This window comes from Malus sylvestris, chromosome 13 (genome assembly GCF_916048215.2).
Source record: "Malus sylvestris chromosome 13, drMalSylv7.2, whole genome shotgun sequence".
In the NCBI taxonomy this organism is placed as follows: Eukaryota; Viridiplantae; Streptophyta; class Magnoliopsida; order Rosales; family Rosaceae; genus Malus; species Malus sylvestris.
In genome coordinates this window covers 12,792,242-12,847,710 of record NC_062272.1, presented here as the reverse complement: position 1 = coordinate 12,847,710, position 55,469 = coordinate 12,792,242, and the positions used below count along the sequence as shown (strand labels likewise).

Genomic DNA, 55,469 nt, shown 5'->3' with positions numbered 1-55,469 from the left:
ATCATCAAATCCGCAATGTATGCCTTTACATAGTTATATAACATAAATTGTAAAGCATTTTGAATTGCGAAATAAGAGACCATACTCATATGAAGGGAAAATGTGTGGTTATTCACCAGTATGGGCGCCCAACAACTATATCCAACATAGGCAATTTGCCATACAACACAAAAAATTTGCTCTCTAGGTCAAGAGTTTGATTTCATATACTGTAACAAACAATAAAGGTCCTCTAATGGCTGGGGAGGCGTGCGTCCACCAGTGAGGGTCATCAACTCCAACACACATCTTCAATTCTCAACACCAAGTAACCTGAACAATTGGCAAAACACTAAATTAAAGCACCGATGGTTCTCGAAACTAAACTCATGCTCCTGAATAACTGCTACTGAAGTTAATGCTACAATTATGACTCGGTTTCTTCGACATCCTGCACCTGAGACAAATTTGATACTATATACCTGCATCCACAAGTATTTAGTCAAATGCAACAAGTACCTGTGGAACTTGAGAAATTATGAAAAGGGATGCATATGAGTTGCAAATAGAACACTGCTGCACAATAATTGTTATTAGCACTTAAAAAATCTCATTACACACTCCTTAAAAATGTATTTTTTTTTCTTTTTAATTATATAAAATTTGGAGTGCTAATAACAATTTCCTAAAAAAAAGGTATATAAGTTATTTAATGCAGATTTTCAAAGGTTTTTTTTATTTTTATTTTTTTATCAATACAAACTTTCATTACAATAAAAACTAATACAAGGCCCCAAAAGGAACCCGATAAACTACAACAGATAAAGTAAAAGGCCTAAGCAAAGTGAGAGCAACAACTCAAGATACAACGAGAGGCCCTTACAAACTTAGGCACGTAGGCTGCAATAACAAACAACAAAAAACCCTAGTCTCAAGCAACATAAATCATACCGCCACCGCCGCCACATCCTCGGAGGAAGCCAAACTTCGAACCGAGAGAATAAAGCAAATATATAAAAACAAAATATCATATGGATAGAGAGTGAGGCTAAGGGGGTATGTAAAATACCCAACACTTGGTCTCGATGGAGATCCGACATGCCAGTTGAAGGAGGGAAAATGAAGGAGGGTAGTGGATCTAAAATCCAATTTCGGATCGAAGCCCGCTCATCCAAGTACATGGTGGGATGGGGATGGAGTATCACTACTAAGGATGAGGGAGGAAATAAAATTAAAAGGTAGAAAGCCATAAAAGTAGATGAAAAACGCCAGATAAGGGACATGAAACCCAAATATGAGACAAGCTCAGAGGATAGTTGAGACTCGACTCAATGGAAACTGAGATAAACTCAGGTGAAAACTAGGAATAAAAACGAATTAAGAAGACTAGAAAGGGGAGAGAAATAAGAGGTGGATGTAGGGAAGAGGATGAAGCAGATGAGATGAGAGAGAAAGAAAAAGATGGAAAAGGCAGATGAGAGAGAAGGGAAGGGAATGAGGGAACGAGGAGGGAAGAAACAGTAGTGGGCTACCGCCTACCTTGAGCAAAAGTAAGGGTCGGTGGCTAAGCTTGAAGTTGGTGATGGAGCCTGTGGATCTGGGTTTCTAGAGAGAAACAAAGAGAGAGAGTCGTTTAATGATCGATGTTGTTGTATTTGATTTTCAAAGGATTTATTCAACAATATATGAAGTGCTAATAAAATATAAGTAGTTTGGTGATAGCTCAAATGACCGTAAAATGGCCACAAAACAAGGCATTTGGTTTTAGCTTCCTAACAAAAATAAACCGGATAGCAAAGCAAAGCCGGACAAATCTTTAAACGACAACATTTTGTATTATAAGAAATATGACATATCATCATATTCCTAATTGAGTTGTAGTCACTGATTCTGTATCTAAAGCGAATTCAAAATTCCGATGAATATATCAACCTAACTAGCAGTGTCTAACATACCTACTAATTATTATTCACCAAATTTGGGCTAGACTACAGCACAACCAATTTTGCCCTTGTAATTGATACTTCAAGTTCTTTTGAAATCTATTTTTTTTTTAAAGCTTTGTGAAAGAAAAAAGATATGTTAGCATGAGTTTAGTTCAACATGATTGATTTTCACCTTAGGTCATCAATGTTTAAAAAATGGTTCGAAAGGCTCACGTGTCACATGATGTGTAATGAGTGAATTTCAATCAAAATTAAGACGTAGATGGTATATTATTATAGGGTTGTGTTATCCACACATTTTTTTTTACTTCACACACACCTTGTTAATTTTTGTCCGTTAATCTTCTTCAATTCATCTAATCCGATGGCTGAAAATAAAAAAGGTGTGAGAGAAGTAAAAAGGGATGTGTAGATATCACACTCCTTACTATATTGACATCCACATTAAAATAGGTGTGTGTAGCCTTGTAGGTATGGAATTGCCAAAAATATCTTCCACGTGGTGTTTGTGCAATATACTGAGTGCGCGTTTACTAATCTGTAATCAAATTGAGAGGAATTGGATTGAGGATGAATTGAAATAAGGTGGAATCATAATAAGATTCTTGTTGAAGTTGTTTACTAAAACTGTCAGGAATCGGAGTAGGAATGATGTTGAGTCCATATAAGTTGTTTACTAATTCATTTCAATCGGAATGAAAACTAGGTTGATTACTATATTGCCCTTACATAAATAAATTATTTTCATACTAATTAATTAAATTAAATTCTTAATTAAATTTATATAATAAAATTCATCTATATAAGCATGTATAAATAGGTTTTATTTATTTATTAAAAGATGGCAAGAATGATGTTGAGTCCATATAAATTATTTACTAATTCACTTCAATCGGAATGAAAACTAAGTTGATGACTAAATTGCCCTTACATAAATAAATTATTTTCATACTAATTAATTAAATTAAATTCTTAATTAAATTTATATAATAAAATTATCTATATAAAAATATATAAATATGTTTTATTTATTTATAAAAAATGACATAATAAGTGTCAAATGAAGGGCAATGTTGGGATAATAAGAAACAAGTGAGGGCATAATTGAAATAAAAGATGCATTCCAAATTCCCTTGCCCTCAGGGAATTCAAATACCTCACAAAACTAGGGAATTCCTCCAATTTCAGGAATTGGATTCCCTGTTTCGTGTGGGCTCTATCAATTTTTTGATTCCTTAATATTTAATAAACACCGAAATACTCCGTAATCGGAATTCAATTCCCTTTCTTTATTTCGATTACTCTAGGTAAACATGTCATGAAGGAAAAATATACGAAGATGGTTCGGGGCGAGCTAAACGGGTCAATTCAAGCGGATCCGACCCACGCCCATCCACGTCGCGTTTCTCGTGTGCACCAAGTAACAACGGCAGCGCATCAACAAACTCCGTCTCTCTGATGCCTAACACCGGTCTCTCACTCCCATCGACACTCTCATAGACTTCGCAATCGGAAGAACTCCAGTGGTACTGCGGCTCACATGGACCCGCAATACCCGACCAAGCCGGCGCGATCGTACGGGCCGCAGATGAAAATGACGATTCAGCCCTCGCAGCACTCTGACAACGACCGGTCCACTGGCGAGCTGCGCGCGCTCGATTGCAACCTCACCGCCCTCTGCGACCACATACAGACGGAGGGCTTCAATTCCGGTGCCTTCTCCGATATGGTCGTCCACGCCATGGGCTCCACCTACCACCTCCACCGCCTTATTCTCTCCCGCAGCCCCTACTTCAGGTCCGTTGTCCCCAATTCCCTAAACCCCCTTTGTCAATTTACCAAAATGCAACTTGAATTCGCCCCCTCGCCGGCTTCATCGGCGTTGTTGGATGATGTTGAATTAATAATTGTGGGGTTTTATTGTTAATTTGAATAGTTATGTGGATGTATGTATATATGGAGAGTACCTAGATTAGCATTTGCACTATTAAGCTTGAGCTTGGCAATGGGGGGTTGATGAAATTACTTTTGTTTTCGATAATGCACGCGTAATTATGTAGCAATTAGGTGCTTACTAATCACCTTGTGCAATCTTCATATGCTGGACTGTAATGTGTCTGGCAGGAACATGCTTCATGGACCTTGGAAAGAAGCCAGTGCCCCCGTTTTAACCTTACATATTGACGATAAGAATGTTAACGGAGAAGCAATTGCAATGGCTTTGGCGTATCTGTACGGTCACCACCCCAAGCTTAATGATAACAATGCATTTCGTGTTTTGGCTGCCGCTTCTTTTCTTGACCTTCAGGTATCATTTTCTCGTTTTGATTTCTTCTTTTACTTTGCGTGACTATTTTCTTTTCCACTCTAGAAGTCCCGTCCCTTTATGTGCATTTAGGTTACGGCTTGATGTTCTTTTGATGCAGGATTTGTGTGCAATATGCACAGACTTCATTATATCTGAATTATGGACTTCAAACTTCTTAGCCTATCAGGTTCGAAATGCTTGTGCCGCTTCTTTGTTTATGTATGACCCACATGCTACCATTTTCTTTTGTAATTGAGAATGCCTACTTGTGCTTTTAGGTGTTCGCAGAGAGCCAAGATTATGGCATACATGGAGAACGAGTAAGAAATGCTTGCTGGGGCTACCTTTGTCAAAGTGGTTCCATGGAGTTGAAAGAGGTAAAAGATGGTGTGCTTATTTTGTAGTAATCACTTGTGGGTTTTGCACACATTTTCTTCTTCCTTCTGTTTTCCTTTGAGATCATATAACATGACAACATAAGAAAAGATGAGAGAGAAGAAAAAAACAGTGGATGCCGAAGGAACATATTTGTTTTTCTTTGCAATATTAGCATACTTAACCTTGCCCAGTCTAGAAAAATATGGCTTAAGCTCTGTTATTTTATTTAATTATGATAGCATATCTCAATTTTTTCTTCTCTCTTGGATCTATCCATTGTCAATGACTCAGTATATTTGATTTTATAAGGATTAAGTATATTTTAAGGTTTTTCAGTTTTGTTAATGCAAACCTACTGCTACGTATTCTATTTCCTGACATGGTCATGGACAGGTGCTTCCAAAACTTTCAGCTCAAACCCTGCTTGCATTGCTGACCTCTGATGAGCTGTGGGTACCCAGTGAAGAGAAACGGTAAGGAGCATTGACGGCCTCTAACTCGGGTTTAGTAATCACAGCTTGAGTTCCTTTTGATGTGTTCTTTATTTTTCCTTTGTGGAAAGGTTTGAGCTGGCATTCTATGCATTCCTTGCAAAAGGTGCTCAAAGCAAACAGGAAGACTATGATCATGGAAGTTCCAGTTCTGAGGCAGGAACGGATACTCCATCTGATTCTTCTAACGCAAAGGGAAAGAATCTGATTGATAGCTTTGCTAACAAAAGGTTAGAGTCTGAAGTCGGACGCTTAACCCTAAAAGATGACGTAGAGGGCCATAATACTGCTCGTAGTCTTTTGATAGAGCTTGCAGACTGTGTGGTTGATTTCCAAACAAGAGTTTCAAATTCCAAACAGCAAGTCCAACAAGTTGTGGAACCTCAATCCAATTTGGAGCCAGGATACAACTGCAGCATGGGTGGTCCTTCATCATTAAAAAATTCACTATCGGAAATAGGTGTGATGAGAACCTCATGTTATGCTGAAATGCCAGTTGGTGTTGGAGCAAGTAGACTGGGGGCAAATGGAGTGGCTATGGAAGGGCCATCTGATGAAGGATCATGCTATCACTTAAATAACAACAGTTGGTTTGCCAGGGACCAGTCAAGGCAATGCTCTTCAATGAACTCTTCCACTAGTGAGCTCATGCCAAATGATTGGGGAAGATGTGGCATGCCTCCTCTTTCATGGGGTGGCAGGGTTGTAGGGAGAAGACAGGTTAAAGGTTATGCTAAAGGGAACTTTGGGGTTGGTGGGGAGGAATATGATGCATTTGTTAATATATTTGAAGGCGGATCTCTTTTATACTGCAACATGTCTTTTGAGGCACTTTTGAATGTACGAAAGCAACTTGAGGAACTGGGGTTCCCCTGCAAAGCTGTAAACGATGGTCTTTGGCTGCAGGTTTCTTTCTATATCTGTTTTCTTTTTAATTCCATCTTTCTTTTGCTAAACAAGTGTGGGAGAAATGAAAGAGCAATCATTACAGTTACTTTGTTAATGTTTTGGTTGTGCGCACAAACAAGGTGCATCTAGTTTTTATAGTAATTTTGATTGGTATGCAATTTGTATGTCTTACATGCTATCCCTATTAACTGGTATAGTTAACCATTTGGAAAAATATCTTATAAACCATAGTGCTGATAAATTGCTTCAGTCGAAGAACTATTTTTACAGGCCCTGGCAGACTGACTGCAAGGGCTCTCTGCCCACCTCTCACCTTGAGAAAGCCAGGCATCTCTTTCTTCCATACACACATTGTTGCCCGCGGTTATGCTTTTGAAGAGATGTCTTATTTGTTTATATGTGTGTTTAAATATCAATATGTTGCAAAGAAAACCCATCTGTTTATTTTTTTACTGACTTAATTGTTTGGTATGCAATCATGTAGATGCTTTTAAGCCAGAGAGTCCAAGAAGTTGGTGCTGATACGTGCAAAAATTGCTGTCTTACAAATATAGCTTGCAGTTGCAGACAGCAATTTTCATTCTCACAGGGAGTTACTACCGGATACTACATGCAAGAGCATAATCAGAATAATTCTCCTGGTGTATATGTTGCTGAGTCTGCCCCAGGTGAAGGAAATGGTCTCTTTAGGCCTGTACGTGTGCATGTCAGGGGTCCTGTTGATGGGCTTGCTGGTATCGGACGTGGAACTACGTTTGTACCAGCAACTGCCTGGCCTCCAACTCGGTTTGTCTTTTCCCGTGTGCCATTTGGCATGGGCAACAGAAATTGCCAGCAGTCTCTTGCTAATGATGATTCAGAGGCTAGAGCTGACCATAATGGGGACCTGTCTGGAGATGGATTAACAGCTTTAGTTGGGCTAAGCCAAGGAGGGAACAATGTAGCTAATGCTCATGGGGAGCAAACAGAGAGAGGCTATGAGATGGATATGCAAAGCAGAATGGCTGGAACGTCCATGTCGGTGCCAAGTACTAGTGGTGTACCCATTCAGGTGGTAGAGTCGTCAGACCATGCGCTTGGGATTGAGTGGGATAATGCAAGCAGTTCTTCCATCTCATTGGATATGAAAACACCTTTAAGTCACTTCCCTCCTTTCCGCTTTGGGTATGTGAGCTCTTTCCATTACTCCTTTCCACCTGCGCTTCAGATTTTGAACTCTCTTTGGAAAATAATAATCATACATTCTTTTTAGGATGCTGTCCTATGATCTACTAGCTTAGAAGTCTCCTTTACAAATTGATTACCTAATTATATAAGTGCCTTTGCACATCTACTTATGCAATTCCTTTCTGCTTGGGACTGGATTTTGTGTGTGTGAGGATGGTTGAGTCAGAATCTGCTCAAGTCCGAATGTCATTAACAATATTATGATGTGGATGTAATGATTGGTCATCATGCTCAATTGTCTGTCCTACTAATTACAAGTCACCCTTTTTTTTACAGGGTGCAATTTGAGGATGTGCACAGGCTTAGTGATGGCCAAGTGAAGCACTCTTCAGAAGTCTTTTATGCTGGTTCTTTATGGAAGGTGTTTGAGTACAAACTTGTTGTTCTTTTCAATATAAGATTTACATATGTGGTGATGCTTTTCCGATTTCCAATTTCCATGCTCTCAGACAGAATGGGTATTCTGTTCCAATTTATAGGTTAGCGTTCAGGCTTTTAATGATGAAGATCCTCAAGGACGTCGAACACTTGGTACTGTTCCTGGCTTAATGATATATACCTTGGAAGCATGTTGTTTTGCTTTCCTGAATTATATTTTAAATTTGTTGCTTAAGCTGAATGCATATCATATATTTGTTATTTCAGGATTATTTATTCACCGACGTAAGGCAGAGATTACTGATTCATTCAGAAAGGTTAGCCAGCCTTCCCTTGATTGTTCGAGCATGATTGGGTTATTTTAGTTATGGAGAAGAATGCTTCTTATCTTCACATTTAAAGGATCACCCTTTTTCACTGTGTTTTGCTGACGAGTATGTTTTGTCACATTTGTGACTCATATGGTTGTTAATTGATACTTTACGGTTTGTGCCCAAAACAGGTGCAGATGTATGTCGATTCTCGTGAAAAGGTTACAGCCCGCTATCAGGTAACATTCCAAAGTGACCAAACATTGTCAACTTAGCCCATTTTCATGTTACGCCAGAACCTTGTATATTGAATCCGTGCTTCATATACCTGTATGATGCAGTTAATTTGCCCATCAAAGAGGGAAGTCATGGTGTTTGGGAGTTTCAAGCAAACAGGCACGCTTTTACCAAAAGCTCCCAAGGGCTGGGGATGGCGGTCGGCTCTGCTATTTGACGAGCTTGCTGATCTTCTCCAAAACGGGGCCCTAAGAGTGGCTGCTGTTGTACAGCTTGTATGAATAATGAATTATACAGAGGTAGTTTCAGTGGTAAATTTATCTGGAACATGATGGTAACTATCCTCCTTGCTGACACAGATATTTTCTTATTTTTCAGATAAAAGCCACAACCGAATAAGGTGGCTTTCGACGTACGAGGTGACAATTGGACCTTTTTGCTGTGTTGACAAGTAGTTGCCTTTTGTTTATTTAAGGATTCTCTTGCGAAGAAATACTGTGTTGAGGGAAAGAAAGAGGGAAATGTTTACACACCATTTTTCTCCATTTGCATCCTTTGTTTGGTTTTGTTTGCTGATTTTCTTTATTCGTTTGATCAAACAGTCGGTAACAGGCGTGGGGTGTGCATGTGGAGAAAAATGGTGTGTTAAAGTCTTCTCCCATGAAAAATTGTCTTTGTATTATTTTTCGAATGTCTGAGTAAACAATGTGTGCAGTGGATTTGGTTAAGCTCGCACCTCAAGTGCTATGCTAGCTAGTCAAATATTTACCTATGTCATCGTATGTGTGGTGTTGCCCTAAGTGGACTATGTAATGTATTTTATCTGCTGGATTACGGGTGGGCGTTTGATACATCTTTCGATCTTTGCTACGTGCTTATACTCGTGCTTCGAGAGCAGCGAAGACTTGCAATCTTTACGTTCACTGATGCAAATGGGTACAGGTGAGTTCTGTAGCATTCGATGTTTGTTTTAGTTGCAGTCTTGTTCGGTTGCTAGACGTCTATTCAAACCTATGGCTATATCTATTGAGCAAACATTCAACCAAATTTCTCGTCTCACTTTTCTTGTCTTCTATTTAATCCATGTGTTTTCAATTTAGTTAATTTGATCTTTGTATTTATCTCTATTAGCCGAACATTTTTATCTAATTTCTGTAAAAAAAAAAAAATATAAATTATTATAAACTTATTTATAAAATAATTTACTTGATTTAAAATATCTCAAATGAAATAAATTAAAAGAAAATTTATTTCTCAAATCATTTTTCTGTAAAGATAAAAGGTAATTATATCTCTTATAATTTTTTTTATGAATTTTTTAATAGAGATGAAATGAAATGTCCTTAATTGGCTAACAGAGACAAACACGAGGACTAAATTAGCTAAATAAAAAACACAAAGACTAAATTGGCCATATGACTATAACACGTTGATCATTTTGACATTCAAGCCATAAAATTATGTTTATCACATAATATAATGAATAATTTCTTTCGCACTCGCTCTTTAACGTATACGATTTTCATACACATTTCTTCAAGCAGGCATGTTTATATAATTAATGATCAACCAAGTTAGAAATTAATTTTTCTCCTAATTAATTTATTATTTACTTGTTAAGATTTGAACTACTGGATATTCGTAAACAGTAAGAAAGTCACAACGAAAGTAGTTAAAACCTTATGTATAGTAATGGGTGAATGGTTTTTTTTTTTCTTTATTTTTTTGCATAAAAAAGAATTGTTTTTTTCCCCTTAATGTATAGCTTATTTGGAAATATTTATAAAATGACTGAAAATGTTTTTAGTGAAAATATTTTTAAAATCAATTATGAGTAAAAATCTAAGTGGATCTTTGAAAAACACTTTAAATGATTTATGCAAAAAATACATATTTAGTGCTTCTTCTGAAATACACTTAAAGTGTTTAAAACGTAAAATCAATTTCACCAAAAACTTTTTAGTTATTTTAAAAATAGCTAGCATATGGGTGCACACAAAGTGTGTGAGAATTTTTATTTATTTTTGTTTTTGAAATAGAAGGAGAGAAGAAGAGAGTGATAGAGAATGTGAGAGTATGAAGTTATTTATTTATTTATTTTTAATTAAAGATATGTTAGGATTACATGTAAGTGAGGTTTTGAAAAAAAATAGCAAAATTTGATTGTATGAAATTACATTTGTGCCTCATATTTCTTATTCATGTTATGTTTTAATTAAAGGGTTAAACTAATAATTTCATAGAATTTTGATTGACGATAAATATTTTATTAATTAGTAGAGATTAAAATAATATCGATGTAAAAAAACAAAAAGTAATTCTACCAAAAAGCCGAAGCATTTCTTAAAAAGAAAAATAATAAAAATAACTTCAAGGCTTTGAGTTTTATTGATAAAAATAAAATAAAAGATAAATAAATAGTATCAAGATTGATTTTTTAATATAAAAATATAATTTTTCATTAAAAGAAACGGAAGTTTTTCGTTAAATTTTATTTCTTAAAACGCACACGAGCAAAATTGGGAAATGCAGATCCCAACTCAAACTGCGTCAAAATTAAAATTACTCTCCGACTAAACAAAATCAAAAAATTCTTCTCAAGCCCTTCAATCTTCATTGAAGCGGGAACACTTTTGTCTCCACAGATTTTCTGGTGCGTTTCTAGGGTTTTTGCTCCCTTCAAATTTCCGATTTCAACAAGCTCCAATCGAACCATTCTCTCCCCCCTTTTTCCTCTTCGCAGCTTACCAAAAACCCTAATTTTGAATTCCGATTGCGCCACATTTAGGGTTTTAAGTTTCGCCAGGTGATTGTTTGCCCTAACATGGTTTTCATCAGATGAGATGTGAATTTCTAGGGTTTTTGAGCTCCGGGTCTATCAATGGGAGCGCTAACCAGCAACCGTAAGCGAGGGGACGAGCGTTTGAGCTTCAATTGTGCGCACCCATCTCCGAATTTGCCTAATTTTCAAAGCTCGAAGCGACCCAGATTGTCTCACGTGAATCAGAGCCCGAACCAACTCATCGTCTCGTCTAAAAGCGCCGGTTCGAGGCTCTCTCGGTACCCGGATATAAAGCCCCCATTGCCTAGAGTTCACGCCCCTTGCAGAACACAAAAATTCGGGTCCTTTCGTTGTTTGAGTCCGAAAACTAGAGGGGTTCCTGAAGAGCGGTCGATGGGCAATGTACTGAGTTACCATTTGGACAAGGCAAAGAACGTCGCCTTCAGTGCATTTCGGTATTCGACCAAGGACAAGGAGGTGATTGAATTGGATAAGGAGGTTGAAGATGATCGGGTTTCCGAGGATTCAAGCATAGAAGAAGTTGTGGCTATAGAGGAAGATGACCAAGAAGGGCCTTCTGTGGTGGATTATGGGCAGGAATTGGATACGAAGATGGTGGATTGTGGAACTCAGGCTACTCATCCATCGGCTTCTTCAGTGGTTTCAGACTTGACCACAACTACGAATACTGCTTTCAAAGAGGACAGTGCAGGGAAGATGTTGGACTCACTGTCGCTGAATCGTGAGGTGGGTGTGCCAAGTAAGGCAGCATACAAGCTGTTGATTGAGAGTTTAGAGAGGCGGACTCCGAAACTGAAACATTTGGATTTCCAAATTGACTTCCATTGGAAGAAACGGTATATGCTTGAATCGCTGCGTCCACAAAAGAAACCAGTGGAGGTGAATGTTTTATCGTTTTGCATTAACTTTCTACCTGTTATAAACTATAAAGTATAATTTTCATTTCTTTGGTTATCTGGGGATATGCTTGGTATGTAGTTTGAAGAATTGTTACTAATTCTAAAGTTAAAAAGCTTGTATCAACCTGGAAGTAATGATTGGTAACGAAGTCTTAATAAGCTATTCCCATTTCTTTTTAGGTTGTGCCCGTTGAACCATTTGTCCCTCTTAGAAAGGAGGAAGTGGCGGAGATTGAGCAAGCATTTTCTTCCTCCAACCGGTATGGATTTATGCATATATATTGGTTCATTTTAAAATTGGTGTATGGTAAACTATAACATTGTTGGGGTTCCTTCAACAGGAAGAGGATCTTGGTAACTCATGAGAACTCAAACATAGAGATAACTGGTGAACTTCTGCAGTGCCTTAGACCAGGGGCGTGGTTGAAGGATGAGGTATTCTTAGGTTATGTGTTTACATTTTTTTTTTAGCAATGACAAAGATTAAGTTTCTTCATTAGATTTTGTTTTTAATGGTTGATGTGGGACTTATACGGGCTTACCAAACTGGTAATTTAGTTTCTTGATAACGTGCACTTTCTTGCTTTCAGGTCATAAATGTGTACCTTGAATTGCTGAAAGAGAGGGAGAAGAGAGAACCACAAAAGTTCTTAAAATGTCACTTCTTCAACACATTTTTCTATACAAAGGTTTGTAATTTGCATGTAGTCTTCTTATATCTTTTAGTCATGGTTCTCAGCGCATATTTGTATATGCATATCCTGTTTAGTTCTCTCTTTTTTTCTTTTTTCTTTTTTTCTTTTTACAGTCAGAAGAGTTTGGCAAATATTTTGCTGATATCATTAATTTCTTGTCTAGATAAGTGCACACTATTATGAATTATATAGTCACTCCTTGATTTATGAAACTTCCTTGAGAGTTGAAACAATTTATGTTTTGAAAATGTTAATAATATATGAAGCTCTAATTCCAGTTTATTTTCAATTGGTCACATTGTGCTGCAATTTCATCGACCTTTAGGACAAGTCTCGTCTGAGTTGTGGCTGATTTAAAACATTTGATTTGAAGTTCAGAAAATAAATCAGCCTGATATAAGCCTGACCTGAAATGCCCCAGTTGTTTGTCCCATTGTTGACGTATATTACATTTTGATCAACTTTAGGCCTGAAGGTTGGGCTGGGTTGAGAGCTCAGCCATGTGCTCATTAGGCTAACTGCAGGCAAGGCCTGTCAACTCAACCCGTGCATTCACACTCCTAGTAATAATTTGCCTAGATTGGGTACCATCTTTGCTGTCCGATTAAGATTTTCCATGCTCTTATTTTTCTGAAATTTAATGTGCAGTTGATAAGTGGGAAAGGTGGCTATGATTATAAATCTGTCAGAAGGTGGACTACCGAAAGAAAGTTGGGATACTACCTCATTGATTGCGACAAAGTAACTTTAATCAAACCTTTTTCCTTACACCATATACTCAGTTCTACGGAAATCACATTTATTTCATAAGTGGTTTTCTTTTCAGATATTTGTCCCCATCCACAAAGAAATACATTGGTGCTTGGCAGTTATTAACAAGGTAGATCAGAAGTTACAGTATCTTGATTCACTCAAAGGAAGGGATACCCAAGTGATGAGAATATTGGTACGTTTTGTAGTCATCTTTTGTTTGGCTGTTGATATAATTTATTGATGCATGGTGCTTACCCTCGATAACACCTGTTTTATTTTATTTTTTGTGGTAAGGGGTATGGGACATTGGTATTTTTTTTTATAATACTAAAATTCTTGCCATTGTCGGTACCTTATAATTTCCTGCTACTCTTTTATAAACCATCTGTGGGAACTGTCTGGGTTTTAAAAGTGTATAAAATCATATTGTCAGCCTTGCCTGCGGAACTTGGGAAGAATATCCCTCCCTGCATGCACTCTTAATGTGGTATGCAATCTGCACATCAAATTATTGAATCCAAAGCCATTCTCCACTCAGAAACATTTTAGTGTTCATGATGTCTGAGCAACCATTTCATCAATCATCTACCATCAATTAACTCTTCATAGTAAAAAATCTTAATTGGTGGTAAGTGATATTTGAATTAATTGTCTAGAAGCTTGAAGGCCAAAAAGTAGTGCAGACAATACACTTCTCATTTGTTATGTAGTTGCACATAATGATTTCCCAACCAACCCTTTGAGCACTATGGCTACCAGGCCGTCTCAATGTTAAGACTGCTAGTGGTCTTGTCTCCCACCTCAAGGTATATGGCTTTGAATTGTGCAGTTTTAGGAAATGGCTACTAAATTTAGGTTGTCCGCCCACCCATATTAAGTTCTGGCTCCACCAGTCTATATGGACATCACATCTCTGGAAACAATGGCTTGTCAGAACTTTGATTTTAACATCATAGTTAGAAGTATCACTATTTTCCCTTTTGTTCATTTAGCTGATCCATCCGGTACTATTGTTTATTTGCCTCATTTTGACGGCCAAAAGAAAAACAGTATATTCTGTGCAGGCCAGAAGATATTATTAAGCCCACCTGGTTGTTTATTCATCTTTTTCTTTTTCCTTTTCTCGATTCTTATGGCAGGCCCTGAGAAAATAGTAGGAAAAGTAGTAAATCCATTCAATCAATTGAGTTGCAGCTAACAGTTCACTGTGTATATTTGCAGGCTAAATACTACGTTGATGAAGTGAAGGACAAGAGTGGAGAGGATATCGATTTGAGTTCTTGGGAATTAGAATATGTTGACAACCTTCCTGAGCAGGAGAATGGGTAGGCTAACATTGCATGTCTTGACACCTGCTGGAAATTATTATTAATATTTTTTTTTTTGCGAACTCTTTATAATTAATTGTTCTGATCAATTTCTTTATAACAGGTATGACTGTGGTGTTTTCATGGTTAAATATGCTGACTTTTATAGCAGGGATATTGGGCTCTGTTTCAAACAGGTAGCGCATATAGAGATGCTTCTGTTGCTAATTCATATTTATTTGACTGCACATGCATTCAAACCTTTAAAATGGGAAATTATAGCCAATATTCTAGGGGGAAGAATCTCGGTACTGGCTCCTTTTATTTCTTGTTCTTTCCTCTCGTACTAGTATGCAATAGAATGCACTGCTCATGTATGGCCTGCTCTTGGATTAGGTTTCCATGAAAAACTCACACTACCAACCCTTCCTCGCTCTGCTGAACAACTTTTAGTTAGTATGATTCAACCCTGTTTTTATTGTCATTGCAGGAACACATGCCATATTTTCGATCAAGAACAGCGAAGGAGATCCTAAAATTGAGAGCAGACTGATTGTGTCTACGAAGCAAGCTTTTGACATGCTGTAGTACCAATCAAGAATTAGCTAATGATATCATGAAGTAGGTGTGCCCATCAATGTCTGCATTAGATTCATAGTGTTATTGCCGGTCGTGCCAGTTTCGCATTTTTTTTGAGTGATTTGAGAGTTGTCCTGGCGAGGTGAGTCCTGTAAGTCAAGGCTTATCAGAGCACGATGCGGAAATAGTTACTTGTATATACAATACAAGTGGGAACCTTGATTGCCGGAAACATAAATGTTGAGAGCCTGAACAAATCCTAGACTGCAGGTTTCCTTTTGGTCCTTTGTATCTTGATCCAACTGTCGTGAGAAATATTTCTATTTATAAAACAAAGGTTTCGTTTGTTTTGGCCAATTTGCTAATGCTTTGGGAATTCAGAAATATAGCTACTCAAGGCACCTTCAAACCATTGCTCAAGTGCTTTTGAAACCCTTCGAGTGGTTAAAATTGTGGTAAAAAGAAACGGTCTCAAAACCTCAGATGCAGGAGTAAATGCGATTTTAGCACTAGAGTTGCAAGCCCTTTAGAAGGGGGGCTTGGATCCTCTCCTGAGCTAATGGAGAGGATCCTCCTGACCACTAATCAATGGTCGTTGGATTTTTATCCAACGGCTACAAACAGGGGGTCCCTTTAAAGTTATAATAATTATAACCGTTGGATAAAAATCCAACGGCCCATGATTAGTGGTCAGGAGGATCCTCTCCATTAGCTAAGGAGAGGATCCAAATCCTTTAGAAGGGGCTTGCAACTCTCTGACATGGCTACTCGAGGAACAGTAAAAACCAAACAAAATGAAATATAAACCTTGTATTTTCATTTTTTTTCCTTTACTAGAAAATACTTTGTGCAATCAAATCCCCGGTCACCATTACACAACAGCCGAAATCCAAAATCCAGAGGAACTCGGCAAGAACACATCGACGGACTTATCTAAAGAATTACAAAAGAAAACACAAATTACCGGCAAAAGACACGAATCCTATCCCCATTCCCGTGCTTCAAGCCAGAAGTCTGGATGTGAACAAAGTCCGGAGTCTGCAATGCCTCAAATCCTCTCTCACAGGCCTCCTGCTTTGTAATGTCTACAATACAAGATACAGTGCGCAGCGAAACAAAGTGCCTGCCTTAACGAGGTACTCTTTTCCGACTTAGTATTTCCTGTTCTTTTAGTCTGTGCTGGAATCTTGCAAGCCGGGCTTGAAGGCTAACCAGACCGGCTGCCTTGCGGGAAAGAACAAAATTCAACTGGGTCACATAGTTGTCTATGCGGCTCCCCGGTTGGTCCACTTCCGCCAACAGTTTCATTTCCTGGTAACCAAACAACAGGGATGAGCACCATGTGAAAAGATGAAAAAAAACGCCATTCAAAGTTCATGAACGTACAAAACCAAACAATAACTTAAAACGGAGAGTTTGCATGTTATGCACGACTGATAATAGCCAATAGAAAATCTCATCTTTAAAATCAAAAGACGAAAATTTTCACTTACTTCGCGAACAATTTCCATTGTATCCTCAATTTCTTTTCTATGGGCAGCAATAAGGGCCTCTTCTTCCTAAACAGTCCAAAGAACTCAACAAATTAGCAGGGGGTGCAGGAGAACTTAAAAAATAACTACACGGTTAAAATGAGTTAGGCCACAGAGTACCAACCTCAAGAATGGCATTGATATTCCCATCAGGAACTTCAGGCTCAGATTGTCTGGATCCAGCATTGCTTGCATTATAAATTCCTGTACTTTGCTGCTTAGAGCTTGTGGTGGAGAGATCCGAACCAACTTTTTTCGGCCAGTTCCCCAGCCTTTCTGATTTTTCATCCTTGGTTACTTTCCTACGAGGTGGCGACACCTTTTGTACTCTCTCTTCTGTATCAACCGAGTTTTTAGAATAATTGGGCAACTTCTGACTGTAATTATCACCATACGAATTATTCATTTCAAATCTCTCCCTGTCCATTGAACCAGAAGGCACCCCACTTTCTTCCCGAACATTGATGGGATTACTTGATGACGACTTTGCTGGCTGCTTGTCAAACTCTGGAGTAGGAGGGATATATGAGAAACTTTCTTTCTCCACAGCTCTTCTACCTGTATCAGCTACTTTAACTTCTTGATGTTGCTCACGGACATCCTCTACCTCAGAAGAAACCAGTGTAGAAGATGCTAATGAAACATCCCTATTCGCTGGTGGTAATGAATTTATGGCTTGATCCTTTCTAGCATTGCCACCTTTTGAAAGACTTTTCACGCTGTTTGTATAAAATAATCTTTTAGTTTGAAACATAAGTGTAATCATTAACCAGTAGCAAAGTCATTAGGGTTATTTAAGTTGACAATAGCATAAAGCATACCGATCTGCATATCTCAAAGTATTAAGTGTATGCTCGCATGACCCTGCATTTGGAGAAATGCAAGATATCATAACAGTCCTTGAATTTCCAACAAAGGAGTCACGGAGCACTTCTGTGAGTTTGCTTCCACGGAAAGGTATATGGATCTGATCATTGTCCAGGGCACGAATGCACTCCTTAAGCGCCAAAAGGCTCTTGTTAATTTCTGCTCCTTCAATTCTGCAATAACCCATTTTAATTAAAGAAACTGCAGTAGCCAGTAAATCATCATGCCAATATAAAACTTGCATTACAATGAATGCGAAGAACAATAATGGTTTATTTTATAGCCTAAGAAGCATTATCCTGATGGAAGAGGTACAGCCCAAAAAAAGATAAACTTGGAAGATTACCTTGTTTGTCGGTCATTATCAGTGGTGTCGGCACCCCTTTCACTACCAGCAAGATCAATAAAAGAGATCTTTCCCACAACCTTCCCACTTCTAGATTCATTTACATCAATGTTTCGCCTGGAATCTTTTACCTCAGTGTGCTTTTTAACAACAAGTTGTAAAATAGCATGAGACCGAGAAGACTCCTCATTAGCACCTGTCGATCCAGTACTTCTAGAAGCATTCCCCCTCTCAATAAATTCTTTAACAATTTGTACATCTGAAACTTCAAACTCTTGCAGTCCAACAATGCAAACTTGTTGTCGTCCATCTTCTCTCATACATAGTTTCCTATTGTAAAGGAATGAAGTCATTCATGTCATAACACAGTTATAGAAGTACACCGCCAAGTGAACCAAAATTCACATATACATATACATATGTACATTATGTCTAAATGGCATGAAAAGAAATGTGTTGCATATAAAAGAAAATGATGCACAATGCATGTCGAACCCAGAATTGCACATAATCAGAACCCAAATTCCATAATGATTCCACAGAATCTAACTTGCACCCAATCTTTTTACTCATCAGACTATTATAATGCACTAACATAGCCTATTCCCCAAAGTATCTACAAGCCTATACCTCCTCTAATAAGATCTTGGGTTCAAATCCCATTCGAATATAGTAGCAATTTAAATTTAAAAATTTAAAAGAAAAAAAATTAAACAATGAACTTGAATATGTTCATAACATCAAAATAAAAGAACCAATGAAGCAAAGAGATGTACTTCCTATCACTGAGAAGATCAAAGAGCTTTCCACCATAAATCTCAAAATAGCTAAGCCACAATTTGAATCTCTGGTTACGGTAAACTGGCTGATGTAACAATCTGACGAGGTCTTCTGCAGCTCTGATAGGTAACGGTTGCATTGTGAATGTCTTACCACTACCTATAATTCAAACCTCATTAGTACTTCAATAATGCAGACATTTAACTTCGTTGAAAAGGATCACATAGCATTAAGTAAAACCACTAATATAATGTCTCAGATCTAAACTCCAGTTTATCACAAGCTCAGTACAATTAATAACTCAACCAATGAAAAGATACTGCATTTTGATGACTGTCTAATACATGTATGGAAAAGAATAAAGTATCAACAAGGATAAGCTGATAATCATGTAGTGTATTAAAAGGGAAGATCATATGAACAACCTACCTGTTTGACCATAAGCAAAACATGTAGCCTTTGTTCGCTCAAAGATTATGGGAATGATTGGTTCTACAGTAGCCCGGTATACCTGTTCCAAAAAGCATTTAAAGTCATCAAACTTATTCTATCGAACTGATAAACAATCGTAGAGGAACAGACTGTGCCCAATATGCAACAGTATCCTAAACACTAAAGGAATTAGGTAACATTTAGAAACTTGTGTACATGGAAATTTTAGTCTCTGACCTCATCATTTGAAACTTGCTCATTCAGTACAGCATCAAAACAAAATTCATGCTTCTCCACGTATGCAGTCAAGTCCACCTATCATATGAGAACAAAAAGTAAAACCCAAAGAAGATATGTGAGGAAAAGAGACTTCAATCCCAAAAACAAAATTCAGTTAAAAGTTCAAGTAGCATCTGGTGCCTTGTGAATGCTGAGAACAAACCTTTAGTTTGGGTTCATGGACTGTCAAATAAGCATTGTCATACACGGTTACAATATCCTCCTCCTTCCGTGAAAGCTCCTTCTTGTTCAAAGGTCTTTTGCGTACCTAATATTAACCATTAGAGCACAAATCTTTCAAAATTTCCATGAAACGTAATAGACTTGACATTCCATCATATGCCTCCAAATCACACAACAGAAGATGCCAAAAATGGTATATGATACAAAGCATTCATACAGAAATAAGGAACCAAGTCAGATATAAGCACACATACCACAACTTTAATCTTAGCCACATTGTTTTCCTTTGTGCTCTCCTTTTCACTCTGGGCTAATGGAAATGATGGATCTGGATCAGGTAGCACTCTTTGCTGCCTATTACTTGTCAAATTCAACTCATCCTCAAATTCTTTACCACCAGGCATAAATGGTGATGGCTCAAAGGGTTCAGAGATGACATGCTGCACGTGTAAACAATACCGCACTTTATTAACAAAGAAAGGAACAGAACAAGAAAGAACAGAAATTGTAGTTCTTTTCTTCCTATGGCCCGATAGCTGTAATCGTTATGCACAAGATTTCCAAAGTAAGTGAGAATTTAACTCCTCTTGCTTCCTAGTTTCCAACAAAGGTACAAACAGTTTTTCTGCAGCTATAAATATATATCAAATCTAAAACACAGACCAATTACAGATAGATAAAGGAAACAAGAATGGAACCGTGCTAGCCATAGAATCAAATATTGGCCATCTGCAGCATAGATGTTAGATTTGGGTCTAAATAAAAATCTTTTTCCTTCTCCAACGCACCAGAATCTCAAAACCCAAATATAAGTTTTCTGCAAAATCCAAGATGGTCAGGTAGAAATAACATAAAATAAATCTTTTCCTTGACCAATCCAAATTTAGAGTCATAACCCAAATCTGAGTTTTAGCATTTGGGTATCCCAGCAAAACAAGTGAGACATTTGAATTTTCAATTTATTTTAGCTCATAAGAGCTGGGCCGTAATTTCAGACCAAAATAATGGTGTCACAACTTGATATACCAAAGCGCACAACTGGTCAGAATTCTGCAGATCTTGAATAATAGCATAAAGCGCTGTAAGGCAACTTCAAATAAAATGACTGTCACCGATTAGTTATCTACCTCATCGTCTGATACTTAGTAGACACGAGAGTTATTGATGTACTGGCTTCTGTTGTTATGAATTTACAGAATCAATTCATGCAGAACTTTTCAAGTTGAGTTAAAGGCAGAATATTCATTAATTATTTAAGAACTATACCTCGGACAGAAGCTCTGTATCATCCATAGCATGAAGATCCAACAACCCCGCTCCGAAATCACCCCTTAATTCCGGAGAATATAAACCATCCGATGCAGCTCCTCCCAGAGATTGGGCAGTAGGTGTGTATGGCTCAGAACCAGACTCCCCATTGAAATTGAGGTTTCGCATTAATTTGAAAAGCCTCTGCTTCTCTTCGGCAGATTGAGCTCCATAACCCTTTTACAAATCAAACACTTAGACATCAGTGATCACGTATTCACACATGTAAAAGGAGGATAAGAATCATAAGATAGCACAATCTTATTGGTAATGGTTATAAATACAAGTTAACAATACCTGCATGAGGAGATTGGGAAGGAGACGATTGTCAATGCCCGTGGAAGCTGGTGAGGCCAGATGCTGCAACCCGGCGGACTGGAGCCAACGGGCCATGACCGCATCACCAGCATCACCTGTCGGCCCTGCATTGTGCAGAGGCCCTGCGGCAGCGCCGGTGGCGTGGTCGTACAGAGCGGTTGCCGCGGCGGCATTGCTCTGCTGCATCTGGCCACCCATGTGGCGCTGCGACCGTCTTTGAGGAGCCAATTTTCAGGATCTAAATACCAACAACTGCTCCACAAAAACACACCACCAAAATGCGTTTATATAAACACGTAAAACGCAAAAAGCACAAGAATTTCAAACGAATAGAAGCACGATGATCTGCATGAAACTACACATACTCACAGGGTGGAGAAAACTCGAATTCGAAGCGGGACATGAAAGTAAAACCAACGGAAATGCGATTTCGAACCCTCAGAATCTGCAATTCGATCGAATCGATCTCAGAAATTCCACACCAAACACTGCAGAAAATCAATCAAATTCTTGCATTCGCAATCCGACGGACCGGACCGGATGAAATAGAAGAAACTACGCAACCAAGATCTGCGGTTATCAATTGATCAAAAGAAAAGAAGAGCAATTTCGATCAGATCTGCGAGCGAATTGGGAGAAAGCAAAACCCTAATTTTGATTGTAAGGAGGGAGGGAGGGTTTGTTGGAATTTGGCTTCGCAAATGGGGTTGATGATGGTAAGAGGCTCCACGGAAGAGAGATAGATTTGGACGGCTTGCTTGGATTATAAAATAATCTTTCTGTGACAACAAGAGAGAGAAAGTCAGAGAGAGAGAGAGAGAGAGAGAGGACAACGATGTCGTTATAAATTTCAAAATTATTAAACGGCTATTTACAAAATTGAAATTACTTTGAAAGGACTAATTTGTCCTCGAATTTTCCTAATTTTCGGATGCGTCGTTCCGGAACTGGAAGAGAGGCTTTTTGGATAAATAATGTAATTGACGGAAATACCCTGGATTTTTAAAATTTTATATGGGCCTTGGGTTTGGAACCAATTCCAACAGGGGGACCCGACGGCTAAGGCCGTGTTTGGTTGTCGTTCTTTCTACACCCACCAATGCACCAACTTTTGAACGAAAAAGATTTTTTTTTCATTTTTCTCTTCCCTTCCTAAACAGAAAATACATTTTTTTTCTCATTTGGCTTTTCTTGGGGTTTTACAAAAGTTCTATATATGGAGTTAAAATCATTTTTAGAATTTTGGTGAATATGATGATATAGTAGGTGAATCAACCAGCTCCATCTCTATAGCACATTGAAGAGTAACTATCATGGGATGACTTAGTGGTTGATAATGAATTTCAGGCTCATAATTCACACGACACGTCTTAAGTTCGATTCCTGCTATTAGTGAACTGCATGATGGTGGCCAAGGGGCCCCTAAAAATATGGAGGTAACCGGTGCTTGATAGTTTCGGAATTGACGAAGTATGGTCCAAACAAATGAGATCATAATCACCTATAACTTTCCTTATGATTGGTGAAAAGATGAATATAATTCAATCTTTTTTTCGGGCTAAATTTAACCCAATGTCTATTGCTAGTCAAAATCTTTTAAAATATTATGGTGTTTCAGAGTATGAGATATTTCAAGTTTTTTTCACGTTAAATCTCTTGACAAACGATAACGTTGTTGGATTAAATTGTTAAATGTTAAGAGGGAGGAGGATGGTGGGGGTCAAACTCACACTAATAGAAAGATTTACATAGAACAAGTGCACCGTCTGTTACGTTCCTTGTTCAATAATATGTTATCATGGGTATGTTTTGCCCCATATGACAATTTGTTTATCGAATTAAAATGTCACAAGATGATAAATTCGTTTCATATAAATTATTTTTTCGCATAAAAATACATAAATATTATCTCTTAAATCTTTTATATCGAATAAAAAATTTGACGCTTAAACAAATCTAAAATATCTCGTACCTCCAGACCCCATAAAAATTAGTGTGAAGATAATATGGCTGGAATCTTTTGTGAGACTCAGAAATAGGACGGTGGGAACTGCGAGTTCTGGCTCTGAAATTGTGCACACACGAGGGTTCATGAAATAGAATAATCACACGCATAAAAAAGCAATGTGCTAAATTTGGTAATACTAAAATACATATCTACACACAGTTGCAGGCTTGGCACTTTGGCAGCAGGCAACACAATAAGTCGTAGGGCGGGTCGGTTTAATTAGAGATTTGCACCTCCACCGAAAACGATGAACACATGAAAGTTTGTACCTTGTTATTTCTTTATGTTATTTTACATTGAATGGTGATAATTTTCGGATTCTCTTTGTAAGAATTTTGATAATTTTCTAATCGTATTTGTTTATCGTACATCGTATGATCAATTTTTGTCAGCTATTGTTTATATTTAATTTTGGACGAAAAAATTTATCATAATTTTTTACCACACGATATATGATGAATGGATATGATTGAAGAATCTCTGGAATCCTTACAAAGAAGATTTTCATTAACTAAATATTACTTAAATCATTGCTAAAAAATTATCCCAAAAAAAAAAAAAATTCTTTAGCACATCACTCCGCCATGACTTCCCTCTCATATTTTGTTGTTGCTACTACTAATGTAAGTCTGACAAAAAAAATGCTGTTTTAATCCTAAGTTCGTCTCATGGAGGCATTGATGCTGATCACGAACAATATGAAAGAAATTTATTCATGTCTTTTCGGTTGGACAATGTATTTACTCGTTTTATACTTAACTAGAGTGATTTAGAATAGAATAAATTGTCAAAAAAAGAGAGGTTCTTGAATCTTGAGATACTATTGGTGCAGATCAATGCAATTACGAGTGTCACCCAAAATACAACCGGCTAAACACTCAATGATTCAAGATTTGAGATGTTAAGCTTACCTAATTTTAAAAAAAAAAAAAAAAAAAAAAAAAAAAGCTTACCTAATTAAACATTTCATATTTATGCATTTACGCTCATCAAACTATTTTTTTGGTCGATGATACCCACGAAGGATAGCCCCACGTAATTTGTATGATTAATTATGGGTTTGTATAATCATTCAGACTAGTGGTAAAGATGATGACAGCAAAGAGATACATAAAAATGAACCCTGTAGCTTTCTAGGTGGACCTTTTGAGTTAAAAATTAATAATTCTTTAAAAAAACCTTGCTTTTCTAAGTGCTCATTTGATAAGCAGTTCGTTTTCAGTTTTTTTTTTTTTAATTGAAAATTGATCTTATTGAGTAACTATTTTAAGTTTTTTGTCAATTTTCAGATTAAAAAAATAAATAATGAAAACCAAGGCAAAAACTGAAAGCTACTGTAGTCTTGAGTTTTCATTTCTTGTTTTCAATTTTTATTTTTTTTAAAGTAGTTACCAAATAAGTTTTAATTTAAAAAAAAAAGAAAAGTGCAAACCAAAAAATTAAAACTAAAAACAGAAATAGTTATCGTACGATACCTAACTTTATATTTTTATATGTTTACTTTGCTATTTTACGGAGGTGTCCATGACATATACAATATGAACGCAACATAAAATTAATGAGATTTCCACACAAATCTAAGCATCCATCATCTCCTCTCTTTTCCTTCTTGTGTGTTTAGTAGTGATCGTTTTCTCACTCTATTAAGGAAAGCATTTGTAGTTATAGTCGCACTCTCACTTTAATGAGGAGAGTCTTTGTGGTTATGGTTGTAGTTATTCTCTTGTTTTGTCAACGTGAGTCATTTGCAGCACCGGTTCTGGTTTGTGCACTAGGCAAGGAACCATGAGGGGAAAACTCAATGTTAGTTGGAAGTGACTCATAATATGGCTTCTTTGTCAACAATTGCACCATATGGTGCTGCGGGTTTTCCCTTGTGGTGCATTTATGATGGTTCTCCCACTTGCAATATTTAGTTACCGTGAATATCTTTTCTATTGGTTGAATTTAGATCCATCATGTTTAAGTAATTGTATTGTATCTGGCATGTGTAGCCTCTTGGTTTGCTCTACCTTGACATATTTGCCTTATGTAAATTTTTGACAATTTATAATGAAATTTCTTTCTAATATGAAAAAAAAATCCATGACTTATTAAAGAATTGGACTTGCCTATGGATTATTCATGTGTTCGTTAACTATAGAGGAATCAAAAGATAAGTAAGGTCTACACCAAATTAGAAATTCAATTTCTCATTCTCAAGGAATCTGGAGTCGAGGTGGTAATCCAACAACCAACTTCAATGAGAATGTGGATATATTGGATGATGTGGAACACGAGTCGTTAATATTGTTAAGAAAGCTGAAGTTTCAATCTAAAGCTTATTGACTAGGTGTAAACTAGTTTTCTAAGTACCCTTGTAAGATTTCTTAATCTTTCGATGGGGATTAACTCACTCCAGATCTCCACAAACATCGTCATAACAAAACAACTAGGTACCAAACTTACTCTAGATATGTATCTTTTTCATGTTCTTATAAGTTCGACATGCGGCCTCCTCTAATCAAGTAAAGACAACTACTAATGTACTAAAGACTCGTTGGTAAAAATGTGTATTTCAATACGAATACGATATATTAGACCGGATGAATATAAACTCGTTATAATTACTATATAAATCGGAAGAGTAAGACATCCATTAATTAATGAGTAAAACATGAGATTGTTCTGTACGCAATAACATAATCGAAATACTATACACTATATCGTCCATTATCGTCCTCATCATGCCCTCTTGGAATCGAAAAGGCCACGAAACATACACATCATCAAACACACTTTTCTCTCCATATATACTTTAATTAACATAGGAATGAATCGAATGATTTGATATCTAATTCCCAATTTTTTACTTGTAACACACTTTTGATCATTTAATACTATAATCTAGTGATATTTCTTTTTACTTGTAAGTGAGAGGTCTTAAGTTTGATTCTCGCTAAAAATGGATTTCAACCACATTATTACATACATATTGGGAGACTTAGGGCTGGTTTGGTATTGTTGTGATTTGAAAAAAAGCTGCTGTGAAAATAAGCGTCTGTGCTGTGAAAATAAGCGTCTGTGCTGTGAAAATAAGCGGCTGTGAAATAAATCAGCAGAGTCTTTGGTAAACTTTTTTGTAAAAATGCTTTTGGAAAAAAAAAACTGTCTAATAGTGGGTCTTTTCATTAAAGAAGCACTGTAGTTCCGTATGCTTTGAAAAAAAGCCAGTTTTCCAAAGCTGCAAATAGTAGCTTCAGTTTTTTCCTTTGATTTCAACTTATTCTCACAGCAGCTTCCAAAATAAGCTCTTTTTTTTTTCAGTTTACCAAACACCTAAAACACTCACAGCTTTTTGTCATGGGTGCTTTTTTTTTAAGCACCTCACTCCCAAACTAGGTCTTAGCCCGCCCACCTCCCATCCCTTACTGTAAATAATATCATTTGTTAAAAAAAAAAAAATCTCAATCTTTACTTTTGGTCTTTAATTAAATAATTAATTTAATTTTTCTAGTAAATTGGGTCTACAGTCATATATGCTAATGGGATCCGAGTCTCTATATTTAGAGATTATACATATACCGCATTTCGCTATATCTAGACTAACATAATAATAATCTAACCAACCTAAAATATGACACATCATTTAACATTGAATTTAATTAGTTTCGTCTAATTTTTCTCTAAGCTGATCCCTATCACCCCCCTATCACCCTTGATATATATCTCAACCTATCATCCTTCTCGTACACTTTTTTTTTGGGGAACAACGATCGCTTTAACTTAAAGCATGTGATTAGGTTGAGATAAGATGGAGTCTTTTCATTTCAATTAAAGTTTAATTAAACATTAATTAATTTCCGCATCAAATTAGGCTAATAGCTCCCCCACCGTCCTTTATTTTGGTAATCAAATTTCATAATATTGGCTCCTGTAGACCCCTCAAAGGAAGGTGATATATATATATATTATAAATAAATAATTCAACTACATTACAGGTGAATTAAGTGCTGTAAATAAAAAGCAAGCCATCATCAGCAAATGTCACTTCTTTTTTAATGTTTGTTTTAGTTTTTCAAAATAAGAATCAAGTTGATGGAGAATTTCACTTTCTCTCTATTTTCTCGTGCATCAAAAAAACAATTTCCCAAACACGAAAATACAACAATTTATCGCTCCCAAGCTCATTTTTCCCCAAACCAAATCTAGGGTGTCCAAGGGTTTGAGCTTCCTCCTTCGTGGCTCTGATATGTAGCAGGTTTCATAAATCCCACAACTAGTTTTACCAAACATGAACATGGTCTCACGTATCCAGTGACGGATGTATATTGGGACCTAAGTCGTCTTAAGACTAGTCGGAGTCTGAGAAATATACATATGAAGGTTTTCTAAGGATCCTCCGAATGTATGGTACCAAGTCTTTTTTGTGCAAACCAAATGTTTGACGAAATGTCTCCCGCATGTTGCGTCAACAACACTCTTCAAATTCTCTCAAGAACACTCATAAGATTGTTTTTGGTTCGGCTAACAACAACAAGCTCATCAAGTGTTCGAAGAAATTCCTCATTGAATAAACTGATTTTTTTTTCTTTTTTTTTGCATGCTTCACATTTTTTCTATCTAAAAAACTTGAACCTCTAACACTGTGATCCCTTAAGATTGGAATACCGTTTGGTACGTGGGACGGGACGAAACAGAGTGGGATGAGGCGTTCCGTCCCACGTTTGGTGCGCCTAAACGAGTGGAATGCACTGTTTCACTGGAAGAATTTTGGGTGAATTTTTGTTCTGCCTCACCCCCTGGAACGATTCGTTCCACATTCGTGGAACACAAAATTATACCCTCTCCGTCTCCTTCTTCTTCCTCCTTGTTTCCATCTAAGGGCATTTTTGCTCTCTCTCCGTTCCGTCCCGTCCTATTTCGTCCCGTCTGCATATCAAACGATACCTCAAATCTGCCACTGCATGTACCTATTGAGCATCTAATTCAGTATCCGAACGGATGTTCTCAAACAATCTATATTTTGTAACCTTGAAAGCTGAATCCCACATATAAAATGTGGTTGAAAGATATCCTAAATGAGTGAGTGTGTTCTATAAGTTTATAAATCGACATCAGCTAACACTTTTGATTTGAAGTCTCGAGTTGCTACCTACAGAAAGCTGAGCAGAAAAATACATTTTCTTGTTATTTTTATTTGATTTCTTTTTGTGTAAGCGGTGATAGGGAGGAGCAAGTTGAGCTTAAGACCTTTAACTACGTAGATAAATATTTTTAACAGCTTGAGCTATAAAACTTTCATTTGAGTTTTTGGATAAGTTTAGTTGATGTGCATGTAAATGGAGTTGGACAAAGCTAATCAACGTTCAAAGTTCTAAAAGACACTAGGTGCTAGTCAGGCAGCGGGTTTGACCCTAGCTCCTACGCGCCTAGATGGGCTAGGGGTGACAAAGCAGGTCTAGGCGTCATCTTTTAATTTTCAAACCCAAGCAGCTGCCAAAAATGTTGGATGAATAATATGGACTATAATTCTCTCCCCTCATCTTTCCATCCCCTCCTCTCACATTCTCTATTTTGTCTTTCTCTTTTTATAAAAAATTAATATAAGATGTTAACGTGGTTTAACCGTGACCGTTCAAATAGGAGAAAAAGGAAGGGGAAGTAAAAAACGAAGGGAGTGAATCATACTCCGAATAATATTACCACTTGACTCGACTGCATCCATTGCATATATACGACCGGCATTAAGCACTAGCACGCTACTATCCTCTCCAACCGTTACCACCCCAAGCACTCCAACTAAATTAACCTCAAACACCACCTCCTAAACCTACATCAATTAGTTAAGCTTCTTCTTGTTGTTTGTTATTCAAAACTAATTAGCGAGGATATAATTAATTAGCAAAATTGAATCTAATTAATGCAGGTTCTACGAAATGTTATGATCAATTATACACGTGTCAATGAGCTAATATAGTCATTCATGTTTTGTAGAGTCCACAAAACTAAAATGGTCGTAATCAACTCACGTTCGTGTGCGTGACTGATCTTAACACTCTTCGAATCTCGTATAAAAAATGTGTTAGTTAATATGTGACACAATTTAAATATGTATTTGTAGGACGGTTTTGAAAAGTATAAGCAACTATTGTACTCACCATGCAAACTGTTCCCCCGATGATGGTGAAGAGAGAGACCTGTCAAGCACTATACTATTTGGCTACTATTGAATTTTGTATATACGATTTTCTTTCCCAATCTATATCAACTTCTGTGATCCAACCATCGAAAATTGACCGACTAAAACATGGCACCTTGTTCATAATTTCATGCTACTACGGTTCTCAAACGGATTTAAGTTTTAACAAATAGATCTAAGCACATCCCTCTGAGGCAACATTAAGCAAAACAAATAAATGCAAAAATACAAAAATATATTTAGTATTTACACTAAGAGGTGGAGAGAATAAATTGATTACGAACTTGTCATTTACGACATTCAAACTTAAGATTTTTTTTACTCAATAGTAAATAAGAATATCACTAGGCAACGATAGTGGGAATTTTCCATGAGAGTCGAACATAAAATCTATAAATTCCTAATGAACCCGGATCCTCACTGGATCTCAATATCCTAAGCCTAGGGATCATTTAATCCAGACTGTTAAAATTTGATCTAACGGCTACAATTATTATAACTTTAGAGGAATCCCCTGTTTGTAGCCGTTGAATTAAATTTCAACAGCCCGAATGATTTGATTCTTAGGTTTAGGATATTGGGGTCCGGAAAGGATTCAGGTTCATTCTTAATGGAGATGAATATTATTATTAAAGGAAAACTAACGAAAAATCTAAAAAAAACTTCAGTTTTAATGGAAAAATGACAAATAAAAGTGTAGTGAATAATATTAGGAAAAGGTAAAAATGTGATTTTTCGTTAAAAGTGAATAATACGGAAGTGTTTCATTAAAATTTCATATTATTAACCGTAATGCTAAAGTTTCTCAGTCCAAAGTCAGATGGTCTATTTGTAAACAAGGACCGATTATCCTCGGAATATTCCAAACTACCGGAGGCTTTCAAATTACAGTAAAATCCCAGGTTTGACAAGAACAAAGAAACTCAGTACTCAATTCATTCGCCGAGCATTCTTCTTACAGCTAAATCCAATCTTGTGGTTCCCGCGGAAAAATGAAATTTCACAAGAAGATTAGAAAAATCCTATTGATTGCGGCTCTCTCCAGACCTCCGGAAAATGCGTGAATAAAAGGGGACATAAAGATTTGATGGTGAAATTGAAAGATGAACTAGAACTATTACCAGTTCCAACAATTCACACCTTCAACTGTTTGACGGCATACGAAAGCAAGTGACTTGCAGGTGGTAAAATGTAGAACACAATGTTATTTCGCAATCAAAATTTAGAACCACATAAATTAGAAATCCAAGTTGAAAAGCCATTAAAACCAAGATAGGCATAAAGCCAATATTCTGACGAAACAAAGCAAAAATAGACTCCTCATCCCCCAATTTTAAACATAAAAAGTAAAGAAAGCAATAATATAGACTAGGATTACAACATGCATTCTGCTTGGAACTCTCTCGGCCAATTGCTTAGCACTTGACCTCCTTCAAACCATGACCAAAGTAGATAAATGTTGGGTCGGTCGCGCCCTCTTTGTAGTACGCAAAGACCAAACCGCCATCATCATGCATGCTCTCCCCAACAAAACTGCAAACGACATCCGATTCAATGTTAATATCATTTGAGTAACATAGAAACGAGTGAACCCCCAACTGATAGGATCATGACATTAGTTTATGATTACGGAACAATCAATCACCATGGGCGCAGTATCAACAAAACTTACAATTGGAGGTCGCTGAGCTTCCCAATCAGAAACTTGGTTGCTGCCTCAATGTTCTTCTTGAACACCTCTTGGCCCTCCCCCTCCAACTTGGGTGTCAACAGTTTGATATACCTCTTCACCCATGTGACAAACTGCTTCTTGTCGTATGGAGGTTGCTCCTGCAAGCATCAGACAATAACAATCAATTTCTACTCACAAAGAACCTTGGAGAGCAACAGTACAGTAAGCACCACATACCTGAAGTCTAAATGTGTCAACAATGTCAACAACCTTGACGGCTTGATCATCAACACCCTCATCCTCACCTCCACCTTCAGCAGATGGATTTGCACCAATGTCTACATCAACAGCTCCTTGAACAACCCACTGCAAACCAAAAATCATTCAAACAACTTACAGTTAATCAACTACGCAATTCATAACATTCAACATATTAACCTTATACAGGTGATCCATATCAGAATAAACCTATAACCACAAAGTTCAATAACAACCACCTTGACTACACCCATCAGGAAAAAGCTTAAACTTATACATTCAACCTTCAAATTACATTGCAAACACAGCTAAATATTTCTAATGAGTGGTTAAACTAATAATAAAATTACAAAAACAGTTCAACAAGAGGGGAACGAAAATAAATAAAACCAAAGAATCAACCAACTCACCTTGCCATCAACCTCCCAGAGCACTCCATTGTGGATTTCCCTGTATGGAAACGAGTCCGAGAGAAGCTCATCACCTATAATAGAAGCATGAATTTGGTCAACAACTTGATAAAAGAACTTCAACTAAATATATAAGTTAAAGAAAAAAAGAACATCATATAACAAAAAAAGAAAAAAAAGATCCAGCAGACATCATAAACAAATCTATAAACTTTACTAGGTACAACTGTTCAAGTAGTTTACACAATAATATTTAAAAATTGCGTCACAATATCCACCATTTCCAAAGATATATCCAATCCCAATATTTTCTAATTACACGACCATTCCAACAACATATCAAAATTATAAATTAGCAAGTCTAACATAAAATTCCAAAGCTTCGCACAATATAATTAATATGCGTACCCAGTACCAAATTACATAAAATAAATACAGAAAGAGTTCGATAACCATAAATCACAATATAAATTAGATTTTTTGTAATCATTCAGATGAAATCCAGTGGCTTCATAAATTATAAACAACATGCAAAAGCACCCACAAACAAATTACATGCACACAATGACCACTAAATAAATCAAAACAATTAGCGCAGCAATAAATCGAAGGATCTGCAAAACAATTTACACAGCGGGAAAGCAACAATTTGGCACCCGATCCGTACCATAACCTAAAATTTGGAGATTAAACCGAGATCCACTTCGATTTGTTTTTTTCACATAGATTAGAACTAACGAATCGAAACCCTAATTTGAACATAAGCGGGACAAGATTAGGGAAAAAACTTTTACCGGTGAGGAGGTCTTGGTAAACCAACATAATTGCGGCTCGGATCGCTCCAACAACAAAGATTAGGATTTGGGAGGAGCGCAGAGAGCGACGCAGCAAAGGAGTGAGGGTTTGAGAATTCCCTGGTAACCGATATATATAGGCGAGGCGAGGGTTTGGGAAGAACACGGAGATGGCAGGATGGTGGGCAACTGGGAAATTACGGGAATGTACTCGCTTTTCTGTAAAATTTCTTCTAAGCCATTGGGGATATTCGTTTCCAAGTCCGAGTAGAACGAGGATTTTTGGATGGTTGGGTCGGACTAGTTGTAGTTTTGTTAGGAGTTTCTACTCTTCATTTGGGCCTAAAAAGGCCTGTTGAATTGTAATAAAACCGGGCCCAATTAATTCAAATTTAATTAGGACATTATCTACTTTTTTTTTTGTTAAGGGGCATTATCTACTAATTTGAACAAAAATCTTTTTTTTTTTTTTTTTTTTTTTTGGAATAGTTTGCACATTTATCTACATACAGGGGCTCACAACCATTTCCTAAATATATCATGTTTGTCCTTATATTTTTCTTTTATCCTTATTTACTTCCTTGTTAGAGTTAATTCAGCCTTAAGTACTTAGTCGCTCAAGTGTTAAGATTTGCTTAACTTTTCACGCAAATGTATGCGTGTAATTTTGGGTTAGGTCGTGTCAAAATTGTCACATGTTCTTCCTTTTTTTTCTTTTGAGGTTATTCAAATCATTCAGTCGCGCCTTTGTTGAAATTGAGTATCAACAACGAAAATTGACCGCAATTATAATTTTAAATTTTTTACAACCAAATTCCTTATCCTTTTTCAATTGCGCAAGACAAACAAGGAAATTCCATTATACGACTTTAATTGTCACACAAATTTCACGAGGATGCAAATAAAGCCAACACAATGTTCACATATTGACAGACAGACGTCAACGGTTAAGCGAATAATATCCTCCCGCAGTTAATATCATGACTTTGATAACAATTGTGTGAAACACACTACACTACCGCAACGCTCACATGCATGCGTAATTTTTTAAATAAAAATTCAATGTATTTTCTAGAGTGCATCGAAGATTGAATCACGGCCGTCATATTATCCTTGGCCCACTCATCATCAATACAACTTAAAAATGTTCAAACATGTCTAAAACCACACCAAGCCTACAAATCCAAACATCAACCAACCAATCACCATTCGACATGTTGAAAACCACCCCACGTGTTAGCCAGCTATTCCACATGTTATGAACAATCGTATACACTTGTCAATGAGATAATATAGTCATTCATGTTTTGTAGAGTCCACAATACTAAAATGGTCGTAATCAACTCACGTTCGTGTGCGCGATTGATCTTCGCATTCCTCTAATCTCGAATAAAAAATATGTTAATTAATATGTGACAAAATTCAAATATGTATTTGCAGGATAATTATGAGAAATGTAAGCAGCTATTGTGCTCACCATGCAAACTGCTCCCCGATAATGGTGAAGAGACTTGTCAAGCACTAAACTATTTGGCTACTATTGAATTTTGTATATGCGATTTTCTTTCCCAATCTATATCAACTTTGTTTGTACCATACTTGACCAATCCCGAACTACTGAGCACCGGTCAACGTTATACCGTCAAGGACCCAGAAGAGTTTCCCTTCAACCAGGAAGCCAATCACAGCGCGACACGTGTTGACATCAGAAGCTAATCATAGCGCGACACGTGTCAACATCAGAAGCCAATCATAACACGACATGTGTCAATGTCAGAATGAAACTAGAAACTCTGTTCTATAAACAGAGATCATTCTCTCATAATATTTCCTAATGTTATTTGTACTAAATCATTCACTTGTACTCATTAAAGGAGAGCTTGAACCTATGTACTTGTGTAAACCCTTCACAATTAATGAGAACTCCTCTACTCTGTGGACGTAGCCAATCTGGGTGAACCACGTACATCTTGTGTTTGCTTCCCTATCTCTATCCATTTACATACTTATCCACACTAGTGACCGGAGCAATCTAGCGAAGGTCACAAACTTAACACTTTCTGTTGTACCAAAGTCCTCATTGATTTTTTGCATCAACATTTGGCGCTGTCTGTGGGAACGACACTTATTCCCACTATCTTCAGCTTTGTCAAGCTGGTTTCCACCATTCGTACACTCTCTTTTGACCAGGCATCCCTCTCCAACATGGGGAGCGAAGGAAGCCACATCACACATAATGACACCCATCTTGCACTTAGTGCGAAGTAATGAAAGAAGGAAGGAAAATGGTTGCTCTTCAAGCTAAAGTCGATGAACTAGAAGTTCAAAACAACAAGATAGCAATGAAGAATGAGGTCCTCCAGGAGCAGTATGAGAAGCTCTTTGAGACGCTCCACGAAACTATGCGTACTCAAACACGCGAGCTTGTTGCTCCTGTGGATATCAACCATCATTTGGGTGTTCCCCAACACGGAGGGTCACCTTCTTTCGACACGGGTATCCCTGATGAGGAGCGAGCTAATCATCAAAATATTGATCAACATAAGACTTCTCTCAACCCAGCTTCTTCGACCCGAAGTAGGAGAAGTAGAGGAAGACACCTCCTTGCAGAAGGGTTGGAAGGATCGAAAGCCGTTTATCGTGACTGCCGAGACTTCCTAAAGCAACGTCGAGAGAATCCCCTCTACATATGCTCGAAGATCAATGACCCAAAGGTTTTTGAAAGACTCGGTCCCCTCCCACGACCCAGGCTAGCTGCCAATCTAGGGAAGGAACGACATGTCCTAGAGGAACATGAAGGTACAGGGGACTCTGAGGTATTCTGACAGACTCACCCTAGAAGTCAGTACGGCGAGTCCAAAGAAAAATCACACGCCCTTGCTCAAACTTTCCTACTTCAAAGAGGCGATGGAGACTTACGAAAGAAAATCCCAGTGGTACATGACTTCATTCAAGACCCCCTTATCCTACAGCTCATTGATGAAGTAAACAAGTTGAAGGCCGAACGTCGAGCCGATATACTTGACTGGAACCAACCCAAGCCTGGCCCTCTCACAAGGAGGATCCTTGACACCCCCCTTCAAGCGAAGATAAAAAAAAAGCTTGGTTTACAACTCTATACTGGAAGGGAGGACCCAATTGAACACCTTAACCTCTTTGAGTCCACCAAGGCATATCTGATGCACACCAACAAAGAGTGATGTCTTCTCTTCCCCTCCACCATCTCTAGCGGAGCTCTAAACTGGTATTGTCTTCTTCCACCTTAGACAGTAGACTCATTTGACGAACTGAGGAAACTGTTTGTTTCTCAACACATCTTCCAGATCGATCGCTTGCATTCTGCAGATGGCTTGTACACTATTCACCAGAAACCGGATGAGTCATTACGAAAGTATGCTGGTCGTTTCAGCCATGAGTATTCTCGCTGCGCTGAGGCAAATGACAAGACCGCCATCAAGGCCTTCACGGCAGGCCTATGTGATTGTTTCTTCAAGTACATGATTAATGCCAACACTTGGAAGACTTACTCTGAGGTGATGGCACATGCTTACAACCATGCATCCGCCGAGGCGAGGACATATCAAGGGAAACCCCCCACAATCACCCCTTATCAGCAAGTAGGGAGTGGAAGCCAGATCCAACCAAATGAGAAGACCTCGACCATCCAAACGGCAGCGATGCCTCCCCCTGCCTTACTTAATACTTTGCCAAGTCAACAGACATATCAATCTCAAGGCAAAAAGAAAGATTTTCATCCTCACCAGTCTCATTTTAGTAAAAGGAGTAAGGGACACTACCGCGATAACTAAGGGTATCGCCATGATAATCCCTGACCCCAGGCAGTCAACACAATTGGTCAAGCACGTGTTAGGACATCCCCTACCCCGAGGTATGAGGCATACACACCTTTGAATGCCACATGCGTGGCCATTTACCCCAGCATAGCACATTTGATACCGAAGCCAAAGCCGAGGCACCCGGATTACAAGCCCACGAAGAACACGGGCACATTTTGCTACTACCATGAGCATAACAGCCATGACGGCGAGAAGTGTATCACCCTTCATGATCATATTGAAACTTTGGCACGTGAAGGAAAAATTGATCAATTCCTCCTTCACCCTCCAAGGGGTAACCGTAACCAACGCCAGGTAAATGTGATATATTCCATAAATTGTGGCACACCCATATCTAAATCTTCCAATAGGGCCATGAAAAATAGTGAACGAGCTTTAAGGTCTGGCCACCAAGTGTTTCACGTGAAAGACATCAGGGGAGGTAAGTATCAAAAGCCTAACTGGGATCCAATATGTTTCTACCCTGAGGAAGAAAGAGGTATCATTTACCCTCACAACGACCCACTGATCGTGGAAGCTCACATAGCCAGCTTTGAAGTACGACGAATCCTGGTAGACACGGGGGCATCGGTCAATATCATGTTTGCTGAAGCTTTCAGGGCACTTAATGTAGCTGAACATTTGCTCGACCGCTCGATTTCCCCTCTGATAAGCTTCTTCGGTGATATCGTATAACCTTTGGGGAGCATACACTTACCTTTCACCATTGGTACAAGCCCTTACACAGCTACTATTACCACTAACTTCCTGATGGTTGATTGCCCAACGGCATACAATGTCATATTCGGATGCACATGCATCAATGATCTCAATGCCATGGTATCCACACATATGTTGTTGATGAAATTTCCAACCCCCTATGGCAATGGTTACATCAGAGGAGATCAACTTAGTGCACGATCATGTTACAACACTTCGGTCAAGCAACAGCACCTGCATACATGACCAAGTCATAAAGACCAGCCCAGAAGAAGCCAACTTGGATCTTCACGGTGGCAACAGTCAACCCGACGATCCTTGAGATGACTCTTTCACCCAGCAAGCACAACCCGCTGAAGAGTTAGAGAAGGTCTTTATCTCAAAAGATTATCCGGATCGCATGATGAAGATTGGTACCACCTTGTCACCACCCATTTGGTTGACATTGATCTCTTTTTTGCAAGAGAACACTGAGGTCTTCGCCTGGTTATACGAGGACATGCCAGGCATCTCTCCCGATATAATCTATCATCGCTTAAGTATTGACCCCAAGACCAAGCCAGTGAGACAGAAGCGAAGATCTTATGACGCTGAACGATACGAGGCAATGAAGGCAGAAGTTGAAAAACTCAAAGGCATAGGCTTCGTCCGCGAAGTCAATTATCCAACGTGGGTAGCAAATGTTGTCATTGTTAAGAAGAATCCGACCAAGGAAAGTCTCCTACTCCAAAAGGTCTTGTGGAGAATGTGTGTCGATTACATCGACCTAAGCAAATGATGCTCGAAGGATAACTTTCCTCTTCCTCTCATAGACAGACTTATAGACTCTAAGGCAGGGTTTGAACTCCTGAGCTTCATAGATGCTTACTCAGGATGCAATTAAATCCTCATGAACCTTTCGGACCAAGAACACACAGCCTTCATTACTGACAAGGGACTATATTGCTATAAAGTCATGCATTTCGGCCTAAAGAATGCAGGAACGACTTATCAGAGACTGGTCAATTCAATGTTCGCCAAACAGATTGGGAAGAGCATGGAAGTTTGCGTTGATGATATGTGATAGGAGCATATTTATGCGACCGAGTTAGCTTGTTCTCATGCATTTATGTTGTTATTTCTTAGTTAATTATGTATTTTAAGCCATTTTCGTGTGTTTGCAGGTCCATAGGCCTTATGAAGCAATAAGATGCATTTTGGTGCATTTTGGAGCAGCTTTGGGCTTGGAATGAATAGCACATGCATGGAGCAAGGTGGATGGACGAAATTGAAGACTAAAGAGGCTAGGAATGTGTTAAAGAGAAAGAAAAATTAATGTAAAAAGGACAAAGAGCTCAGCCACAAAGGGGTGTCACTCCACCATTAACCTTTCCATCATTGCTGTGCACCACCATTGCACTCCCTTTGGATTCTTATGCCATGCATCATCATCCATGTTCCCTTCATTGACTCATTTGTTGCATCATTCCACCTTCATTTCCTTTCTCTACTATGTGCACAATCATTTATGTTCCTTAGCTGCAACACCACTCCATTTTACCTCAATGCTTTGCATCATCACTTCACTTTCACATTTGAATCATTTCAAACACCACTCATTGCACTCAATTGCTACACCATTCCTAGTTCCCTCCATCATTTCAGATTTCATGCATCATTACATTGAATCATTGCACTCAATTGCTATACCATTCCTTGTTCCCTCCATCATTTTAGATTTCATGCATCATTACATTGCATCATTGCACTTAATTGCTACACCACTCCATGTTCCCCTCCATTGCCATGCACTTCCTCTATAAAAGGAAGTGTGTGTAACATAAATTTAGTTCATACTTGGTTAGATCATTCACTCCCATTTCAACACAACCTTCATCCAAACACATCCATTTATCTTCACATCCATTCCTCCATACAAACAAACCTTCAAACACTCACCAACACCTTGTGCCGTAGCAAAGGAAGGGAAGGAAATTGCTTGGACGTGCTTGTTGTCCAACTTGGATCGTTGGAGCGTTTAGGTGTTTTCTTTCTTTTGTTTCTAATGTTTAAATTCATTTCCTTTCGTTTTGTTGTAAATATGAGTGGCTAAACCCCTCTTGGCTAGGGGTGATTTCAAAGTCATGATTATGTGTGCAATATAATTTGATAAATTCCAGTTATGAACTCTTGAATCGTGAATGCAATTGGCTTAACTATTTGATTGATGACTTATTTGTATTTGTTAATTAAGGGTCGACGCTTAATTGGCATGCATAAATCTGTTGCTAGAATATAAGGAAGTTTCACATAATTGTTACAAACTTATATTCACATGTAGTGAAGGTCGCTTATAAACGATTGCGTTAAGTTCAATTCCTATCATAAGCGACATGATGTCATAGTTGCAAGTGCTTTGTCAATGCTTATGATTTTCATTAAACGTAATGAGCTTTGATTGTATCTCTATTATGATGTCATTTAGGGATTTGAAGAATGTTTTGGGTTGTCGAATGATGTCATCCAATCCAATAAAATAAGGAAAATCTGAGAGTTTACTAGTGATGTCACGGTTAATTTGGAGCATTGTCGTTCATAATTCAATGAAGTAGTAACTGGAAATCGAGTTGTTTGCATACATATCATGTGTGGAGAAAAAGGCTCTAGCTATCCCATCCATCATCTTATTTCTCAAATTTGTTTTACAATCTGTCTAGTTTTTCATACTTGTTTGTTTGTTTCAACTTCGTCCAAAACTCAATCCCCCTTTACTTTAGTGTGTCTAATTAGTTAGAATCTGTTTTAATTTGTGTTTTTAAATATTTTGCTTCAAGTAAAAGTCAAATTTTGTCCAAAGTCATTCATGGTGTCTAGTTTAAGTTTATTTAGTTGTTTTAAGCTGTTTTGAGTATTTTAAGTTTGCTTTTAGTCTTGTGAGTCTTGTTAAGTGTTTTTAAATTTAGTTTTATGTTTTTGAGTCAGTTTAGAGGTTATAAGCAAGCCCTCCTAATCCCTTGTTCAGAACGATCCTTACTTATACTTGTACTACAATTGTCAAAAGAGGGTTAAATTTGTGTGTTAAGATAATTTTCGCACCAATATGCTAGTCAAGAGCAAACATGCTGACAAACACATCACCAACCTATCTGAAACTTTCACCATTCTGAAGAGGTATCGAATGAGGTTGAACCCCAACAAATGTGCATTCGGCATAGGCTCTGGCAAATTTTTAAGCTTCATGATAAGGCAACGAGGCCTTGAGGCTAATCCTGAGAAAATCAAAGCAATCCTCGACATGAAGGAACCGGTAACTTCAAAAGACATTCAGAGCCTTACTGGCAAGATGGCAGCCTTAACTAGGTTCATCTCTAAGGCCACAGACAGATGTGCTTCTTTCTTCAAAGCATTTAAGGGAAGTAAGAAGTACATTACATAGACTGATGAATGTGCTGAGGCATTTAATAACCTCAAAGACTACATGAGTAAAGCCCATTTGCTCTCCAAACCTGAGGTTGGTGACACTTTCATTATCTATCTGTCGGTATCGGCTTCAGCAGTAAGTTCCGTTCTCATTCGAAAGGATGGTAATGTCGAACGACCTGTCTACTACCCTAGCAAGGCCTTACAAGATGCAGAGACACGATACTCCAACATTGAGAAATTAGCTCTAGCATTGGTCATGTCTGCTCGAAAACTTCGCCCTTACTTCCAAGCACACTCCATAATCGTGCTTACCAATCATCCTATTCGATAGATACTCCAAAGTCCTGACATTTCTGGGCGAATGATCAAATGGGCGATAACATTGGGTGAGTTTGACATCTCCTACCAACCAAAGCCAGCTGAGAAGGGCCAAGCAGTGGCAGACTTCATCGCCGACTTCACATATCATGTTGACATTGTTTATACGCCTAAAGAAGTGGTTTCATTACCCTCGGAAGCTCAGAAAATAGAACCAACAGCCCCAGCATGGACTCTATATGTTGATGGCTCGTCCAACCGACATGGTTGTGGAGCAGGACTAATCGTTACGACCCTTGACAAAGTGGCGATGGAGTATGCTCTTTGTTTTAAATTCAAGGCGTCAAACAATGAGGCCGAATATGAAGCCCTCCTAGCAGGCTTACGTTTGGCTAAACACCTTGGGGTTAAACGAATTGATATCTTCAGTGACTCCCAATTGGTGGTTAACCAGGTCACCAACAAGTTTGACGATAAGGATAACTCCATGGCAGCATATCTGGCACAAACACAATTGTTGCTCAAGCACTTCCATTACCAGATCGCCCAAATCCCTCGAACGACAAACAGTCATGCATATGCTTTGGCTCGCCTCGCCTCAGCGATGGAAGACAAGATTGGGAGGAAAATTCAGGTCGAATTGTTGGCAGTACCAAGCACCATGGCTGCGGAAATGTGCAACTTACAACAAGGAGATAATTGGATTACCCCGATTTATAGATTCCTTGCTCATGGCACCCTTCCAAATGACAAAGTCCAAGCTAAGCAGATTCGATACAAGGCTACTTATTACTTGATCATTAATGACCAACTCTACAAGCGGGGTTTTAACCTACCATACCTAAGATGCCTTACACTCGCAGATGTGGAAACTGTCATTCGGGAAATACATGAAGGAGTCTGCGAAGATCATGCTGGATCTCGATCCCTAGCACACAAGGCTTTTTGCCAAGGATATTACTGGCCAACACTCCACCAAGATGCCATCAGAATATCCCGCTCATGTGATAAGTGTCAACGTTACGCAACTATTCCTTACTCCCCTCCCAAGCCGCTCACTCCTATGATCAGCCCTTGGCACTTGGCCCAATGAAGACTTGATTTGATCGGCCCAATGCATGCAGGGAAGGGCAAGGTTCGCTATGCAATTGTTGCAGTCGACTACTTCACAAAGTAGGTCGAAGTAGAACCCTTGGCAACCATTACTGAGGTAAAAATAGAAGACTTCGTAAGGAAGAACATCCTTTGCAAATTCGGCATTCCCAATACGATAGTCACTGACATCAGGCGACAGTTCGACAACAATAAGTTCAGGATGTTCTGTTCTAAGTTCAACATCAACTTATGTTTTGCCTCCCCAGCTCATCCCCAGTCTAATGGACAAGTTGAAGCCATCAACAAAATAATCAAGCGAACTTTGAAAACCAGCTTGGACAAGGCTAAAGGGTGTTGGCCAGAATTTGTACCCCAAGTTCTTTGGTTATATCACACTTTGTATCAGACATCAATAGGAGAAACCCCATTCTCACTTGCATTTGGTACAGAGGCAGTTGTCCTAGTTGAGCTTGAGCAAGCAACGTTCCAAGTCCAGAACTATGTGCAAAGCGAAAATGACAAACAACTTACCCTCAACTTAGATCTAGTCGAGGAACACAGAAACCAGGCTCACTTGAGGAATGTCGCCTACAACCAGCGCATCTCCAACTACTATGACTCAAGGGTCAAACCTCGTTCTTTCAAAGTGGGGGACTGGGTATTGAAGAAAAGATTACTCTGCGACAGAGTCCTAAGTGAAGGAACACTTAGTCCAAACTGGGATGGACCGTTTGAAGTTGTTGGCATCAGTCGCCCTGGCTCCTACAAGCTTAGAAGCTCTGATGGCAAGACCCTTGGCCATCCATGGAACACTGATCACTTGAAGTACTATTACAAGTAAACTTACATTGTACAAGTGTTAAGCTTCAGCCGTTCGGCATCCTATGTAACGAAGATTATTTGGCATGAATTCAATAAAAAAGTGATTTAGACAACTTGATCATAATCCTCTTACATTCCTAGTAATGAAACACTCGGGTTTAAAGCTTCAACATGAATGCTTCCAACATGAAACAAAGTCTAAGTATATGTGAACAAGACTATACAAATAAACGAACAACTTCACAGTATATTCGTTCAATCATACATTCCAACACATTCATACATAAGCCAATTGTGTTTTGAAAGGGTTCAACATATTTTGTGTCATTCGACACTTGCTACAATGTGCATAGACACCTTGCCCTTATTCTCACCAACCAGGTGATGAAATGTGAAGAAGGAACTCATATTCATGCCACCAACCAGGTGATGAAATGTACAACCCGTACTCTCCTTCATGCCACCAACCAGGTGATGAAATGTACAACCCGTACTCTAATATCATTTGGCAACTTGCCACTCATGCCACCAACCAGGTGAAGAAGGAACTCATCTTTATGCCACCAACCAGGTGATGAAATGTACAACCCGTACTCTCTTTTATGCCACCAACCAGGTGATGAAATGTACAACCCGTACTCTAATATCATTTGGCAACTTGCCATTTCTGCCACCAACCGGGTGATGAAATGTACAACCCATACTCTCCTTCATGCCGTCAACCAGGTGATGAAATGTACAACCCGTACTCTAATATCATTTGGCAACTTGCCACTCATGCCACCAACCAGGTGAAGAAGGAACTCATCTTCATGCCACCAACCAGTTGATGAAATGTACAACCTGTACTCTCCTTCATGCCACCAACCAGGTGATGAAATGTACAACCCGTACTTTAATATCATTTGGCAACTTGCCATTCATGCCATCAACCATGGGAAGAAGGAACTCACCTTTGTACCACCAACTAAGTGATGAAAGCAACTAACCATTCATTCCACCTACCAGAAGACGAGTGGTACAACTTATACATGTGAACTCCTAGCATTCACAAATAATAAAAAACCCTCAAGCTTGACAACTCAACTAGATGAGCACTTATGCCTAACAAGACTTATAGTCACCAACAAAGTCTTATTGCAAGCCAACAACAACTTCAATGCATGACATACGTAGATCAAGCTATTCAGCCCTCTTATATCTGCTTCAAACATTTCCCCTCTATAACAATGCAAACACTACAACTTGTAGAAAGTTTCACACACTCTTGATCAAGACAGTGTGAAGCAAAACCAATTTATGGTGCCAATAAGAGCTTCATCAATGGAGGGCAACCACAATTCTCAAAAGTTTCATACACTCTTGATCAAGACAGTGTGAAGCAAAACCAATTTATGGTGTCAACAAGAGCTTCATCAATGAAGGGCAACCATAATTCTCAAAAGCTTCACACACTCTTGATCAAGACAGTGTGAAGCAAAACCAATTTATGGTGTCAACAAAAGCTTCATCAAAGGAGTTCAACCACAATTCTCAAAAGCTTCACACACTCTTGATCAAGATAGTGTGAAGCAAAACCAATTTATGGTGCCAACAAGAGTTTCATTAATAAAGGGCAACCACAATTCTTAAAAGCTTCACACACTCTTGATCAAGACAGTGTGAAGCAAAACCAATTTATGGTGCCAACAATAAGAGCTTCATCAATGGAGGGCAACCACAATTCTCAAAAGCTTCACACATTCTTGATCAAGACAGTGTGAAGTAAAACCAATTTATGGTGTCAACAAAAGCTTCATCAATGGAGGGCAACTACAATTCTCAAACATTCGAAGCAAATTCAAGACTGTTCGAAGCAAATTCAATTTATATGGTTCATCCAAACCTTCGACTACTACAAGGTGTGGCTTGCATCACAATCTTTTGCTCAACAGTGTGGAAGCAAAATTTGTATATGTTGTCTCTCCCACATTTTTAAATTTCTAGTTTCCTAAAAAAAAAAAAAAAAAAAAGGGAAATTCAACAAAGCTTCATCAATGAAGGACAACTACAAATTCTCAAAAGCTTCACACTATCTTGATCAAGATAGTGTGAAGCAAAATCAATTCATGGTACCCAAAAAAAGCTTCAACTCCAAAGCTTCACCTACAAAGCTTCAACACAAAAGATTCACCAACAAAAGCTTCATCAATGAAGGACAACTACAAATTCTCAAAAGCTTTACACTATCTTGATCAAGATAGTGTGAAGTAAAATCAATTCATGGTACCCAACGAAAGCTTCAACTCCAAAGCTTCACCTACAAAGCTTCAACTCCAAAGCTTCACCTACAAAAGCTTCAACACAAAAACTTCACCCACAAAAGCTTCAACACAAAAGCTTCAGCAATGAAGGACAACTCCAAATTCTCAAAAACTTCACACTATCTTGATCAAGATAGTGTGAAGCAAAATCAATTCATGGTACCCAACAAAAGCTTCAACTCCAAAGCTTCACCCACAAAAGCTTCACCTACAAAAGCTTGACCCACAAAAGCTTCACCTACAAAACTTCAACACAAAAGCTTCACCAATAAAAGCTTCATCAATGGAGGACAACTACAAATTCTCAAAAGCTTCACACTATCTTGATCAAGATAGTGTGAAGCAAAATCAATTCATGGTACCCAACAAAAACTTCAACTCCAAAGCTTCACCTACAAAGCTTTAACTCCAAAGCTTCACCTACAAAAACTTGACCCACAAAAGCTTCACCCACAAAAGCTTCACCTACAAAAGCTTGACCCACAAAAGCTTGACCCACAAAAGCTTCACCTACAAAAGCTTCACCCATAAAAGCTTGACCAACAAAAACTTCACCTACAAAAGCTTGACCCACAAAAGCTTGACCCACAAAAGCTTCACCTACAAAACTTCAACACAAAAGCTTCACCTAAAAAATCTTCACCTAAAAACTCTTCACATTATCTTGATCAAGATAGTGTGAAGCAAAATCAATTCATGGTTCCCAACAAAGCTTCACCTACAAAGCTTCACCTATAAAGCTTTAAAAAATATATATATATATATTTTTTTTTTCGGCAATTCGAAAATTCAAAAAATCAAAAAAAAAAAATTCGAAAAAAAAAACAAAAAAATTGCCTAGGCCTCATCTTCTTTGGGCCTAACAATTTTCATAACAAATATATATGAAGGAGTTTTGGGCTACCACTTAGAAAGGAAGTGCCTCATTCGTCAACTCCCTCGACCGGAGACTTGGGGGACTCTTACCATATACTACTGCACCTTGATACTTGGAAGTCTCACAACCACTCAGTGACTTGGATTTTTCAAGTCTCCAAACGAGAAGTTTTCCTCACTCGGGAAATTAAGGGAGCACTACCTCAACCTACATGCTTCACTCACAAAGCTTCAACAAACAAGCTTCAACAAAAGGAAAACTTCAAAGAACTTATTGAAGAAGGCCTTGGTGTATTTAACACAATACGTTGAAATGAAGCAAAGCTTGTTTATTGATATCTCCGATAAGTTACAAATATGTACATATACATGAATCAAAATAAACAAATAAGAGGGAGCCTTCACAAAGGTTGCTCAGGAGAAGTCTCAACAGTCGGCAAAGCCCCAGAAAGAGGAGGCACCAGAGGGTGATTATTCGGAGCCTCACTACTAGGCAGAACCCTAGAAGGAGGAGGCACCGAATGTTGATCATTTGGAGCTTCATTACGCGGTACAACCCGAGAAGACAAAGGCAATAAATGTCTTTAGAACAAACCTACAAACCTCTGATGATCAAGTAAAATCTGACCATCAGATTCCTGCAGCTGGTCGAGCTTCATCTTCATGTTTGTAGCATAGTCATGTGCGAGCTTGTGCAACTGTTTATTCTCATGCTTGAGCCATCTGATCTCTTGTTTGAGACTTATCACTTCAGCCGCCAATGATTGGCGGGTTCGAGCAAATAGGCGTTGGGCTATATTAGACACAGAACCTGCACACTGAACACTGAGAGCCAGAGAATCCTTAACAACCAACTCATCAGACCGTTTGGAAAGTAGTCTGTTATCTTTGGGAGTGAGAAGGTTCCTGGCCACCACCGTAGCGGTCATATCATTCTTCATCACAGAGTCCCCAACGGTAAGAGGACCAGTAGGAGATAAGAAGGATGAGCGCCATATGTTGTTTTGAAAAGGCATTGCTGCCTCTTCACCAAAGTTCAAGTTAAAACGACGGTCGGATGGGCCAGACATTCTCAGAAATGATGAAGGAGAAATGAGGTGCAATAAATCTCTGAAGTAAGGGGAAAATTCCTACTAGCAATAACTCTCTGAATGTACTTCTTGCACACAATGGGTGCCCTTATAAAAGAAAGAGCAACAGGGCCGTTGGTTCAAAAATCGAAGAGGCACCACTTTCCACATGCAACATCAACTTCTCGGGTACCACAGATAACTTTGCCAAAGATCTTTGACAAAATTTAGACACATAAATTTTGAAGATCCAGCTACCCTACTATTACCTACAAGGGTAAAGGAACATCACCACTGCTTGATAACTAGAAAGTCCTAATGTGTGTCAACCTCCGTACTCCGTGGCAAGGCAGACTGGCAAAACTGCCTAACTTTTACTCACATTCGAAAAAAAACTCCTAACATGATTGCTTTCTCAAAAATCGAAGAAGCACCGTTCTCTGAATCTCGAGAGCTAGACTCTCAATAGGATTACTTTCTCAAAAATCGAAGAGACACTGCTATCCGAATCTCAAGAGTCAGACTCCCAACATGATTGCTTTCTCAAAAATCGAAGAGGCACCGTTCTCTGAATCTCGAGACCCAGATCCTCAACAGGATTGCTTGTTCGAAAACCGAAGAGGCATCGCTCTCCGAACTTCGAGAGCCAGATTTCCTTGGATAAAGCTTGTCTGCAATCTTCACACGCAACATCAGCTTTCCAAATACTAGACCACTTTATCAAAGTGCTATGACAATGTTAAAACATGTGAGGCTTGCAGCTCCCACTATATTGCTATGATCAAGAAGGGTAAATGAATAGCATTATTACTTGCTCAAAAATCGAAGAGGCACCACCCTCTAAATCTCGAGAGCCAGACTCCCAACAAGATTACTTTCTCAAAAATCGAAGAGGCACTACTCTCCGAATCTCAAGAGCCAGACTCCCAACATGATTGCTTTCTCAAAAATTGAAGAGGCACCGTTCTCCCAATCTCGAGAGCCAGATCCCCGACAGGATTGCTTATTCGAAAACCGAAGAGGCATCGTTCTCTGAACTTCGAGAGCCAGATTTCCTTGGATAAAGCTTGTTTGCAATCTTCACACGCAACATCAGTTTTCCAGATACCATATAACACATACCACTTTTTCAAAGTGCTCTGACAAAGTTAAAACACGTGAAGCTTGCAGCTCCTACTACATTGCTACAACCAAGAAGGGTAAAGGAATAACATTACTACTTATTGTTAGGGAGACTCCTATATATGTTGACATCCATCCTCCACGGACAGGCAGACCTGCAAAAATGATCAACCCTTCCTCATATCTGAGAAGACACTCCCAACGAAGCCTCTCGAAATACTCAGCTTTCTTCCTCCCCCAATAATACTTATGCAAACTAGCCACACCAGAGCAAGAGTATCTCATATCATCAGGGTCAAAAGCAAGAGTATCCCATATCATGCTTTTTCCCTATCTTTTCCTTTGCCCTTGTTCTTACCTGCAAGACAAAGAGAAAGAGAACAATCAGTCAGCACTTGGAATCAAGCTTCCAGTCAGAAACTGACTGCCTAGAACCCCTTGCCTGACTACTTACCTGGCATTGCTCTCGAGTACTCATCTTCAACATCTTATGCTTCCAGAAAAGATACCACATCTGCCTGAGGAACAGATAAGGCAAGTGAGAAGGATACAAAAGAACACGTGCCGATTCATCCACTACTTCGTCAACAACAAAAGTATCCTATATCATCAAGGTCGAACGCACTCTTGATTTGATGGACTTGTTTTGACCCTTAAATTCTTGAGTCGACCTTATACTCTGGAGGAAGCCAAAAAACCCTTCAACCCAGTTCAAGAATAAGCCTGTGGAAAGTTACTTTTTCAAAAGCAAAAGTATCTCATATCATCTCTTCTCCATTTGCTTCTCCTTATCCTTGTTGCTGTTTACGACACAAAGAGAAGGAGAACAATCAACCGAAAGCTGAAGTCGAACCTCTGATTTAGGTTGCTTGCTTGGAAATCTGATTGCTTACCTTGTCTATTACCTCTTTCGGCAAATCTCCTAGCTCGGCGACTTGAGGGACTCCTACTATAGGGTTTTGTATCGCACTTAACCAAGCCCGAAACTACAAGTAAGCTTCAAGTGAAATTGATACATTACCTTGTGCATCTTCATCGATTAAAGATACCTACCACCCCTGGATGGAGGAAAAGTACTTCCAGAGAAGATGGCACATCTACGTATGAGACAGATAAGGCAAGTGAAAATGATACCACACTTCGGTACTTAGAAGTTTCGTGATTACTCAATGGCTTGGATCTTGCAAGTCCCCAACCGAGGAGCTTCCCTCACTCGGGAACTTAGGGGAGCACTGTTTGTACCATACTTGACCAATCCCGAAATTACTGAGCACCGGTCAACGTTATACCGCCAAGGACCTAGAAGAGTTTCCCTCCAACCAGGAGGCCAATCACAGCGCAACACGTGTCGACATCAGAAGCCAATCATAGCTCGACACGTGTCAACATCAGAAGCCAATCACAACACGACACGTGTCAATGTCAGAATGAAACTAGAAACTCTCTTCTATAAATAGAGATCATTCTCTCATAATATTTCCTAATGTCATTTGTACTAAATCATTCACTTGTACTCATTAAAGGAAAGTTTGAACCTATGTACTTGTGTAAACCTTTCACAATTAATGAGAACTCCTCTACTCCGTGGACGTAGCCAATCTGGGTGAACCACGTACATCTTATGTTTGCTTCCCTATCTCTATCCATTTACATACTTATCCACACTAGTGACCAGAGCAATCTAGCGAAGGTCACAAACTTAACACTTTCTGTTGTACCAAAGTCCTCACTGATTTTGTGCATCAACAAACTTTTGTGATCCAAAACATGACATATTTTTCATAATTTCATGCTACTACGGTTCTCAAACGGATTTAACAAATATATCTAAGCACATCACTATGAGGCAACATTACCCAATTAAATTAAATTAAATACAAAATATATTTAGTATTTACACTAAGAGGGTGGAGAGAATAAATTGATTACGAACTTATCATTTATGACATTCAAACTTAAGATTTGTTTACTCACAAGTAAATAAGAAGATCACTAGGCAACGATAGTGAGAATTTTCCAGGAGAGTCGAACATAAAATCTATAAATTCTTGATGGAGATGAATATTATTAACCATAATGCTAGAGTTTCTCAGTCCAAAGTCAGATGCTATATTTGTAAGGCTTTTTAGCCAAAAAGGTCCCTGCGATTTGCATAACACATCACTTTGGTCCCTGAGATTGTCCACCATCCATTATTTTGGTCATTCCGTTAAATGTTCCGAAGCTTTTGGCCGAAAATTTGGGCAATTTTCAAATATTCGTAAATCAATTGTTTCTTAACTAAATTCGACTCATAATATATCAAAATGAAGATAGGAAAGTGTAGAACAATATTATATCTATTTGGAAGCCCAATAGTTGCCGGAGATGGCCAGAAAATAGTCTAAAAGGTGACTCGTACGCAGGAAAACTGGGAAACTCGCCAGAAACTAGGTAAACTTTAAACGTTCATAACTTCTTCAATAATCAACGAAATCGAGTGATTCAAAAACAAAAATCATACTTCTTGATGAGACGAAGAGAATGATACCTTTCTCAAAGACTAAATCTCTGTGATTTGGCTGGAAAACGGCTCGAAAGTGGCTATCTTGGTATTGAGTTAGCCACTTTTGAGCCATTTTCCGGCCAAACCACAACGAATTATCCATCAAGAAAGGTACCATTCTCTTCATCTCGTCGAGGAGTATGATTTTTGTTTTTGAATCACTCGATTTCGTTGAGCATTGAAGAAGTTATGAACATTTAAAGTTTGTCCAGTTTCCGACGAGTTTTCCAGTTTTCCCATAGACCACCAGTCACCTTTTAGGCTATTTTCCTGCCATCTCCAGCAACCATTGGGCTTCCAAATAGGTATAATCTTGTTCTACACTTTCCTATCTTCATTTTGATATATTATGGGTCGAATTTGATTAAGAAACTATTGAGTTACGAAGCTTTGAAAATTGCCCAAATTTTCGGCTAAGAGCTCCGGGTTTGGTATTGCTGTGCTTTGAAAAAAACAGCTGTTGTGAGAATAAGCGGCTGTGTTGTGAGAATAAGCGGCTGTAAAATAAATCAGCAGAGTGTTTGGTAAACTTTTTTGTAAAAGTGTTTTTGGAAAGAAAAAAAGCAGTCTGATAGTGGGTCTTTTCATTAAAGGAGCATTGTAGCTCCGTGTGCTTTGAAAAAAAACCAATTTTCCAAAGCTGCAAATAGCAGCTTTAACTTTTTCCTTTGATTTCAGCTTATTCTCACAGCAGCTTCCAAAATAAGCCATTTTTTTTCAGTTTACCAAACACTTAAAATCCTCACAGCTTTTTTTCATGGGTGTTTTTTTTAAGCACCTCACTCCCAAACCACCCATTAATGGAGTTTTTAATGAAATGACCAAAATAATAGATGATGGACAATCTCAGAACCATTTCTATTGATTTTCAATCTCAAAGACCAAAATGATGTGTTATGCAAATCTCATAGACTATTTTGGCTAAAAAAACGTATTCGCAAACAAGGACCGTCAGATGGTATATTTGTAACCGAGGACCGATTATCCTCGGAATATTCCAAACTACCGGAGGCATTCAAATTACAGTAAAATCCCAGGTTTGACAAGGACAAACAAGCTCAGTACTCATTCATTAGCCAAACATTCTTCTTACAGCTAGATCCAATCTTGTGGTTCCTGCAGAAAAAAGAAAGAAATCTCACATTCTTTCTTTCGGGAAGGGAAGATTATGAAAATCCTATTGATTGCGGCTCTCTCCAGAACTTCGGAAAATGCGTGAAGAAAAGGGGACATATTTAGATTTGTTGGTGAAATTGAAAGATGAACTAGAACTATTACTAGTTCCAACTATTCAGACCTTCAACTGTTTGACGACATACGAAAGCGACTTGAAGGCGGTAAAATGTAGAACACAATGTTATTTCGCAATCAAAATTTAGAACCACATAAATTAGAAATCCAAGTTGAAAAGCCATTAAAACCAAGATAGGCATAAATCCAAGTCAACAAACGCGCAATATTCTAACGAAACAAAGCAAAAATAGACTACTCATCCTCCAATTCTAAACATAAAAAGTAAAGAAAGCAATAATATAGACTAGGATTACAACATGCATTCTGCTTGGAACTCTCTCGGCCAATTGCTTAGCACTTGACCTCCTTCAAACCATGACCAAAGTAGATAAATGTTGGGTCGGTCGCGCCCTCCTTGTAGTACGCAAAGACCAAACTGCCATCATCATGCATGCTCTCCCCAACAAAGCTGCAAACAACATCCGATTCAATGTTAATATCATTGAGTAACATAGAAACGAGTGAACCCCCAACTGATAGGATCACGACATTAGTTTATGATTACGGAACAATCAATCACCATGGGCGCAGTATCAACAAAACTTACAATTGGAGGTCGCTGAGCTTCCCAATCAGAAACTTGGTTGCTGCCTCAATGTTCTTCTTGAACACCTCTTGGCCCTCCCCCTCCAACTTGGGTGTCAACAGTTTGATATACCTCTTCACCCATGTGACAAACTGCTTCTTGTCGTATGGAGGTTGCTCCTGCAAGCATCAGACAATAACAATCAATTTCTACTCACAAAGAACCTTGGAGAGCAACAGTACAGTAAGCACCACACACCTGAAGTCTAAATGTGTCAACAATGTCAACAACCTTGACGGCTTGATCATCAACACCCTCATCCTCACCTCCACCTTCAGCAGATGGATTTGCACCAATGTCTACATCAACAGCTCCTTGAACAACCCACTGCAAACCAAAAATCATTCAAACAACTTACAGTTAATCAACTACGCAATTCATAACATTCAACATATTAACCTTATACAGGTGATCCATATCAGAATAAACCTATAACCACAAAGTTCAATAACAACCACCTTGACTACACCCCGCAGGAAAAAGCTTAAACTTATACATTTGACCTTCAAATTACATTGCAAACACGGCTAAATATTTCTAACGAGCGGTTAAACTTATAATAAAATTACAAAGACAGTTCAACAAGTGTGGAACGAAAATTAAAAAACCAAAGAATCGACCAACTCACCTTGCCATCAACTTCCCAGAGCACTCCATTGTGGATTTCCCTGTATGGAAACGAGTCCGAGAGAAGCTCATCACCTATAATAGAAGCATGAATTTGGTCAACAACTTGATAAAAGAAAATCAACTAAATATATTAGTTAAAGAAAACAAGAACATCATATTTAAAATTTAAAAAAATTAAAAAAAAAGAAGAAAACAAAAAAAAAACAGATCCAGCAGACATCATAAACAAGTCTATAATCTTTTCTAAGTTCAACTGTTCAAGTAGTTTACACAATTAGTTTAAAAATTGCGTCACAATATCCACCATATCCACAGATATATCCAATCCCAATATTTTCTAATTACACGACTATCCTAACAACATATCAAAATTATAAATTAGCAAGTTTAACATAAAATTCAAAAGCTTCGCACAGTATAATTAACATGCGTACCCAGTACCCAATTACATAAAATAAATACAGAAAGAGTTCGATAACAATAAATCACCGAGCAATATAAATTATATTTTTTGTAATCGAAGGATTTGTAAAACAATTTACACGGCGGGAAAGCAACAATTTGGCGCCAGATCCGTACCATAACATAAAATTTGGAGATTAAACAGAGATCCAACTTCATATTTTTTTCATACAGATTAGAACTAACGAATCGAAACCCTAATTTTGGAACCGAAAAAAAGAAAAACAAACCCTAATTTGAATATGAGCAGGACAAGATTAGGGAAAAACTTGTACCGGTGAGGAGGTCTTGGTAAACCAACATAATTGCGGCTCGGATCGCTCCAACAACAAAGATTGGGAGTTGAGAGGAGGGCAGAGAGCGACGCAGCGAAAAGAGTAAGAGGGAGTGAGAATTTCCTGGCAACCGATATATATAGGCAAGGCGAGGGTTTGGGAAGAACACGGAGATGGCAGGATGGTGGGCAACTGGGAAATTACGGGAATGTACTCGCTTTTCTGTAAAATTTCTTCTAAGCCATCGGGGATATTCGTTTCCAAGTCCGAGTAGAACGAGGTTTTTTGGATGATTGGGTCGGACTAGTTTTAGCTTTGTTAGGAGTTTCTGGACTTTTAATTTGGGCCTAAAAATGCCTGTTGAATTGTAATAAAACCGGGCCCAATTAATTCAAATTTGATTAGGACATTATCTACATTTTTTTTTTTGTTAAAGGACATTATCTACTAATTTGAACAATAATCCTTTTTATTTTTTGGTGGAATGGTTTGCACATCCTTTATCTATAATAGCATATGGGCACAAACAAAGTGTTTGAGAAATTTTTTTATTTTTGTTTTTGAAATAGAAGGAGAGAGGAAGAGAGTGATAGAGAATGTGGGAGTGGGAAGATTTTTTTTTTTTAAATTAAAGATATGTTAGGATTACATGTATGTGAGGTTTTGGAAAGGAAAAAAAAAAGGCAAAATTTGGTTGTGTGAAAATACATTTCTGCCATATATTTCTTATTCATATTATGTTTTAATTAGAGGGATAAACTGGTAATTTCATAGGGTTTTGGTTGACGGTGATTGTTTTATTAATTAATAGGGATACATGGTTTGTCAACCATTTCCTAAATATATCATGTTTATCCTTATATTTTTTGGAACTTTAACAACAAGCACCCAGTACTGTTTATTTTAACAAAAAATCACATTTTACACTAAAAAGTCAATCCTGGTACTATTCACTTTACCCTTTATTTTGTCATTTTCATTAAAACTCAAAGTTTTCAAGCTATTTTCATTAGTTTTTCTTAAATTTTTCTTTTATCCTTAATTACTTATTTGTTGGAGTTTATTCAGCCTTAAGTAGTCAGTCGCTCAAGTATTAAGATTTGCTTAACTTTCCACGCAAATGTATGCATGTAATTTTAGGTTTGGTCCTATCAAAATCGTCACATGTTCTTCCTTTTCCTTTTGAGGTTATTCAAGTCACTCAATCGGCCCTTGTAGAAATTGAGTATCAACAACGAAAACTGATCGCGATTATAATTTTAAATTTTTTACAACCAAATTCCTTATCCCTTTTCAATTGCGCAAGACAAACAAGGAAATTGCATTGTACGACTTTAATTGTCACACAAATTTCATGATGATGCAAATAAAGCCAACATAGTGTTCACGTATTGACAGACAAACGTCAACTGTTAAGCGAATAATATCCCCCCGCATTTAATATAATGACTTTGATAACAATTACGTGGAACGCACTACACTACCGTAACGCTCACATGTACGAAAATTGAATTTTTTAAAATAAAAATTCAATTTATTTTCTCGA

General features: G+C 38.1%; 5 protein-coding genes across 6 annotated transcripts; 2 read left to right on the top strand and 3 right to left on the bottom strand.

Annotated features, from left to right (window-relative positions):
- Window positions 1-3,291: 3,291 nt before the first annotated feature.
- LOC126596927 (uncharacterized) lies at window positions 3,292-9,015 on the top strand. The gene is made up of 13 exons (XM_050263629.1): window positions 3,292-3,722; window positions 4,050-4,233; window positions 4,352-4,420; window positions 4,512-4,610; window positions 5,005-5,084; window positions 5,174-6,008; window positions 6,496-7,175; window positions 7,515-7,599; window positions 7,718-7,769; window positions 7,884-7,933; window positions 8,119-8,166; window positions 8,269-8,463; window positions 8,543-9,015. Exons 1-12 carry the CDS (start codon window positions 3,466-3,468, stop codon window positions 8,443-8,445), a joined length of 2,616 nt encoding a protein of 871 aa, XP_050119586.1. The 5' UTR covers window positions 3,292-3,465; the 3' UTR covers window positions 8,446-8,463; window positions 8,543-9,015.
- Window positions 9,016-10,676: 1,661 nt separating this feature from the next.
- LOC126597149 (ubiquitin-like-specific protease ESD4) lies at window positions 10,677-15,557 on the top strand. Its single transcript, XM_050263916.1, has 9 exons — window positions 10,677-11,846; window positions 12,047-12,126; window positions 12,208-12,301; window positions 12,457-12,555; window positions 13,210-13,302; window positions 13,388-13,507; window positions 14,536-14,639; window positions 14,746-14,818; window positions 15,112-15,557. Exons 1-9 carry the CDS (start codon window positions 11,046-11,048, stop codon window positions 15,172-15,174), a joined length of 1,527 nt encoding a protein of 508 aa, XP_050119873.1. The 5' UTR covers window positions 10,677-11,045; the 3' UTR covers window positions 15,175-15,557.
- Window positions 15,558-15,995: 438 nt separating this feature from the next.
- On the bottom strand, window positions 15,996-22,025 carry LOC126596485 (kinesin-like protein KIN-13A). 2 transcript variants are annotated; one of them, XM_050263085.1, is made up of 13 exons: window positions 21,611-22,025; window positions 21,225-21,497; window positions 20,886-21,104; window positions 19,874-20,059; window positions 19,600-19,704; window positions 19,395-19,472; window positions 19,155-19,236; window positions 18,722-18,884; window positions 17,946-18,275; window positions 17,554-17,772; window positions 16,857-17,451; window positions 16,694-16,759; window positions 15,996-16,511 (listed from the first exon to the last, which is right to left on the bottom strand). In XM_050263085.1, exons 2-13 carry the CDS (start codon window positions 21,441-21,443, stop codon window positions 16,329-16,331), a joined length of 2,445 nt encoding a protein of 814 aa, XP_050119042.1. In that variant the 5' UTR covers window positions 21,444-21,497; window positions 21,611-22,025; the 3' UTR covers window positions 15,996-16,328. The 2 variants fall into 2 exon arrangements, with proteins under 2 accessions (XP_050119042.1, XP_050119041.1); XM_050263084.1 differs by having other exon boundaries at window positions 21,615-22,024.
- Window positions 22,026-30,671: 8,646 nt separating this feature from the next.
- On the bottom strand, window positions 30,672-32,770 carry LOC126596207 (translationally-controlled tumor protein homolog). The gene is made up of 5 exons (XM_050262720.1): window positions 32,569-32,770; window positions 31,775-31,848; window positions 31,344-31,472; window positions 31,107-31,264; window positions 30,672-30,967 (listed from the first exon to the last, which is right to left on the bottom strand). The coding sequence occupies exons 1-5, from the start codon at window positions 32,594-32,596 to the stop codon at window positions 30,850-30,852; spliced, it is 507 nt and encodes a 168-aa protein (XP_050118677.1). The 5' UTR covers window positions 32,597-32,770; the 3' UTR covers window positions 30,672-30,849.
- A 19,297-nt stretch (window positions 32,771-52,067) lies between these two features.
- Window positions 52,068-54,090, bottom strand: LOC126596206 (translationally-controlled tumor protein homolog). Its single transcript, XM_050262719.1, has 5 exons — window positions 53,924-54,090; window positions 53,185-53,258; window positions 52,755-52,883; window positions 52,518-52,675; window positions 52,068-52,379 (listed from the first exon to the last, which is right to left on the bottom strand). The coding sequence occupies exons 1-5, from the start codon at window positions 53,949-53,951 to the stop codon at window positions 52,262-52,264; spliced, it is 507 nt and encodes a 168-aa protein (XP_050118676.1). The 5' UTR covers window positions 53,952-54,090; the 3' UTR covers window positions 52,068-52,261.
- Window positions 54,091-55,469: the final 1,379 nt, after the last annotated feature.

What these genes read in the sequence shown, in the direction of transcription:
- LOC126596927 (XM_050263629.1), top strand. Translation starts at nt 3,466, where the DNA reads ATGGACCCGCAATACCCGACCAAGCCGGCGCGATCGTACGGGCCGCAG. An exon ending in CTTCTTTTCTTGACCTTCAG is followed by an intron (nt 4,234 to 4,351) that starts GTATCATTTTCT and finishes CTTTTGATGCAG; the next exon opens with GATTTGTGTGCAATATGCAC. An exon ending in TTACTGATTCATTCAGAAAG is followed by an intron (nt 7,934 to 8,118) that starts GTTAGCCAGCCT and finishes TGCCCAAAACAG; the next exon opens with GTGCAGATGTATGTCGATTC.
- LOC126597149 (XM_050263916.1), top strand. Translation starts at nt 11,046, where the DNA reads ATGGGAGCGCTAACCAGCAACCGTAAGCGAGGGGACGAGCGTTTGAGC. An exon ending in GCATTTTCTTCCTCCAACCG is followed by an intron (nt 12,127 to 12,207) that starts GTATGGATTTAT and finishes TTCCTTCAACAG; the next exon opens with GAAGAGGATCTTGGTAACTC. An exon ending in ACACATTTTTCTATACAAAG is followed by an intron (nt 12,556 to 13,209) that starts GTTTGTAATTTG and finishes TTTAATGTGCAG; the next exon opens with TTGATAAGTGGGAAAGGTGG.
- LOC126596207 (XM_050262720.1), bottom strand. Translation starts at nt 32,596, where the DNA reads ATGTTGGTTTACCAAGACCTCCTCACCG. An exon ending in TTGACACATTTAGACTTCAG is followed by an intron (nt 31,265 to 31,343) that starts GTATGTGGTGCT and finishes TGATGCTTGCAG; the next exon opens with GAGCAACCTCCATACGACAA. An exon ending in AAGCTCAGCGACCTCCAATT is followed by an intron (nt 30,968 to 31,106) that starts GTAAGTTTTGTT and finishes TGTCGTTTGCAG; the next exon opens with TTTTGTTGGGGAGAGCATGC.
- LOC126596206 (XM_050262719.1), bottom strand. Translation starts at nt 53,951, where the DNA reads ATGTTGGTTTACCAAGACCTCCTCACCG. An exon ending in TTACCAAGACCTCCTCACCG is followed by an intron (nt 53,259 to 53,923) that starts GTACAAGTTTTT and finishes CTTCTATTATAG; the next exon opens with GTGATGAGCTTCTCTCGGAC. An exon ending in TTGACACATTTAGACTTCAG is followed by an intron (nt 52,676 to 52,754) that starts GTGTGTGGTGCT and finishes TGATGCTTGCAG; the next exon opens with GAGCAACCTCCATACGACAA.
- LOC126596485 (XM_050263085.1), bottom strand. Translation starts at nt 21,443, where the DNA reads ATGGGTGGCCAGATGCAGCAGAGCAATGCCGCCGCGGCAACCGCTCTG. An exon ending in TTCCCAATCTCCTCATGCAG is followed by an intron (nt 21,105 to 21,224) that starts GTATTGTTAACT and finishes GATTTGTAAAAG; the next exon opens with GGTTATGGAGCTCAATCTGC. An exon ending in GATCTTCTCAGTGATAGGAA is followed by an intron (nt 18,276 to 18,721) that starts GTACATCTCTTT and finishes CCTTTACAATAG; the next exon opens with GAAACTATGTATGAGAGAAG.